Source organism: Peromyscus californicus, unplaced genomic scaffold (genome assembly GCF_007827085.1).
Source record: "Peromyscus californicus insignis strain IS unplaced genomic scaffold, ASM782708v3 Scaffold_11__1_contigs__length_118956290, whole genome shotgun sequence".
Taxonomy (NCBI): domain Eukaryota; kingdom Metazoa; phylum Chordata; class Mammalia; order Rodentia; family Cricetidae; genus Peromyscus; species Peromyscus californicus.
In genome coordinates, this window is record NW_026294402.1 from 2,863,587 (window position 1) to 2,935,675 (window position 72,089).

Here is a 72,089-nt window from a genome sequence, read left to right on the forward strand (position 1 = left end):
GTTTCGGGTCTGGGATAATTTTCATTGTTTAGGAGGGTTGGTGACAAGTTGTTGTTGTTGTTGTTAATGGTTAGGAAAAGGGCTAAGCAAATGATATTAGATTTAAGGTTCTTGTTAGAAAAAAAAAGATATATAGAAATGATAAAATAGAAAGTAGATTATTGAATCTACTCTGAAAAGAAAAGAGAGGATATAGCTATGATATAGATAAAAGGTAGATTATTGAAACTACTTCCTAAAGACAATTACTAGTATTAAATACTTTACAATGGAATGGCTTTTTATATATTATATACAAATTATATATATACATATATTGAGATTGATGTTGTTAGAAAATGCTGTACATATATTTCTAATCTTGTTCAGGATATTGTACTTATACAGTTCATTTAACAATGTAATGCAATTTGCTAATCCTTGAATGTTGTTATTACCAACTATTAGGGTATAAAGAAATGAAAGTTAGTAGTTAGACATTACAATTGAACTTGTAGTCATATTAGGTATGTTTTCAAGGTTGAGCAGATATATTTCATATAGACAGATCATCTTCAAACCTTTCAGAGATCTATAGAATATGGCATTTAAAATGTTTTAATGACTTAATTTTTTTTCTTTTTTTATGACTATGAGACATGTCAGCTCCTGGCAGCACCAATCTACTTCAGAGAAGATATGGGCATTGAAGAAACTGCATATGGAGTTAACTTTCATTGTGGCAAAAGCTACCCACTGGCGAACAAAGTGTCCTCAGATTGACTGCTGACAAACAGGACAAAATGGACAGACAGGACACAAAACAAAGGACTACCAATCCTGGCCAAGAGAAGTGTGGTTGTGGTTTTAGCAACAGCCGTCCTCTGAGGCCAGGACAATATGGCATCATTGCTGAAGTGGTCTTTGCAATCCAGAAAAGTTACGATGCCCCTTTCTTCAAAGTTAACTGAACAGTCAATGGATGGATGGCTTCTGGTGTTCAGTGGAACAGAAACTGAAATAGTTATTCTTGAAAGAGTAACTAAGCTGACAGATTCTAACCTCTCAGTGGTAGACTGGCATTTAATAAAAGAGATGAAGACACCCACAAGTCAAGAAGAATGGATAGCTGAATTCCAAAAACACCAACAATTTCCAGAATTTAAACTCCTGAATCATGACAGGACACTAGGGGAATTCAGGTATATCTGGTACATGGACTACTTGCACCTAATGTGAGGTCAAACTGTAGGCTTTGTGTACATCCTACTTCACAAAAAAGTCTGTCAGATATGCTAAGACTATAGGCTGAAGATGATGCCCCAACACTGTGGAGAAACCTCAGGTGACTGTCCAGGGAGCTGGCTGTTTCTGTCAACTCACATTTTTTTTCGAAGTCGCTGGTTTGCACTTCCTGTTTTATTAGGCAATATTATTTCCTTCTTGGCTCTCTGAGGGAGTTAAAGATTAGATAGTTATAGTTAGTTGAAGATTAGATAGTTATAGTTTTCCTTGTTGATTTCAGAAAAGAAACTCACTAAAGAGGTATAAAGTATATAAATTTGAAAGATATTATAAGATAGTTTTCTGTTGGTAATACCAGTTAGGATAAAAAGTGAATAAGGTACATTTTGGACTTACCAAACTAGGATAGGTAATGGAATATTTCCTCTGAGTTTGTCAAATGCAAATGGACCAGACATTGTTGAGGTATTTATTGCTTGTATATATTGTATATAGTTACTGTACTTATTGTATATAGTTTTTCTTATATTAGTTATAACTTTTTTCTTTCCTTTTTTTCTTTTTATTAGGTTAAAATGGGGAAATGTGGTGATATTTTATTTGTGCTGAAATGTGATATTTTATTTGTATGTTAATAAACAAAGTTTACCTGGGATCAGAGGTCACATAGAGAGCCATAAACAGAAGTCAGGTGGTGATAGCACTCGCCCTTAATTCAATCACATGGCAGGCAGGGTCTCTGTGTGGTCAAGGACACAGCCAAGCATGGTGACAAACATTTTTAATCCCAGTACCAGCCATAGAGACCTGGAGGTCTGTATAGACAGGCAGTGACAAGGAAGTAATGTGGCTGGGCTTAGAGTCAAAGAGAAGGCAGAACAGGAAAGCAATAAAAGCACAGGTTAGACAGGAAGCTCTTTCTCTGAAAGCTACAGCATGGTGGTAAGCTAAGGCTAGTCGTGGCTATTCACTATTTCTCTGATGTCTTCGGCTATTACCTCTGTATTTGACTCTGTGTTTCTTATTTAATAAGATGGTTTAGAAATTTGTCTACACCAGAATCCTGTAACTAGTGCTACAAATGCACTATGTGGGTGCTGGGAACCAAATTGTAGCCCTCTGCAAGAGAAATAAGTGTTCTTAACAACCAAACCATTTCTTTAGCCCTAGTAAGTTTATTTGAATAGTCCTTGTTTTATGCTGCTTTTCCAGTAGCATGCATAAGTCACTTGGGAATATTGTTAACTAGGTTAGGACAACCCTTTATAGTTCATGCATTTAATCAATAAAACAAAAGGGCATATTCATCACTTCAACCCAGAGTTTTGTATAAAAATCAGAAGATCTCAAGTGTATATAATTTTCCCAAAACTGATTTAGATTTAGTTTTGCTTGAAAGCTTAAATCTCTCTCTCTGTGTCTCTGTCTCTCACCTCTCTCTCTCTCTCTCTCTCTCTCTCTCTCTCTCTCTCTCTCTCTCTCACACACACACACACACACACTGTGTGTGTGTGCACACATGTATGTGTGTATATCTGCCCCCACACATGCCATCCCATGTATATGGAGCCTAGAGAACAACTATCAAGTGTCAGTTTTCTCCTTCTACCATGTGGGTCCTGGGGACTGAGTTCTCATCACGAAGTATTAAGGCAAATATGCTGAGCTCGTCTAGCCATCTGGAAAGCTGAAATTCTGTCCTTTAAAACATTATTGATAATTTTTTTCAAGCTGACAGATTTACTTCATATGTATCTGTAGAAAGTATCAGCAACATATCCAAGTTAGAATATCATGTTTCATGAAACTGATGAAATTTCAGGTAAAATGTTTTATAGGGGAAAAGATTATTTCTGATATCAACTTGCATATCACACAAGTAGTTTGCCTAGAGATAAACACACTCCACAGAGCAGCCAAACTCATAGGCAGGTCCTGCTTTCTACTCTGGATACTGAAATGGCAAGAGCAAATTTACAGAAATTGATCAGTTTTATTGCTTTATGAAAGAGATTTTTTAAAAAACTGTCCTCTGTGTTTCTGAGTGTGTTGTACAATATTAAAAATAAAACCCACCACTGATATAATTTACTAAAATTATCATGATTTACCAGAAGTCCCTGAAGTTCTGACCAGTTTTACCCACCAATTCTTCCTACAACTAGTGATTGTCAACACAGCATTAAATTAGATACAAAGTTACTCACTGTTCTTATGGAAATAGTGGAGATTCTGGATTGGCCCTGGATGGTTTTTAACTTCTAGGGAGCATCAACAATGGCTTTTCACTAAGATTCGTCTTACTCCCTTCTCTGCACCTAGTTGCTATAAAAACTCACACTTTCTCTTTGTTTAGGTATATTCTCTTCTGAATGAATTCCTAATGTGTTCATACCATGACTCTGATCTCAGCTCTGCTTTCAGTTTTGTCTAAACAAGATTTTCATTCTGCCCAACAATCAAATAATTAATCTCTTGAGTGAATGTCCATTTTGTCCCTAAATGAGATTACTCTCGGTGGTATACATTCCTCTTGAACTATGCCTCATTGAAGAATATTTTATATTTGTGATTAGAGGCAGAATGAATGTCCATAGTTTACAAGTAGTAATATCCATCCACAAATATATCGCTATTTGATACCTCTAAGATACAAGGGGATATCAATTATTAGTATAAATGACACATGTTTTCTAAGATAAATTCCTGTTTAAATCCAGATACTCTTCCTAAATAGCATTCCCTAACTCTCACATGCAAGGAACCTGGTCAATACAGTAGTAACAACATCTGTTACATATTTGCCACAGAAAGAGATTCTCTTAGCAAACCAACCAGTATTGTAGAGAGGTGCCTGTTCTCTAACAGACATAATCAACTATATTTTACTACTTAAAAAGCTGGGAAAAGGGCCCCTTCCTTACACATTTGAAATGCTTTATTTATGCTTTCAGATTTTGCCGAATTAGTTCACAGGGTTATCTTAAAATTACATTCTTAAGATAGAAATCCATTATTTCAGTATTTCCCTTGTTTCCATGGCATGTGTGTAGTGACCTTATACCTTTGGGTTATGTTTGCATGTAAGATGTCTTGTACATCAAGCTTATAAAAAACTTATTTGAAACTTCCACATTTTTTCAAGATTTGTCTCACTCTGAGTGTTAGAATTTCTGATACTCTGTTGTTGTTCATTTTAACTCTTGTGGGGCCCTGCCACCCAGCTCCCAAATAAACATACAGAGGCTTTTCTTACTTATGAATGCCTGGCCTTATCTTAACTTGTTTCTTGCTAGCATTCCTTAACTTAAATTATCTCGTCTACATTTTGCCTCTGTGCTTTTTTTCATTCTCTTACTTCTGTAAATCTTACTCTTACTCCATGGCTTGCTGTGTAGCTGGGTGGCTGCCCCCTGAAGTCCTCCTCCTTCTCTATCATTACTACATCTCTCCTCTCAGATTTCTCCCTTTATATATTCTCTCTGCCTGCCAGCCCCATCTATGATTTCTCTTGCCTTGTTATTGGCCATTCAGTTTTTTATTAAACCATCAGGTATTTTAGACAGGCACAATAACACAGCTTCATAGAGCTAAACAAATGCAACATAAACAAAAGTAACACACCCTAAAATACTAGTTCCCAGCAATATTGTAGTATTAGTCAGTATTTGATATTTGATTGTGTTTGCTTCTTCTTTGTCATTTTTATGCCTGTTATCACAGTAAGAACACAGAAAGAAAGGGCAGGTCTTGGGTCCTTCCCTATGAACACACTTGAGACTGGATTCTAGCAGTTTTATTACAAAAGAAAAAGAAAATGATAGTGTGTGAATAAGACAAGTAAGTTATTGTTGTGAGTCAAACCTGGAATTGTATTGCATAAACCATGACCACTGGCATATTTGGAATGCTGTGTTAGTTTGTTCCAGGCAAAGTCTTTCTTTCCTGGGATGGTTTTGGAAAATAGCAGAATTTTCAAAGTTCTCACCTGTGTTCCTGAGACTGGTTATTTTGCTTTGAATAAATGAGTTTGCTGTTTGCCTTGATCTGACTCCTGGTGTCTGAGCCATTAAAATCCAGCAGCATCTTGTACCTGAATGTGTAACTTTTGTTACTTTTTCTTTCCCAGTACAGATTCTGATCTTCTCCCTCCCTTCACTCGCAGTGCTTGACAGCATCCCCAAGATGGTGTGTTTCAGTGAGAAGACCCCTCAGTGTGTTCTTTTGGTCCCTTGAGCAGGTAAGCATTGGGATCCCCATTTCTTTCCTTCTTTTGTGTTGTCTGTCATGTTTGTCTGCCTGTCCATTAAAAAGGCACATTTTGTTTTCTGTTTCAGTTTGCCTGGTATCTCCATATAAGGATTGACCCCCAAGGAGGTGGAACCAAGGTTCGGCTCCTGAATGCTGTCCCTTGTCTGGAGACATCAGGCGGGCATACAGCTGTGGCCTAAAAAACCATGGAAATCCCCCACTAAGAACAAGACATAAGGGTCCGATGCAAATTCCACCCTGTTGACTGTCATCTTCTCTCTGACTAATGTTTGCTTGCTGTTTCCCTCTAAAAGATGGGTAATCTTATCATCATCCCACCACTTCCATGTTGGATATCTCTAGGATATTTGATGAGGAGAAGATAGACTGTTTGGGCCCCCAAAATCTGCCAAGGAGAATGCAGCTGTCAGTTTGGGCCCCTGGAAATCTGTTAAGGAGACAAAACCCTTTGCTTGCCCAGCACTCAACTAATATAAGAAGAAAACCAAAAGGTACACCTGTATGCAATTTAGGGGATGAGAAATTTTAAAGAAGAAAAGAAAAAAAACAGATTTATAATTTTTAGCATATCAAGTTAAAGTTTTGAGGGCACTGAGAGCCAGAGAATGGGAAGTGACACTGTGAGTAGTTGTCTCCAGGACATGATGTGACTGTTGCCTATATGAATTCACAGCAGCTACGATTACCTGTCCAAGATCAAATCAGTGAAATGTGTTTGTTGTTGCTTTTTGTTTAGAAAACAGAGAAAAACAGAGGTAGAGGGAAAGGAAAAAGCCACTGTTAAAAGATTAAAAGATAAAAGTGGGTAAAACAATTACATGTGAAAGAGAGGAATCAATAAAAATGCTTGGAAACAAGAATGGGGCCCTAGTGAAGAGAAGGTTTGGGGACAGATCATCTGTCTGCCAAACCAGTAGATTATAACAACAACAAAAATAAGCATGTATGAGAGCATGCATACGCTGAAGGAAAAGAGTCCGCTTGTGTATGTCATGTTGATCTCAGAGCATCCAGATAGAGAGGAGAGTTACACTTCCAAGGGTAAGATTTTGTTTTTAAGTATTTCATTTACAACGTTTGACACTGCCTATAAACTTCACTTACCCACCATGGAGTTATTTAGGAAAGAGTAATAAATATCAATGTGGGGATCATAAAGTCTTGATCTGATGAGTGGGAGAGTCATGAAAAATCAGCTTATTTAAATAAACCCCTAAACATTTGTCTCACTAACAGAAGAGATATTAGAGCCTTTCTTAGCATTCCATATTTCTTTAGTTTTTATAGTAACAGTAACACTGTCTTTTATCCACATAGAAAATTGGATGTATCAGAGGCTTCCCAGTGAGACCTTACTCAGGGCCGAAGAATCTGAGCTTGCTTTACCCAGCAGGACTGCATAGCGTAATGAGATGATTTGGCCATGGACATAGTTACCAGATATTTGGAAGGGTCTACACTTGACTATATGTTGTGCTTTGATTGTGCAAGGGGGAGGTCTTTTGCCTCTCCCCTTGGCATATTTTAAAAAGTCCTTTTGAATGAAGATCTGGGTGGCTGGGTATAACACGAATTGCTAAACTGTCTTATTAATAGAAATTGCGGAGCCAGATATTGCTGTAAAAGCTGAAAGATCAAAGGAATAGAACAAGCCAGCCACAAGTTCTTACTGCTAGGAAATCCTCAGCCCAAGAGAGCTACTTCCTGTATACTCACGTCTTATATACCTTTCTGTGCCCTGCCATTTTACTTCCTCTCTCCGCCCAGCTACATCACTTCCTATCTGTCTGTACAGACCTCCAAACCTCTATGGTTAACTAGTGTTGGGATTCAAGGTGTGTGTCACCAGGCCTGGCTCTGTTCCCAGTGTGGTCTTGAACTCACAGAGATCCAGATAAATCTCTGACTCTTGAATGCTAGGATTAAAGGCATGGGTTACCATTGCCTGACCTCTATGTTTAACATAGTGGCTGGCTTTATCTTCTGATCCCCAGGCAAGCCTTATTTCTTAGAGCACAAACAAAATATCACCACAGCTGGGTATTGACCCAGGGCCCTCCCGAAGCTGTCTATGCCTCTGCCTTTCTTATCTCCTTCTATGTTTGTGTCTCCTTCTATCTTTCTACCTAATATTTCCTCATTCCTCTCTCCTCCACCCAAGAACCCTTCAAAAGGTGGGAGCAGGTTGGAGCTGGACTCTGGCAGACTCCCACAAGTGTTCCTCAAATTTATTACTAACTTCCATGCACCATACAGTGACTATGTACATTTAGTGTTTGCAAAATGAGCTGAAGGAAAAGACTTAAAAATATATTTAAAATTGAAGAAATTAGTTCAATAATACTGATGAAGAGATGACAATCTAGTGGTCTGTATAGCAGTGAGTATCCTGTATTGAGATACAAATTTAATTTTTTCACAAATAAGTTTATGAAAGAATACAAGGAAATTGTGTGGATTTGAACTATCTCTTGCCCATTAATCATGAGTGCTCAAGATTTATAGAACACTGGGTTCTACCTAAAAATTGAAGAATGGGGGCTCTCATTTGGTAAAAGCATTTGTTTTATATGCACAAGAACTCAATTTCAGTGTCTCAAATGCACATAGCAATAGCAGGTTGGCTGCGGCACTTACAATCCCTTCTCTAGGGCTGCCTTCTAGGGGCACCTGTACTGCCACATAACTACCTCTTCAGTGTGTTAGTGTTTCAGGGATTAACGAGCATCTATGTGCTGCATTCTCCAGCTTTGCCAAAGGGAACACATTATATAGTCTACCTCATAAAATTAAAGAGCAGAAATAGAAATAATTTTGGCAATTAATATAAAGTAAGAATCATGTTAAAGTAAGCAGAAACATGGAAAACAGTGAACAATTATATTTTAGGTCAAAGAAGGAAAAGTAGAGAGGTTTGACATAGGATTATTGATGACTCTGTATTTTGTGGACACAGCTAGGGATGTGTGTGTTACAACCAATGGGATCATGGGTATGAATAATGAGCTCAGAGTGGTCATGTTATTGTCTCTGAGTGGTAACAATCCTTTGTTTCTACTGTGGTATAGTAATGAGGAAAGTTGATGGGAAGTGAGACTTGGATGCCAAGTGGAGACCTGATTATCTGAGTTCTTATAGTTGGTCAATATTTCTATCCAAAACTGAAAGCTTCAAAAAAGAATACCAGATTAAGTTGTGGGATGCATACTGTTCAGTTTTGATTGTTTGTCTGAATGGATTAATGAACACACATGACATTAAATAAGAATATATTATGAATGTCTTTAAGAGTGTTTCCAGGGAGTTTAACCAAGAAGACACATTCTGAATGAGGAAAGCATGATCCTATGACCGCTCTTCCAGAGTGAATAAGAAGAGGAAATGGAAAGCCAGCTGCATACTTCCCATTCTCTACTTTGTAGTCAGCACCAAAGACCACAATGCTTCCTCTACCATGCCTGTCCACTGCAATGAATTGCACTCCTCAGGACTGTAAAATAATACTTCCTTGTAGATGAATTGCTAAATAGTCTTATTAATAAAAATCTCAGAGCCAGAAATTGGGGTTAAAACCTGACAGAGATCAGAGGAATAGGAAAAGCCACAGCTAACCTCACCTCACCAACCCTGCAGCTTCCAAAAGCAAGCTACTTCCTGTCTACTCACATCTATATGCCTTTCTGTTCTGTTCTCTCATTTGCTCTCTTAGCCCAGCTACATCAGTTTCTCTTCCTGCCTAGCTCTTTCACTTCCTGTCTGTCTGTACAGACCTCCAGACCTCTATGGTTAGTGCTGGGATTAAAGGCATGTATCACCATGCCTGGCTCTGTTCCCAGTGTGGCCTTGAACTCACAGAGATCCAGACAGATCCCTACCTCCCAAACGATAGGATTAAAGCTGTGTACTACCATTGCCTGACTTCTATGTTAATATAGTGGCTGGCTTTTTCCTGTGATTCTCAGGTAAATTTTTTGGGAGACACAGTATATTGGGGGACATAATACACCACCACACTTCTACCATAACATTGCTTTTTGTCATGTGTTTTGTCCATCAATGAGAAAAGTAACTAACATGGGTGGCATGCTTTGATTATAGTAGAATATGCATAGATGGATCAGATTAATACAGGAATTTAGGCATCATAGTCCAAGCACATTAACAAGACTGTGGACCAGAACTAAGATGGGATCTGTGATTGGATGTGAGTTTAACAGATGAATTCATGACAAGACCCAGAAGGAGACACAAGGTAATTTACATGATAAATACTAATAGTTATTTAAATCTCCCTGATGTACGATAAAGATGCTTTCATTCACTGGTGCTCAGAGATCCAAGAAAAACTCTCGCACAGTAAATGTAAAGCCTTATGTGACAGTTTCAGGTATTCAGAATGTCACTGACTTTGTGCTGATGGCATCTCATGTTCCTGTGAACTGTGAGTAAGACCTTGAGCTGCTGCATAAATCAGTGACACATGCTTCACCAAGTACTTGTAAATAATGTCCAAATTAATTATTCCTGGGCATTCAGGTATTCCGCAGGAGGGTGAATTAAATTATAGTCACTCTGTGGTATTCTTGATAGAATCATGGTAAACAACATAGATTTGACTTATGCAAAATTGGAAACATATAGAATTTATGGTTATCACAGTAATTATAATAAAGCAAAAACTCTCCTTGATAGCTTGATATGTAGCATTTTATAAAATTAATTTTCCCAAAGCAAAATAATATCATCTGGATATCTGTGATGGATATCTTTGTGATCTACATAACTGACCTTAGAATCACCTAGGAAACACACCTCGAGTTTGGGAGAGCTAATTTCCAGAAAGTAGAAGGGAGCCATCTAAATATGGATGACACTATCCCATGAGCTGGGGTCATGACTGAATAAAAGGAGAGGAAGGGAAGAACTAGAATTAGCCTCTTTACTAATATGCATGCAATGTGACCAATTACCACATATTTCTATCCCCATGCCCTCCCTGTCACTAAGAATAATAACAGCAAACCATGTCCAAAGATAAACTTTCTTGAGTTGTTTTCATCCAGTTATTTGTTTGTGGTAATGAAAAACAATGAATGTATAAAATGGCTCTGTGTAGTGGAGCTGTTGTGGTGGTTAACTTGGCAGTATCATTCCCAGGCCACTGAAGCTGGCAGTGGGAGTCGGGAGAAGAATTTGCAGACCTGTGCCAGAGCAGCCGAGGATGCTGGAAGCAAATGTAATGGGACATCCTGTTCTGAACTGAAAAGACCAGAATGCCAAGAGAAATGGTGACAGTGGAGGCTGAGCTCCTGTGATGTTAAGAGGGCCATGAAGACTGTACCGAGAACCGGGCCTGAAACCAGTCATGTCTAGAATTCTGGTAACAAATCTGTCTGCTTTTTACATGTGTTCTGAAAATTTGAGTGAGTCTGAATTGAAAAGTAATATCTGAAATTGTTTGCTGGAGGTAATTTCAAGTAGCTGACATTCAAGACGTCCCAATATTATATATAGATCAACACGCTTACTGGAGTTGATTATAAGGATTCAAATAAAGAAGACATTTTAAAAGAACAGATTGGGGAAAAAAGAGCAGATAAGATAAGTGGGGAGAAAGCAAGTATATTTGTTGAATAGTACACTGAATTGTACATTGCTCTTTACAATTTTGAACATATTTGTAATTTTATAATAATTATTGTAAAGGATAGTTTACAGGTATGCAGTCTCATATCACATATACAAAGACTAATAAAATCATCTTGTGGCCTTTCAAAAGGACTATGTTAAACAAACTGAAAAGCTTAGCGAATTGATAGTCAACAAGTTCTTTTGGATACATGGAGAATAAGAGTCAATGTGGTCATAAGCAAACCAGCACCACACACAATCTGAAGAGACAGACAAACCCAAAGATTCACAATTGGTTTCTTGTCGGCTTAGAAATGAAGAGATCAGAGCCCCACACAGAAGACATGCCTAATGATACGTGAGTGATTAATGCTTGTGAGCAAACACGACACTGAACACCCAGAGGCTGAGTCTTTAAGAATAATCGTAGGCATTTACCACTAAAGAATTCTACCAGTACATACTTGCCTGGGGCTATTTGCACTTTTTGGAGAGAAGAAACCATCAGCCTACTTGGTTCCTTGTGGTGCCAGACAGTTGGGTGCCATTAAAGTGAGCAAATATATGGTGGGTTATGAGAGTGAGAGAGGCAAAATAATTCATGTCCTATGGAAGTTTATGTCCAGGACCATGCTGCTGCTGGGTCCATGCAATTGTAAGAGGCCTGCATTGCTACCTTGGGCCATGGTGACATCCAGGCCCAGGTTGCTTTTGCTGGCTATGTCTGGGTCCATGGTCCTGCTGCAGCTAGGGGCTGTGTTGATACATGTTGCCCTGTGTTACCACAGGGGGCCATGTGTTGAACTATGTGTTGAAGTACTAGGGTCATGCAGAAGTGGACATGCCCATCACTGGCCTGGGGAGAGCCACCTCCACACCAGAGAGCTGACCCCACCCTGAGATAATGGACCCCTGCTGAACCCAGCATAAGAAAGCTGGACCCACCCTTCATAGGAGAGCTGCCTCCCCCCAACTTGGGAAAGCTGGCCCCACCTCTCATCATGGGTATTGGAGAGCTGTCCTAGGCCCTCACCTAAAGGGGGTGGTCCCAGCAGCACCGTTTCAGCTACTAATCAGGCACACATCCAGGTCTTTGAGTGGGCACTCCTCAACATTTTCCCCATCTATGACCTGATAGAGTGCATAAAAGGACTGGTCCTATGTAACCATAGCCACAGAATCTCAATGGCTTGGGGCAACAGCAGCGTATCCCAGAGGAGATTTAGTGAGGGTACATTATTAATGGTGTACCAGAAGCCAGAGGCCTTGAATCTGACCAACAACACATTACACAGTCAACATTTGCAAGTAAAGCTGTTTGTACAAAAGAGTCTACTGCATGACACACAGCAGCTCCCAGTGCCACTAAGATGAAGTGAAGATGAGGTTGGAAAGACAGAGGAGTGAAGAGTTTTTTTTCTTGGTTTTGTTTTGTTTGGTTTGGTTTTTTTGTTTATTTGCTTGCTTATTTTTTAATTAATATTCTTTTTATTTTTTATCTTATTTTTGTTATTTCTTTTTTTAGTTTTCCTTTAGGGAGAACACTACAAGGTTAAAGGGCAGATGAGTGGGATTAAGGTGAATGATGTGAAATTTCCAAAGAATCAATAAAAAAAATTACATTAAAAATTTTTACTAGCCGGGGGTGGTTGTACACGCCTTTAATCCCAGCACTCTGGAGGCAGAGCCAGGCGGATCTCTGTGAGTTTGAGGCTAGTCTGATCTGTAAAGCAAGATCAGGCACCAAAACTACACAGAGAAACCTTGTCTCAAAAAAACAAAAATAAATAATAATAATAATAATAATAATAACAATTTTACTGGGTCATCATGGTGACAACTGAGGAAGCACTCATTGCATTTCTGAGAAAAGAAGAATGTTTAGTTTGTGTGACTACCCCCGTAGATTCTCTATAACATTTCTTCCTAATTGTTAAAGAAAAATTTACTAGATTTTTACAGAATGGGGAATTATCATTATGTAAGTCTAGTGTGAGATCACCTATTGTCTCACCTATAACAAAAATAAAATAACAGTGATTATCTATGAAGGCTACAATAAGGTGGCCTAGGGACACCAAAAAGACCCAAGATTTCCTTACAAAATTATAGAATATTTCCTTCTGCTTTATTCTTACCCTTGTGTTGTTGTACAGCTTTTCCTACCAAATTTAAACACCATTTCCTGAAATAGGGAGATGACTCAAAAGAGCCAGGACATAAAGCAGCTAGTAAGACAGTGAAAGCTCTTAAAGCTTAAAAGATTCACAAGATTCCTAAGTTCTTAATCAAGTACCAACTGCTGGGGAGAAGAGAGTCAATAACCAGTGAAGCCACCTGACATGAATGCAGGACATCCAAGGATACAGCTTTCCTCAGCCATCAACCAAGATGCAGCTGCCTCTGAGTCATCTGTGTTTCTGTAAGTAATCCCTCATCCATGCTAGGATAAGTAACCACCCAAAAACCAAAAACAAAAACAAAAATCCCTTACCAGTTTACTAAATAAAATTAGGTGGGATTTTTTAGGTTTATTGCCTGTGTCTCCTCTGGAATAGGTAAACAGGTGTTTACATCACCCCAAGAAAACGCACATAACCTGTGTCAGCAGGAAGTTGGTATAATGGCACATCAGGACAGAAAAGGGAGCAAAAACACAATGTACTTAAGCAGTTCTTTGCCTTCCTTTGTCAGCAATAATGGGAGAGAGAAGGATGTTGGACAAATCACAGATACCCACAGAAATTAAATACAGTTCACTCTCAGGTGGATTAACATAAAATCTTCCATATGGGTCCTCTGACTACAGGTCTCATTACTTGACCCATCATGTCCAGCACTCAACAAAAAATTTTCTAGGTAGGCAAAAAGAAAAACTAAAGCAGAGCAGACAAGAAAAACTGAGGTCTAAGGACTCTACCCTAGCACATGGCTGACTTATTCTAGTAAAAATCTTTAGCAAGTTAGTAACACAGTATGTGCTCCATAGTATTTGCAAGGAAATAGGACAAGTCATTTGTTTTCTTGGTTCTTTTAATTTCAAATCCTTTCTTCTACATATTGACTGATGCCTATAGAGCTATATGAAAAGATGTTTTGTATTTAAATAATAAGAATTTTTTTAAATATTTATAGTAATCTGCCCCAAACCAGATCAAGGAGTTTAAATCTTAATTTTCTTGGGTAATAAATCTAGACCTATAATTGCTAAGGTAAATGAATTTTATTTATGTAAATAAATATGCCCTAAAAAAAAGTGAAGAAGTAACATCTACAAGGTCACTATAAAGAATTTATCTGAAGGTGAATGTTACCTCAGTAGCTACAGAGATGGTCCATGGAAAACCACAGAGGTCAAGAGCCACTGTGGTTAAATAACAAGCTTAACTGGCAGGAATGACAGCCCAGCTGCAGGATATATATAGACTGAGATGACATAGTTTTAGAGGAAGCCTGAAATGTGGGGACAAAAGCTAAGTAAGAGAAGGTAGAAGCCATGAAATGAAAAGCAGAGGATGTTAAAGGAAACCCATTGGAGCGACTTAATAATTAGGATATGCTTCTTGCTGGGTTATTGTTTTTTTCATTTTACACACACAATTTTATTTTATTAGCATGTATTAATTGTACATATTAATGGGGTTCAGGGTAATATTTCAATACATGCAAAAATAATGCATTAATCAGATCTTCTGTGCGATAGATACATGATAAGTTTTTTATTTCTTTGTGTGAGTGTGTACATGCACACACACACACACACACACACACACCCACACACACACACACACACACGGAGCCTAGAGGACAGCTTTCAGGAGTCAGTTCTCCTTTCACCATGTGAGTCCCAGGATTACAGCTCAGGTCTTCAGTCTTGTGAGCAGCGGCCTTTCCCTGCAGGACCATCTCAGCACCCTCATGTGTGGGGTTCTGGGGTTCTCTGTTCTACACTTTTACTTCTCTAAGTTTTCCAGAGTATTCAGATGTAATTTCCTTTGACACTGAAACAACAAATATTGTTTATAGATAAAAGAAATAGCAGAATGTCAAGATCTTCACCCACGCATTAATCTTTTATTAACATCAGTCATGTTGGATATAAACACTGAGTTCATTCATTAGTTTTCACATTCCAATAAGAAACTGAGAAAAAGTTAAAGACCTAACAGAATTTATCATCAGTTTCCTCAGAATGGCAAAGCAATGATAATAATGTTCAATTTGAAACAATAATACTGTATTCTTCCATCTTAGTAGAGAACAAATGAATAGATTCAAAGTAACCAGTGAAATGGGAGAATAATCAAAATTGTATTTTATAATTTGTCCCAAGTGGAGCCACCTGCACTAAACCACTGTTCAGAAACACAAAGTGCTTTGTATTTTGGAATATTCCTCACATCTCATGGTCAGAATACTTCTATTTATTCTATTTATAATAAAATAAAAACTCCTGCCAATTTTCTGCAATTTACTTAACACTTTGTCTCCAATGCAGATAATTTTTTATTAGAAAAGAATACATATTAGCAAAGAAGAAAGAGAAAGGTAGGTGAGACAATTGGTTGGCTGCTTCGTATCCTCGGTCGCACAAGGAAACCCTGGTATTATCAATGTCATTAGTGGACATTTCTATCAATTATGGAGCAAGATGTTCTACTTATACAGGATGAGAAGCAACTCAACAGACAACTCAGAGATCAATGGTGCAAACACTGACTACTGAATATTCACAAAATGTTACTTTGTTTTTTGAGACAGGGTTTCTCTGTGTAGCTTTGCTCCTTTCCTGGAACTCACTCTGTAGCCCAGGTTGGCCTCAAACTCACAGAGATCCTCCTGGCTCTGCCTCCCAAGTACTGAGATTAAAGGTATGCGCCATCACTACCCGGCACAAAATATTGCTCTTAAAATCTTAATGTAGATGCTGTAATGCTGATCTCATGATCTATAAAACCTGTCTCTGAAAACAGAACCACTCTCCATGATGATACCTTATTACACGTTCCCATTACAAGCCACTTGATGGCTTGGTGCTATTTGAATCTTAGATGGTCTTTTAATAAAAACCCAAGAGTCAGATATCAGGGTGAAAGCTAGAGATCAGAGAAGCAGAGCAGTCAGCCACTAGTTCTTACTTCTATGAAATCCTCAAGCTGAAGAGAGTGAATTCCTATTTTCTCATGCCTTATATACCTTTCTCTGCCCAGACATCACTTCCTGGAATTAAGGGCATGTGTGCTTCCCAGTATTGGAATTAAAGGTGTGTGCTACCACTGCCTTGCTCTATTTCCAGTGTAGACTTGAACTCATAGAGATCCAGACAGATCTCTGCCTCCCAAGTGACAGGATTAAGGGTGTGTACCACCACTGCCTGACCTCTAGGTCTAATCTAGTGGCTGGCTCTGTCCTCTCATCCTCATGCCAGTTTATTAGGATACACAATATATCACCACATTTCTACCTTTTTTGTCTAAAATAATAAAAGAAGGTTATAACTAATACAAAAAACTATATACTATAAGTATAATAACTATATATAATATATAGTCAAGAATTACATTAACAATGTCCAGTCCAATAACATTTGACAAATTCAGAGCAAATACTCCATTATTTATTCTATTTTGGTGAGTCCAAAATGTACCTAATTCACTTTCTATCCTAACTTGTATTACCAGCCCCAAATATCTTTTTTTTTTTTTTTTTTTTTTTTGGTTTTTCGAGACAGGGTTTCTCTGTGTAGCTTTGCGCCTTTCCTGGATCTCGCTCTGTAGACCAGGCTGGCCTCGAACTCACAGAGATCCGCCTGCCTCTGCCTCCCGAGTGCTGGGATTAAAGGCGTGCGCCACCACCGCCCGGCAACCAAATATCTTTTGATGTCTTTCAGTCTTATACACTTTGCACCACTTTCGTGAGTTTCATTTCTGAATTTGTTAACAAGGAAAACTATATAACTATAACTATCTAATCTTCAACTCTCTCAGAGACCAGAGAGGGAAAAAATATTACCTAAGTAAGCAGAAAGGGCAAACAAGTGACTTCCAAAAAATGTGAGAAATGACAAAAACAGCCAGCTGCCTGGACAGTCACCTGAGGTTTCTCTACAACCTCAGGGCATCCATCTTTGGCCTACAGCCTAGCATATCTGACAGACTCATCTGTGAAGCAGGATTTTGTAAAGGGTCTTCCTATCTTCTCTTGGCAAGGTTTGGCAGTCCTTCCTTTTGTGTCCCTCTTGTTCATTTTGGACAGCATTCTGTCACCAGTCAAGGCAAGGGAATTCTTGCCCTGTGGCTAACTTGCCACAAAGCAAGGAAACTCCATATGGAGTTTCTTCAGTGCCCATCATCTTCTCTGAAGCAGATTGGTGCTGCCAGGAGCAGACATGTCTCATAGTCATAAAAAAAGAATCTATGTGTTTAAAACATCTTAAATGCCATATTCTATAGACCTCTGAAGTGTTTGAAGATGACTTGTCAATCTAAAATATATTTCTTTTTGACCTTGAAAACATACTTAATATGACTACAAGTTCGAAAATAATAGGTGACTGAATACTAACTTACAATTCTTTATATCCTAATTAGTTGATAATAACTTTCAGGGACTAGCAATTTTCATTATGCTATTAAATGAGCTGTATAGGTACAATACCTTGACCAAGAGTAGAAAGAGTACAGTATTTTCTAACAAAATCAATCTCAAATTTGTATCAATATATACAATTTGTATACAATTTATAAAAATCCAATCCAATGTAAAATATTTGAAACTAGTAGTTGCTTTTTTAAGGTAGATTCAATAGTCTACCTTTTTATCTTATCATATCTATATCCTCCCTTTTTTCTTTTCAAAGTAGATTCAATAATCTATCCTTTTATCCTTTCTTTTCTCTATCTCTTATCATGGTCCTGATAAAATCATCATTGTGGGTTCCCATCATGTTTTTGGAGACTTCAAAGTTGCTGTTAGGTGTAGTTATGGTTCACTGCAGAAAATCTTTTTCTTTCCTTTTCTTTTTTTTTTTTTTTTTTTTTTGGTTTTTCGAGACAGGGTTTCTCTGTGTAGCTTTGTGCCTTTCCTGGATCTCTCTCTGTAGACCAGGCTGGCCTCAAACTCACAAAGATCTGCCTGCCTCTGCCTCCCAAGTGCTGGGATTAAAGGTGTGCACCACCACCGCCTGGCTAGAAAATCTTTTTCTTAGGATAAGTTTCTGAATAATTTGTCCTTTTTCTTCAGATGTATTATTTGTCCAGTGGTCTTTAGATTCCTTAGCTGGATGCTGAAAGACAAAAACAAAACCCTTTCCCAACCCTAACTTTGGGGTGTTTCCAAATCTAATCTTCATCAATTTTGATTTATAATTTCTCCTTAAATTTTTGTTTTATTTTCTAAAGCTGTTTTTCATCCAGAGCAGTACGGTTTTTTACAATAGGCATTAGGTTCTTTAATTGCTCTGGGAAGGGATTTCTTCCATGATGGCAGGAAAAGACTGAACTGAATTTGTCATGGGGGCCTGTGAGAAGCCCCTCAGGGAGGTTCCCAATTGATTTTGTTAGAAAATACTGTACATATATCAATATATAGTTACAATAGAAGCTCAAGCAGATTTCAAGACAACTACTTGGTGTGGTATCAGCCCGAGATGGGGATCCAGAGAGAGCCCACAACCCACCAGGAGAGAAAAAGTGAAAGATTCAGCCATCTGGATCAAGCTAGTTAGGGACTCTGGCCCATGTGGGGTGGAGACTCTGTCCGCATGCAGCTCAGGCTTGAGCTGGGGCCTGTAAGGCCACAAGCAGCTTTTTAGTGAATTCGTGTCACAAACATTGGGTGTCAGATATAAGATGAATCTTAAAATGTCTTATTAATAAAAAACCCAGAGCCAGATATTGAGGTGAAAACTGAGAGATCAGAAGGATAGGACAAGTCACAGCCAACCTCACCTCACCTATATGCCTTTCTGTCCCTGCTCTCGTACTTCCTCTCTCCACCCAGCTACATCACTTTCCTCTTTCTGTCCAGCTCTTTTACTTCCTGTCTGTCTGAAGAAAGCTCCAGACATCCATGGATAGTGCTGGGATTAAAGGTGTGTGCCACCACACCTGGCTCTGTTCCCAATGTGGCCTGAACTCACAGAGATCCGGATGAATCTCTGCCTCCCAAATGCTAGGATTAAGGGTATGTGCTACCATTGCCTGACTCCTAAGTTTAATATAGTGGCTGGCTTTTTCCTCTGATCTTCATGCAAGCTTTATTTACTAGAGCACAAATAAAATATCACCACATTTCACTGTTATTTTTCACATTTATTTTGTTGGATTAATTGAGTGCCTGGGCTACAGTTTATTAATTTGTATCTGTCATGAGATCTTACATGGCATAACTAATCAATAATATGTGATGTGTGGAAATTGAACTAATTAATCAATAACAGATGTGTAGCTAGTGTTTGCATGTGTGTGTGCTAAGTAAACAATAGTCAATGACTCTTCCAAATTCTTTCATTTTCTGAGACAAATATTTATAGATAATACATTAAGGATTTGACCAAGTATATCATATAAACAAAACAGTTGTTTAACAATTGACCATCAATTAAGTCATTTTTTTTTATTTTTTGTGTTGTGGTACTGGAGACTAAACCTGGGGCTTTCTGTACTTTAGGCAAGCATTGAGGCAAAATAAGTCACCTTAATTACTAGAAGTAATTACCCTAAATCTTTAATTTTTACCCTAAATGTTTTTAAAATGAAATAATAGCAGGCTAAGAACTATAATAATGCAAACCCAAGCCAAAAGAATGACGGATGCTACAATTATCATTAGAATTGAATATATATATGCCCTTTTCCAAATCTTAGTATTCACAAATCTAAGAATTATACATATTTAGATATAAGGAGGGGGAAGCAACAAAGAGAAGTAAATGTCTTGAATATTGTCCTGACAAGAAAACCCAGGTCCTAGGAGTCATAGAAATTCACTAACAATTCTTCTAATTAGACAATTTTAGAATGCTATCAGAATAATAGATGTCTGATTGTATTAGTGTAAACCTATCAGTAGAAGCATTACAAAACTATGCCAAATCATCTTTACTTTAGGAATCATTACTTAAGGAATACTTTAAATACCGTCAAGATAACTTAATTTTTTTCTGAAGGTAGAGTTAATACAGCTTGATGGCAAGTGTTAAATTATATACGTAATACATTTTCAAATTTTGTTTCTAGGAATCAAACGTGAATAAAGTATAAAGACTTGTTCACAAGAATGATTACCACAGCAGTGGTCAACAGAGACTAACCACGAGCTCATCAAGTATTCACAACAAAGAAGAGTAAACTTACATTATGTACAGTGGCGATCATACACATGTACTCTCTCCCTCACCCACCCCCCCTCTTTCACATACACACAGCGAGAGAGAGAGAGAGAGAGAGAGAGAGAGAGAGAGAGAGAGAGAGAGAGAGAGTAGATTAGGACTAGAAAGCAGAAATAGAAAGCACTGACAATACTGTATGAGCCCCAGAGTGAAAGTCTTTATTTTATGACGAAGATGGTTCATTTATTCTGCATGTGCTCAAGTTTCTTCCAATACTAAAAAATTGTTTGCTTCATAATCTGATACTAGGTACATAAGATACTGTAAGATACATCTTTTTGGATGTTAGATCCTACCCATATGCAGTTGCAGTTCTACTCCGTCTTGCTTCTAATTCTGAGACAGGAATAAATAGTGTTATACATAAATCACTTTAATTTCCTGCATTTGGTAATCCTCATCTTTTATTTGGAGAATCTAGTAAAAATCAAAATAAATTTTAGTTGTGCTATTACTCAATGTAAATGTTACTTATATTGAACTTGCACACTTTGTAATCTTCTACAAAATGCACACATCATTATTAAATTGGAAATGCATTAAGTTTTATAGCGATAGTATAAAATTGCCCTTTCAACATATTATATTCCTTGATAAAACAACACAAAATTGTATTACTCAAGAGACAGGGTACTCTGAATAAGCATCTGTCTCATACATAAGTAGATATTTGTTTCAAACCATATGCTATTTATAATAGTGCTCTGACTCAAAGATTAGCAACTTTTCCTAAAATACAGCAAATGTCTATTTACTCTCAAATAAAGGACAGAAGCTAGAATGAAAAATGGATTCCACAGTACTGAACCAATGAATTTATTGGAGTTATTCACAAGAGCACAAGTAACTAATAGCAGTTCTGCCTGTGAAACCATCACACTCACATGGGACCCTGCCTCCCTGAAGGACTACATTTAGTCTCTACCAGATATCCCCTGCCAATAATTGCTATCATTTTTTAGTCTTCTGAAGATGATTTGTTAATTTTATAATTTCTTTGTGTTTCTTGAGCCTTGTCAGTTTAACTTTCAGGGTTTTATGAGCCTCCTCTCCTCTCTCTAGATTTCTGGAGGGATTATCTGTGCAACAAAAATCAGGCACAATCTGTTTTTCTCTAAACTTCTGAGAGCTTTTTTATTTTATATTTTTTTGGAATGGCATATCATGTTAATATTAAGCAAATCTTTCCCATGCTGGTGTTGCTCTTTGTTTCTTCTTTATGGGTCTGTAACCAATAGACATAAATTCAATGATTTAAAACAGTACAAATAGAGCATTACATATTTCTAGAGGTTTCATGCACAAAATAGTTCATATTGGGTGTGTCCATGCTTCATTTCTGTTGTTTTGACAAATACACTAAAAAGAAACAAAAGCAAAATGGTATCAAAGGGTCTATGTAAATGATTACAAGTTCTAATCCATTGTTTCAGGGATGTTAAGGCAGGAATTCAAGCACAGGCACATCGTTGCCACAGTCATAAGCAAAGAAAGTATAAACACAACCTTCTTGTTCACACACTCTCAGAAAACTTTCTCCTCCCAAACTGTTCAGGATCCTGCCTAGAGAATGACAGTGCCCACAGTGCCTTTTACCATCAAAAAAGATAATCCCCAATAGACATGCTCCACAGTCCAACTCCATCTACAAAATTGCTCAATCAATCTATCTTCCCAGGAGACTCTAGTTTGTATCAATTTGAGAGTTAAAACTAGACAACACAGTGGCTATCGGCAGAACGGCATGTATGCATTTTTTTTTTCAATTCAAGGGAGGAATCCATTTTTTGCTGTGGGGTGGTCTGTATGTCAAATTGCTCTGATTGGTCAATAATTAAAACACTGATTGGCCAGTGGCTAGGCAGGAAGTATAGGAGGGACTAACAGAGAGGAGAAAAGAAAGAACAGGAAGGTAGAAGGAGTCACTGCCAGCCGCCGCCATGACAAGCAGCATGTGAAGATGCCGGTAAGCCACAAGCCACATGGCAAGGTGTAGATTAATGGAAATGGATTAATTTAAGCTATAAGAAAAGTTAGCAAGAAGCCTGCCACGGCCATACAGTTTGTAAGCAATATAAGTCTGTGTGTTTACTTGGTTGGGTCTGAGCGGCTGTGGGACTGATGGGTGACAGCGATTTGTCCTGACTGTGGGCCAGGCAGGAAAACTCTAGCTACACATTTTCTTATCAAAATCGCTTCTCAAGTCTAACTTGGGTCATAATCTCTCCCATCATAACCAATACCAGTAGGTAGGATGCCTGATGATCCTGTCTTTCTGTCTCTATTTCTTCGCCTCCCTCTTATGTCTTTAGTTAGTTTAGCTCATCACATCCTCTCTTACTCTGTCTCCATTATTTCTCCTATCAGAGATTTTTAATAAGTGTAGACCTTATATAATACGAAATAATATTCCTATTTCAAGACCCTCAAACTCTTGTTGTGTCCCCTCACATTTGAAGGGCAGGACTCTACCTGCCAAGCTTCACAATTGACCCTTCACCACCACAGCTGCTCCATTTCTTGTTATAAATTTTAGGATAAATTCAGACTGAGCACTCAGAGTTCTCAGGAGATCCCTGTTTTTATCCTCAGTTTGCAGTAGTCTTTGTTCCACTTTATTTTGACATTATTGTGCCCTCTCCTCTCTTTGTATTTACTCCCCTCTAGCTCCTCATAAGAGGGAAAACAGTATTGATGAATGAGTGACAGGGTGAAAAAATTGGGTACAATACTAGGAAGCAGAACACTTGCTATAGTGGTTTTTTAATTATAAGAAACTTTTATACTTAAGGGTATGAGAGATGAAAAAAATCTAAATAAATAATTGGTGTCTGGATAGAGCAAATGAGGACTTTAGTTTGGAACATAAGGGTGAAAACACACAAGAGATGTCAGAAAACGGAGTTTTAAATTTCACCCAACTTAGATTAAAATTCAAGACCATCTTTTAGGCCAAATTATTTAACGTGCATTTTAATTTTGTATATTTTGAATTGTATGTCTTTAGAGATAAGGTCGACATCTGACAATATAAGGAACTATGGTAATCTAAAAATATTCCCCTAAAAAGCCTATGAATGATTCTTTTTAGCTTTTCTGCACAATACAGGCAAGACTACTGAAAATGAAATATGACAAAATAATTTTGATTTGAAGAGTATTGCCAAGCATCATGTCAGCTGTGAAAGAGTGTTGGCCTAAAATCTTTAGATGAGAGCCTATTCAGTGCTTTTGATTGAATCCAGGCCCAGGCTATGAATACCTAACGTGGTGAGATTGGTCTTTAGTTTGCTTGCAAAGCTTTATTTGATGCCGATTCATAAATGATACTTGCGGAATTACAGACCCTCATTATCCTTCATTACAAAAAGCATGCTGAATAGAAGTTACTATTACATGTCAGGCACTGCTTCTGAGATGAAAAAGCCAATGAATGGAATAGATACGCAGTTTGCTGGCACAACGAGGCAAGAAAATGCGGGTTCTGATCCTCTAGTCTTTGATATGTGGCATAACACAAGTCTTATAATACATGACCAATTTTTGGCTGCTGGTTAATTATTAGTAGAGATAATTAATAAACTCTTAAATGAAGAGATATTTATTATATTACAGCCTTCTACCAAGGATGGCTACTGAAGTTCTTCTAAATGATTTGTAACTCAGTGTGAATTCTCTGGTCCAACTCACATATATTTTAATGAGACTTTTTTCAATCAGTGTTTCTCCTCTCTCACCCCCCCATCTCTATGTGTGTGTGTGTGTGTGTGTGTGTGTGTGTGTGTGTGAGAGAGAGAGAGAGAGAGAGAGAGAGAGAGAGAGAGAGAGAGAGAGAGAGAGAGAGAGAGGAGTCTGTGAGCACATGCATACCACAAAAATGTTTGGAAGTCAGAGGACAGCCCTGGAGGAGTCAGGTCTTCTCCTCTCACTGTGTTTGAGCAAATCTCTCATGTTATTCACCACTGAATACTCTCGGCTAGCTGACTGGCTTTAGGATATTATCCCATATCCATCTCACACCTCACCAGAGGAGTTCAGGATTATGTATACACTACTGCAAGTGGCTTTATGTGACTTCTGGGGATCCAGACATGCTTGTTTGCCAAGTACTTTGCTTACTCAGCCATTTTTCAACCTCAGAAAAAATTAAATATTTATAAAGGACCATTAAATATTTAAGTTTTACAGTGTTTATGATGCTTTACTTTCATGGGTGGGGAAATAGCTCATTGGTGGATCACTGGCCTCACTCATGAAACAAAGGCCTTGGATTAGATCTCTACCATGGTTTAAAAGAGAGAGAGAGAGAGAGAGAGAGAGAGAGAGAGAGAGAGAGAATTTCCTTTAATTCAGCCACAAGGCAAGGAATCAATTTGTGTGATTTTTCCATCAATTTTAGATTATTATCATGCTTGATTTTTAACTTGCAACAAAATATAAGATACAGTTTCTTTCTTCCAAGAGCATCTGGTACATACAAAAATTAATGGGGTTAATCAAAATACTAGTATTAGTCATGTCATTAATTTCAGATATGTTTACATCATTTTGAAGATAACTAACTATTGCTGCATTGTGAGTCTAAAATGTCCCTTGGAGATTTGTGCTATAAGCTTGACTTCCAGTTTGGCACTGTAAGTGATGGTAGACATTTCATAGAGAAAGCCTAATTGGGTGAAATTAAGTTACTGGGGACAGGCCTTTGAAATGGAATATAGATGGATCTGACCTGTCTTCTTGCTGTCTTAATGTTTCACCATGGATATAAGGCTTTTTCCACTAGATGCTTTGCACCATTGTGTGTTATCTCCATGGGGGCTCAAGAGCAGTAGCCAGTCTGGAAGAGTGAAGCCTACAAAACTGGTAGCCAAAACAAGCCTGTTTTGCTTTTAAGCTGATTATCATGGATTTTTTTTACACTAATGGAAAGCTGATTAATAAATCCATGATTGGAGTGATAGTAAATAATGAAATTTTAGAGAAACTTCTATTAGAAATAGTGGTACTTAGAGTATAGTCAAATTCAGCAAAAACAGAAGAAGTGGAATGAGTAGAGGAATGGATAGATGAACAGAAGAAAGAGATAGCAAGATTATGGTAATGTACAGTGATAGATACATGATAGAAAAATAATAGATAGATGGGCAGACAAGTATATGGATCTGGATAGATAAATAAAAGATATATCTGTAAAAGACAGATAATGGAGGATAGATGGATAAATAGATGAAAATCGATATACAGATAGATGATAGATTCATAATAAATGGATATTTGGTAGATAAAAACATAAATGGCAAATAAAAATTTGACAATAGATAAATATAAATTATAGATAGATACATAATAGTTTGTTGGTAGATACATAGGTGACACAGATATGTGATAGACAAATATACAGATGATAGGTGATAGATGCTGATAGATGATAAAGATAAATGAAGATGACAGAAATATAGATGATAGACAGACAGACAGATGTAGCTAGAGTTTTCCTGCCTGGCCCACAGTCAGGACAAATCTCTCTCACCTGCCAGTCCCACAGCCGCTCAAACCCGACCAAGTAAACACAGAGACTTATATTGGTTACAAACTGTATGGCCATGGCAGGCTTCTTGCTAACTGTTCTTACAGCTTAAATTAATCCATTTCTATAAATCTATACCTTGCCACGCGGCTCGTGGCTTACCGGAGTCTTCACATGCTGTTTCTCATCGTGGAGGCTGGCAGTGTCTCTGACTCAGCCTTCCACTTACCAGCTTTATTCTCCTCCTTGTCCTGCCTATACTTCCTGCCTAGCCAATGGCCAATCAGCGTTTTATTTATTGACTAATCAGCAACACATTTGCCATACAGAACATCCCACAGCAGACGGACAGATAGATAGATGAATAGTATTTTAGTGAAGATTTCTATTGCTCTGAAGAGACACCATGACCACAGCAACTCCGATAAAGTAAAACATGTACTTGGGGCTGGTTTACAGTTCAGAGGTTTAGCCCATTATCATCATGGTGAGAAACATGACAGCATATAGGCAGACATGGTGCGGTGGAGAGTTCTATATCTGGATCAGCAGGCATCAGGAAGAGAGAGTGACACTAGGCCTGGCTTGAGCCTCTGAAACCTTAAAGCTCATACCTAGTGACACACTTCTTCCAACAAGGCCATACCTACTCCAACAAGGGCACTCCTCCTAATAGTGCCAGTCATGAGCCTATGGGGGCCATTTTCATTCAAACCTTCACACATAGATAGATAGTAGACAGATAGACAGGTGTCAAGTAAGTTTTGTATGGAAACTGAACCCTGAAATCACAGATAATCAGAAGTCTCCTGATAGGCTACCTGTAAACAGGAGGATGACATGCTACCATCATAAATTGTTCCCCATCCCATCACCTGAAAGCCAGGAAGGATAGTGGTCTAAGTTCCAGAGTCCTAAGGCCAGAGGATTCAAGATTCCCACCTGCTAGGGCAGGAGAAGGTGGGTTTCTGAGGTCTAGTGGAAAAACACATCTGAGCTTCCTCTTAGCATTTCTTCTACACAGGCTGCCCTCAGGCCTGGCGATACCTGGTCTCAGTGAGAGCAGCTCTGCTTCAGTCTGCCTATTCTAATGCTGATCTCTTGTAGAAACTGATAGACACATTAGGAGAAACTACTCTAGTAGATTCTAGAGCATCGCTAAAACCACTCAAACTGCCATAGAAAATCAACCATCACATGTAAAAATAGAAACATTTTGTCTTTTGAAAAACCAGTTTTGAAAAGATTTAAAAGTAAAAGTCAATGATCCAGAAAACCTGGAGTACTTATTCACATCTGGACACAACATCATAGACCTCATGGTTTTAACGTAATCAAAAGCTTATTAATTGATAGGACAAAACCAACTGTACAAAATAGGTATGCAAAAATGGAATGACAATGATAGACAATGGAGAACATGGCTGCTGAGGATGGATCTGTGTGTAGAGCAGCCTGACACGTGCCGGGTTCTGGGTTTGATATTCTCCAAGACTAGAATAACAATGACAACAGACCATATGTAAAAGTGCTGGATGTATGACATTCTAAATAGCTGAGTTGTGGATTAGTGAGATAGAAAGAGCAGGGAGTGACAGATACTGACGGAGTGGCATGCAGGAGCATTGTGAAGATGTTGCTATAGACATATCTTATTTGTCAGAATATCATTTTTCAGAACAATGAAAAGAAAGTAAGTTCCTATAAATTGAAGTAAAGAATCACTTATTGATTTTATTGTTCCCAATCCAGTCTACTTTGAAGATGGAAGAAATTGAAGCAATCTAAGCGATTCAGAGAAATGAATGCAGAGAGAGTGGAGCTAATCAGATTTCCACCGCGAACCATCATAAATGAAAGAGACTTGAAATCAATGTGCTGAAAAGATGGTCATCATGAAAGGCCTGTTCATTCACTTAGGAAACAGGACTAGAGCATGAAGCAAAGCCAAGCTGAACTTCAGTTTTCACTGAGTGTGGTCTACTGGCTCAGAAATGGTGTAACAGAGACTGCTCTGCTGGATTGACGTGCTAGGACCAACTGAAAGACCACTTCTGCTCTCAGTCACACAGCTCAACTGCTGGGTTGGTATGCTAGGATCTACCAGAAGACCACTTTTGACCTACAGTCACACTTCTTGTGGAGAAAGGACAGTCTTGAAGGTATCTTTTTACAGGAACTGACTTATTAAATCATAGATGTAGCCAAATATGAAAATTTCAGATCCACCAAAAGATTTTAATTGTTCATCTCAAAATCTTATTAAATAGAAAAGACTATCTCTGACCCACACCTCTGCCAGAAGCCTTCAGAAGGGACAGTTTCATAACCCTTGCTCTACCTTCTCTCGGAATGTCTGAGTCATGTTGGCCTATTAGGTAACTCTATTTTGTAACTTCCTGCACATACTCTAACATACTTAGAGGCCAGTCTCTCTAATTATTATACCTGCCATTGGTGCCTTCCCCTGAGCGTCTCTGACCCAAAAGGGAGTAATTATGAAAAGGAAGATAAAAAGGAAAGAAAAACAAAAGACTACTGATACTAAGCTCCCAGAACAGTTTCATTCTTTTTCTGAAGAACTATTTCGTACTTATGTCCCATATTAATATGAGTAAATAAATAATTCATTAAAGGAGAAAAGAATATAGTACTTTGGGAATATTTTTAACATTGTTCTGTAAAAGATCTTTCTACAAAACATCAAAGAAGAAAACTTAGATGAAAGTATTGGGCATACAAAAGAGGGGATCATGCCATTACTTCATCATGCCAAGGACTTTGACAAAACAATACATTGTTTCAGACAGCTTACAGAAGACAAGCATCTTGAGGTTTTGTTTTTGTTTGTTTGTTTGTTTTTATTGCCCTGTGGAAAACTGAAAATAAATGACCTTTATAGCCAGTGAGGCCAAGAAAACCCAACAAATTCAAGAAAAACAGAAACAGGCACCAAACTCACGGACAGTAAAGGAAATGCCTCAGATGTCGGTCTCCTGGGTAACTAAGCATTTACAGATGGTAAGTGACACAGTTCAATGGAAAGCACATTTCATTTCTATAGTGTTTTGAAAAATATATTGTCACCTTGATTTCAAACAAAGAAAAATGGCATACAGCGAACAATTTATACTGAAATGCAAAATGCTCCTTAACTTCTTTCTATACATAATTGGAAGCTTACATTGTTTTACTAATTTATTAGGTGATATTTGCGCATTACAAAATTAACTACTTCAAAATCTGAAAGTTTAGGGCCTGAAGCAAGCACCACTCTTTTCAGTCATTCTGGCTGTTCTGTATCATAATATTGCTATGCTTGTCACCATGGCGTCACCCCTGGTTAAATATTATAATAATAAGGGATAGCAAACTTCTCAGAGCAGCTGAAAACCAAGTAGCTGCTTACTGAATCTTAGTTTGTTTTTAATGTTTCCAAGAAAGTGTATTGCTCAACCATATTCAGCTTTGCATCTAATTTGCAATGTCAAGTCAGAAAACAGCTACATAGTTCCACCTCAAACGCATTCCTAGAAGTTCTCTAGATTGCCTCTTACTTCTGAGTCCAGCAAGACTTGAATGTGATCACAAAAAATAATTTTTTGAGATCATGATTTTGCTGCCCTGAAAAGAATGTAGTAACATCATCAGTACTCCTAGAAGAATTCGGAGAGACGGGTCAATTCCCTCTAGCTTCATATAGATTTAATAAGAATGGGCTCTTATTCACTTAAATCAATGGGAACATCTTAATATATGATTTCATATGGGTTGAAATAGCTTAGGCACTGTAGTGATAATTGTAGCCAGGTAGAATTGAGCTGAATGTGGAAACCCACATGGTTTTCCTCTCTTCTGTGGACAATTGGATGCTTACGACTTGTCTTGCCTCAGGGTAAGTGATCTCTAAAAGAAATATCCTCCATATTTTCTTATGAGAGGGAATGATTCTTTGCTGGTTCCTTAAATTTTTATCACATTTTGTGAAAAATTAGCAGCCATTCCTGTTGCACATTTGCAAATGGACAGTGATTGCTGAGTGACCTCCTCTATTAAAGAATCCCTAAACTTACACCTTATTATTTAAGGGTTTATAGATCTCATTACGAAATAACCATTTTTCTTTAACATATAACAATTTTTCTTAACATTGCTTTATTGATATATTTAGTTTCTCATTTCAGGAAATGCAATGGCAAAGTAACATAAAGGAAGATGAATACAGTTGCATAACAGTGGTATAGGAAAAACACATGAGCTTGCACATTATCCACTGAAAAACAGAGGACGGAAGCCTATGGTTATGAATTATGAAAAATACACCATGCAGAAAACTTTCCACACAAAACACTGAAATATGTTCATCCTTGCTTTATTTAAGTGTGGGGGGGAGTTACTTTTAATGTTCCATTCTAATTGATTATGTCAGAAACTTTAAAGTTGAAAGTTGCTATCAAGTATAGGTGAATTAATTTATTTTCATAGCACTAAATGTTAGTGATGGTAACCACACTGTTAGATGGATTTGACTTTACAGCAGTGATAATTCTAACTTGTTTCTACTCTGAACTTGAAAATATGTCTCCCAAAATGTATCTCAGATATCAGATGATGTGTCAGAAACTGTTCTACACACTGAATAACTTGACCATTTTGAGAAGTTAATTTTATAATATATTCAATGTACTTGAAGAGAACAAATGTATATAATCTTGTAAATAGGGCAGTATGTGTATATAGGTGTTATACTATCATTTTACTGGGCAAGCCTCAGTGAAACATTTCACTATGAGGATAAGAATTTGTATTGTATAAAGCTGAAAATAGAAAAATAAATAAATAAATAAAAATTAAAAAAAGAAAAATGAAATAGGGCAGTATATATATATATGTAGGCATTACGTTCTCATTTTACTAAAGGAAAATGAAGGGATCTCAACAAGTTTAACCACATTGTCTCAGATCACATGCACATGGCCATTTTAAGTTAATCTTATGTCTGCCTGTTTCACTCAGGTTTGAAAGCTTCCTTGCCAGGAACATGGCATTTAGCTAGCATTCCATGGACATTCATTCAGTAAATGAGGGCCATTCCTCTGCACAACCGACATCCTTCACGTTTCAATTTGTGTGGATATTAAAAAAGAAGATTTTATATCCACAATCCATATTTCAAAACTCATTCCTATATGAGACAGGGGTTGGGGTGTGGCAACTCCCAAGGCCCCATCACTAAAAGAACTATTGGCTATTGGTAGCTGCTGCAGGAAGGTAGGTCACTTTGATTTCTGTGTAGGCTGCCCATGCCCAAATTGATGATTCCACAACTATGTACACATTGGCAGTGTTAACAGGATTCAAGAAATTGGAGGGAGGGGATAGGGGAATGAATATGATTAAGATACATTGTATACATGACTGAAATTTGCAAAGAATAAACTTTTTTAAAAACAATTACAATATCAAGGTAAAGAAAACAAAGAAATCAATTTTAGAGTCAAACTAATGCATACTAACATTCAAATTGTTTGGCAAACATGCTAAGCGGTATAAGCATCATGTGCTGTCTACGATGCTAGAACCATCTGAGAGGAGGGAACTTGAATTGAGAAAATGTTGCCTTAAGATCTGGCTATGCCACAACCTTTTCAGCTTTACCAGAGGCCGGGCTGGTTCTAGGCAGCCCAGGATGACACTGTCCACCACCACTAACATTCCTTAAAGCCCACCTAACAACCCCAGACTGTACCATTACTGACTGTGTTCCATATTCCTGCCTACAATTTTGGAAGAAGACTTCTACTTTATTCAAGGGCAGGCCAGATGTAGGGAACCAAGGCCTCCAAAACTCCAGTGCAGACAGCCTACTAGACCTGCCTAAAGACTCGATCCTTGGCCACTAAGGACAGAAGATCAGAAAGGAAAGAGAAACCAAGGAACAAAACACCCATCCGATGAATAAAAAAAATCCAGGAATCAACACCTAGACTTAGATCCATCCCAAATCTGGATGCATAAATGCCAGGATAAGAACACAATCAATAACAGAAAAGGCAATATGGTACCACCAGAACTCAGATGGCAGCAAGACCTGAACATTCCAATGTAGCTGAAACACAAGAAAATACCCTTTAAAATAACTTTATGAAGATGACAGAGGATAGGAAAAAAATCTTTTAAAGAAATTGAGGAAAAGCCAAACAAAAAATTAGAAATCTATAAATCCCTTAAAAAATGCCAAGAAAGCTAAGAAAAAACAGACAAACAGGTGTAAGAAACAGTTCAAGCTATAAAAATCGAAACAGGAACAATTAAAAACCCACTCAAACTGAAGGAAATTTGGAAATGGAAAATCTGGATGAGTGAACAGACACCACAGATGTGAGTATCACCAACAGAATACAAGAAACAGAAGAGAGAACTGGTTAAAGAAAATGTTAAATCTAAAAAGTTCCTAACATAAAACATCCGGGAAATTTGGGATACTGTGAAAAGATCAAACCTAAGAATAATAGAAATAGAAGAAGGAGAAGAGTCCCAGCTCAAAGGCCCAGAAAATACATTCAAGAAAATCATAAAAGAAAAATTTTCCAACCTAAAGAAAGGCATGCCAATGAAAGAACCAGGAGCTTACAGAACACCAAATAGATTGGACCAGAAAAGTGAAGTCCCCTTATCATATAATAATCAAAACACTACACATACAGAACAAAGAAAGAATATTAAAAGCTGAAAAGTAAAAAGACCAAGTAATGTATAAAGGGAGGTCTATCAGAATTACACTTGATTTTTTGATGGAGACTCTAAAAGCCAGAAGGGCCTGGACAGATGTCTTAGACTCTAAGAGATGGTGTATGCCAGCACAGACTACTATACCCAGCAAAACTTTCAATCACCACAGAAGGAGAAAACAGGTATTTCATGACAAAGTCAAATTTAAAAAAAAAATCTATCCACAAATTCATTCCTGCAGATGGTAATAAAGGAAAACTTCAACACAAGGAAGTTAGCTACATCCAAGAGAACACAGGCAATAGATAACCAGCAAAATCCAAAGGAAAGCACACATATATGCATGCACTAACAAGACCACACACAAACACGCACACACACACACACATACACACACACACACACACACACACACACACACACACACACACACACACACAAAATAACTGCCCCAGACAGCAGGATCTTCAACGGGGACCTAAAGTGAGGGCCAGCAAATGAGAAGGACAAGAGACACAAAGAATGAGAGCAAAACAGGATGTCTGATCAAGCTCCAAAATTTTATTTTTCTCTCAAGGCATATATAGGTAGGCAAAGGGGGTTGCAAGCAGGAAGGGACTTAATTATGGGCTGTTGGGCCAGCAGGAAATGTTGCTCTGAGGGTTATCTATCTACTCTTATCTAACTGCCTAATTGCTTAACTGCAGCTCGTTCACCTGATATCTGAGAAGAGGTTCTGGTATCTGTGAGAAGAGGTTCTGGTGCTATGGAGACTTAAGCAAGGCCTAGATCTAAGAAAAGAGGAGAGAAGCCCAAATATGGCAGCATGTGTGTCAAGCGTCACTTAGGCTTACGGCTCCCATCAAATAACAACAAAATACCAGGAACTAGCTAGCAATCACTGGCTATTAATATCTATCAATATCAATAGACTCAATTCACCAATAAAAAGATATAGGATAACCAAATGGCTACAAAAGCAGGTTCCATCATTCTGCTGTATACAAGAAGCACACCTCAACATAAAAAAGAGAGATTACATCAGAGTAAATAGTTGGAAAAATATTTTCCAATCAGAAGGACCTAAGAAGTAAGCTACTGTGGCTATCCTAATATCTAAAAAAATAGACTTCAAACCATAAATCAAAAGAGATGGAGAAGGGCATATCATACTCATTGAAGGAAGATGATGTCTCAATTCTGAATATCTATGCCCCAAATTCAAGGCCTCCCACATTTGTAAAAGAAACATTACTAAAGCTTAAATCACACAACAAACTCCACATTAATAGTGGGAGACTTCAACACCCCATTCTCTAAACAGAGAAATAACAGAAGAATTAACAGATGTAAGGACTCAAATGGACCTAACAGATATCTAAAGAACATTTCTGTACCCCAAACACAAAAGAATACACCTTCTCGGCACCTCATGGGACCTTCTCCAAAATTAACCACATACTTGGTCACAAAGCAAGTCTCAACAGATATAAACAAATAAAAATGAAAAATAAAATAACCCCCTGTATCTTATCAGATCACAATGAATTAAAGCTGAAGTTAAACAACAACAGAACCTCCAGAAAGCCTAGAAGTTCATGGAAACTGGACAACTCTCAACTGAATTACCACTGGGTCAAGGAAGAAATATAGATGGAAATTAAAGACTTCCTGCAATTCAATGAAAACAAATACACAGCATATCCAAACCTATGGGACACAATGAAAGCAGTGCTAAGAAGAAAGTTCAGAGATCTAAATGCCTATTAAAGAAGTTGAGGAAATCTCACACTAACGACTTAACAGCAAACCTGACAGCTCTGGAAGAAGAAGAAGCAAATATAACCAAGAGTAGACAGCAAGAGATAATCAAACTGAGGGCTGAAATCAATAAAACAGAAATAAAAAGAACCATACAAAGAATCAATGAAGCAAAGAGTTAGTTCTTTGAGAAATCAACAAGATAGACAAATCCTTATCCAAACTAATGAAAAGGCAGAGAGAGATATCCAAATTAACAAAATGAGAAAAAAGGGGTTGGGGGAGACATAACAACAGATACTGAGGAAATCCAGAGAATCATTAGGTCATATTTCAAAAACCTGTCCTCCACAAAATTGGAAAATCTGAAAGAAATGGGCATATTTCTTGACAGATATCACTTACCAAAGTTAAATCTAAATCAGATAAATAACTTAAATAGACCTATAACCCCTAAGGAAATAGAAGCAGTTATTAAAAATCTTCCAATTTAAAAAAAATCAAAAACCAAAACAAAACCCCAAGACCAGATGGTTTGAGCACAGAAATCTACCAGACTTTGAAAAAAGAGCTAAGACCAATACTCTTCAAATTATTCCGCAAAATACAGAAGGAACATTGCCAAATTCATTTTATGAGGAAACAATCATCCTGCTACCCAAACCACACAGACTCAACAAAAAAAGAGAATTACAGACGTTTTCCTCATTAACATTGGGACAAAAATACTCTGAACACAGAATCCTCAACAGAAGAATCTCCAATGTCCAAGAAGCACTTAAAGAAATGTCCAACATTCTTAGCCATCAGAGAAATGCAAATCTACTGTGAGATTCCATCTTATACTTGTCAGAAAGGCTAAGATCAAAAAACACAAGTGACAGCTCATGCTGGTGAGGATGTGGAGCAAGGGGAATACTCCACCACTGCTGGTGGGAGTGTAAACCTACACAGCCACTCTGGAAATCAATATGGTAGTTTCTCAGAAAATTGGAATTCGATCTACCTGAAGAACAAGCAGTATTGCTCTTGGGCATATACCCACAGGATGTTCACTCATACCACAAGGACACTTGCTCAACTGTATACATAGCAACTCTAGTCCTAATAGCCAGAAATTGGAAACAAAGTAGATGTCCCTCATTGTAAGAATGGATAAAGAAAATGTGGTACATTTGCACAATGGAATATTACTCAGCTGTTAAAAACAATGACATCATGAAATTTGAAAGCAAATGGGTGGAACTAGAAAAAAATCATCCTGACTGAGATAGCCCAGACCCATAAAAACAAACATGGTATGACTCACTTAATAAGTTGATATTAGCTGTAAAGTAAAGGATAACCATGCTACAATCCACAGCCCCAAAGAGGATAGGTGACATGGGGTACTCAAGTATGGATGCTCAGATCTCCCTGGGAAGGGGAAATCTAAGAGATTTTGTGGGTAGACTGGGCATGGGTTAAGATGGGAACATGAAAGATCAGGCTGGGGGTTGATAGAGGGGGAGAGTACTGAAACAAATGACTGGAAACGTTGGCATTTGGGGGTCAGGTAGGAACCTGGTGCAAGGGAATCTCTCAGAAAACTACAAGAATGACCCCAGCTAATACTCCTAGCAATAGTGGATATGTATCCTGAATTAGCAATCTCCTGTGACCAGGCAAGCCTTCCAGTGGGGGGTTTGGGACACCAACCCAGTCACATAACCTTCAACCTACAGTCTGTCCTGCCTTGGGATGTGCTGGGGTAAGGGTGGGGCAGAGATTATGGGAGTGGTATAGACAAATTTCTAAACAGTCTTATTAAATAAGAAACACAGAGCCAAATACAGGGGTAATAGCCAAAGAGATCAGAGAAATAGCAAATAGCCACAACTATCCTTAGCTTACCACCGCACTGTAGCTTTCCCAGAGAGAGCTTCTTCCTGTCTAACCTGTGCTTTTATTGCCTTCATTTTCTGCCTTCTCTTTGGCTCTAAGCCCAGCCACATCACTTACTTGTCACTGCCTGTCTATACAGACCTCCAGTTTCTCTATGGCTGGTACTGGGATTAAAGATGTGTGCCACTACACTTGGCTGTGTCCTTGACCACACAGAGACTCTGCCTGCCATGTGACTGGATTAAGGGCATGTGCTATCACCACCTGACTTCTGTTTTATGGCTCGCTATGACCTCTGATCTCCAGGCAAACTTTATTTATTAACATACAAATAAAATATCACCACAGAGTGGCCAACCAATGACTGGTCCAGCCTGAGATCCATGCCACCAGGAGAAAAAAAGTCAAAGAAATCTGGCCGCTTGCAGCTCCAGCCTGATCCCTGCAGCTCAGGCCTAAGCCAGCGTGTGCGTGCGTGTGTGTGTGTGTGTGTGTGTGTGTGTGTGTGTGTGTGTGTGTGTGTGTGTAGCCTGTAAGATCACAAGTGGCTTTTTAGTGAATTTGTACCACAATCATTGGAGTGCCAATTGTAGATGAAATGCTAAATGGTCTTATTAAATAAAAACCTGGAGCCAGATATAGGAGTGAAATCCTGAGAGATCAGAAAAATAGGGAGAAAGCCACAGCTAACCTCACCTCATCAACTCCACGGCTTCCAAAGAGAGCTACTTCCTGTATATCCACACCTATATGCCTCTCTGTTCTGCTCCCTCATTTGTTCTCTCAGCCTGGCTATATCACTTCCTCTTCCTGCCCAGCTCTGTCACTTCCTGTCTGTCTGTATAGACCTTCAGATCTCTGTGGTTAGTACTGGGATTAAAGGTGTGCATCACCACGCTTGACTCTGTTCCCCAGTGTGATCTAGAACTGAGAGAGATCCAGACAGATCTCTGCCTTCCAAATGATAGGATTAAAGGCGTGTGCTACCATTGCCTGACTTCTATGTTTACTTATAGTAGCTGGCTTTTTCCTCTGATCCTCAGATAAATTTTATTGGGGGACACAGGATATTAGGGGACATAATACATCACCACAATCCTCCCTCATAAGCAATAGCTTATGAAGCCAGAAACTGAAAGAACCAAATTTTGACTATGGGTCAAAGAATGTCATCTCAGTGGTATCATGGCCCTAGGTGAAGGCATGGCCTTCTGTACTACCAGGAAGATCATCAGATTATTTTCTAAAGGGAAGTTTTCTAATAAAGAACAAGACATACCATTGTTCTTTCTCCTAAGAGTTGATGCAAATGTACTTGTCAATCTCCTAGACAAGAAAGAAGAACTGTCTGTTCTAGAGACTGAAAAGTATTGTTAAAATCTACCTAAAAATGTAAACAATGAGCTCCCTGATCATTGTGTGCTATCATTTGATGAGGGTGCTTCCCCTTCATAACATCCTCTGTCAACTCTGGGGCGTGTTCCACTTTACTCTGTAAACATCTCTGTGTGCTTGTACATGACACTCTGGGTATCTTATCTGAATTCTTTCAACAGAGATGACAAAGGCCATGAAACTGAAGAGGGACAGAGTGAGATCCCACATACAGAAATTGTAGCATTATTGCATTTTCAACAATTGTTTTCCAGAATAATTTATGGATTTAATGCAGTCTATAGAACATCTAAAGAAAATTTTTCTCATAGAGTATGGTGCTGGTTCAATTTCAACAATAAAGCAATTCTCCATGTATACAGCTGTATGAAGAAGGACTGAATGGAAATTCTTCTTTATTAGATTAAAAGATCTTATATTAAACAAAAACTCCTTGACTCTAAATAATATCTAAAGATGGTTGCAGTTTGCTATATTACCCTATTGAATGTTTACTCAATTATTAATAAACTGAAGTTTAAAAAAATCTTTTAAATATAATTACATCATTTCTCTTCTCCTTTTTCTCTCACCAAGTCCTCTGATGTCCCCTTCTTACCTCCCAGTGCTGATTTTCCTGGCCCTCCTTCCCTCCATGCTAATGAGTGCACCTGCCTACCTTATTTCTGCTGCTGCCATCCTTCATGGACATTAGAACCCTCCTTCTTAATCTCCAACATGGACTAAAGATCAGCTCAGCTCTCCAGGAATCCTCCATGCCTTCAGTTCTAGGCAGAGACTGTGAGGATTCAGTCTTACAGACGAAGAAGATACTCGACTCTTGGCCTCACTAGCATAAAGACAGCCATTGTTGAACTATCCAGCTTGTGCCACTCTAAGAACTGTTCTTTGTAATATATATTCATTCTGTTGGTTTTGCTCCTCTTGAGAACCCTAATACAACATATCTTATTCTCTGTTTCTTTTTCTAGAAAAAATTTTGCTTGAGATGAATAAAACCAAAAAGAGAATCTTTTCCTTTGTAATTAACTTGTAGCAATACAAAGCTACATGTTTGAAAACCAGAGGCAAAAAGTAGTGTTTTGCCTTGTTATGCTTCCAGCTCTGATGATACTAAAAATGGCAAATCTGGTCAGCATTCACCATTGAATCAAACAAGAGACTGAGACAGGATTCTCATAGTAGCTTCTTAGAATAGCAAATACCTACGTATTGACTTCAGTGCATTGTTTAAGAGATACTTAATTCTGGCCTCTTCCTTAACAATATCTACAAAAATAATAATGCCAATATTAATGCAAAATTTAACTTAATAAGAAACATCTAGTCCTTTTATATTATTTGTAATCAATTTTGTGAAAATGATTTTGAATACCACTAAAGTTTTATATGTATAATGGCATTTGTATTTCATTCTCTGTCACAATGTTTTCTATTTTTACCAAACAATATATTTACTATGATATTCATCCCAACAAATATTGTAAAAACTACACAAGCATACTATGTTTACTAATCTATTGCTGTGTAGCTAAAAAGGGTTTACAGGAAAGGGCAATGCTGTGGATGTCTTTCTGTATGGTGTGAATATGTGTTGCTCTGAAAGATTGATAAATAAAGCTGCATTGGCCAATGGCAAGGCAGCTTAGAGGCAGGTGGGAAATCCAAGCAGATATAGGGCGATAAGAAAGGAGGAGAGAGAGAGACATCACCTGCCACCCTGGAAGAAACAGCAAGATGCCAGCAGATTGGTTATGCTATGGCCACATGGCAACTTATAGATTAATAGAAATAGGTTAAGTTATAAGAGCTAGCTAGCAAGAATCCTACCATAGGCCATGCACTTGGTAATTAATATTAAGCCTCTCAATGATTTTTTTTTTATATAAGTGGCTGCGGGACTGCAGGGCCAGGGGGGACTGGAAGAACCTTCCGGCTATAGGGCAAGCTGTATTTAGCATGTATAGATAATTATAAAAAGGAAGATTAAGTCTTAAGTGTGGTAGTGTAGTGGTCTCCTAAACGATAGTTATGCTCAAAGTATTCCTAGGAATACTTTAATTGCTAAAACTATCTTGGGAAAAAACTGGTCTCTGTTCTTTTAGACCAGCCATAAATTTCTATAATAAACTGGTCTCTGGACCAGCCATAAATTCCTACACAATGTGACCCTGACCTAAAAGTCAACTGCATGACCATTTAACTGCTATCCCTCTACTTCTGAAAACATGTTTGCTGCAGATGTCCACAGCTACCTTTCTGTATGTGTCATAATTGTGTTGTTTTTCTTTAAAAACTCAAACAAACTCGAGGTTGCAGCTGTTCCCCACTACTCTGTTTTAGACAGCCCAGCTGGCAGTAATGAATAATAAGGACTCCATATGATTTATTCAGGCATCTTGGAAATTCAGATATTGCAAAACAGTATCACATGTCTTTAATACCAGCACTCTAGAGGCAGAAGCAGGAAGATCTCTGTGAGTTTGAGACCTAGCTTTGTTTACTTAGTGAGTTTCTTAACAGTTTAGGATACATGAAGAAACACTGTCTCAAAACAAACAAAACAAACCAAACAAGAAAAAAAGGAAGATGAAAAGTCAAGTGAGGTGACATATACCACTACTTCTATGGCCTGATCCCTGGGACTTGGTGTTCAGTCAGCCTAGCCAATTTGTTGATTTCCAAGCCAGGGAGACCCACTGTCTCCAAAGCAGACAATGCCTAGGGAATGGCACCTGAAATTGTTCTTTGGTTTCTCTAGTCGTGAACACACATATATATATATTTACAAATGTGCAACTGAACACGTACACTTACACGTGAGAATCAAAGAGCATCTTTAGAGAAATGGGGGGAGATAAGAGAAATGTAAAAGGAAGGTCAGAAACTTGGTAGCATGGAAGAGTTAGTACAAGCATCCTTCACCAAAACACCTTCTCGTTTGCTGGTATGGAAGCTGTAGGCACTGGAATCCTATAAGTGAAGCTGCTGGGTATTTCGGAACTCACATAGTGGAACCCAAGTCTAATTTTACTTTGAATCATCCACATGCTACAGTTAAAAGCTGCTAGATCTAAAGTTCCTTCAAACCCTAAGAGAAATACATCATTAAAAGCCTGTGAAAAGAGATCAGCTTAGCTGTCATTTTCCATGGCATTAACTTGGAAAATAGTTCATTTCCATACACCTTCACAGGCCCTGTAGATATTTTAGATACTTAATTTTAATGCATGCTAAATCATTGCAGGCTGCAATAGTATTTTTTTCCTCTTTTTTTAAGTCTGCAAAGACTTTCTTTTTAACAGAGCATCAAACTGGCATTTTCCCCCAGGAAAATATTTAAATTCAGTTTTCAACTAGGTAGATAATTGCACAATTGAAAGAGGGAGCTCTCTATCAGCCAGCCATTTATAGACTGAGGCTGGATGAGCTCCAAGCATGCAGGTCCCAGCACAGCTCATTTTGATTCTCTGGCTCTGAAGATAATCCTGCATATAAAACATGAACTGTTTGCCTTCATCTCAGATAAAGACTCCATAGGTCAGTCAGATGAATGTCAATAGCATGCCTCATTATCTTGTGACAGCTACATTTCTTAAAAATTAAAAAGAAATCTCATGTCATCCTCGACCTCTGATTAGCAACTTTTCAAGGACACTTTCAACTTTCAAAAGGACACAAGGGCTGCAGAGATGGTTTATTTGGTAAAAGTGCCTGCTTCACAATTATGAGGATCAAGCTCAGTTTGCCAGAACCCATGTAAAAGCCAGGTGGGTGGGGCAGCATGCTTGCTGGCCCAACATGTGGAAAGCTGAAACTAGAGATCTCCAGGAAACTTAACTCTGGGTTGCGATGAGAAATCATACATCCTTGTATAAGGTGGAGAGCAATTGAGGAAGAGACCTGATGTCAATCTCTACTCTCCACATGCCTACTTAATGAATGTGCACCCACACACAGGCACACATGCACACACCACACACACACACACACACACACACACACACACACACACACACACACACCACTATATTATTAGTCAGATTTCTCTAAAGCAGTGGTTCTTAACATGGGGGTTTCGATCCCTTTGGGGTTGAAGGACCCTTTCACAAGGGTCATCAAAGACCATCAGAAAACACAGATATTTACATTATAGTTCATAACAGTAGCAAAATTAATTATGAAGTAAGAGCAAAAATAATTTTATGGTTGGAGTTCACCACAACATGAGGAACTGTATTAAAGTGTTACATTAGTAAGGTTGAGAACCACTGTTCTAAAGGAACAGAAACAGTGGAATTAATTGTGTGTGTGTGGGTGGGTGGTGGGTGAGAGAGAGAGAGAGAGAGAGAGAGAGAGAGAGAGAGAGAGAGAGAGAGAGAGGAGGAGAATACTAAGAACCTGTAATTGCTCCATGCTTGAGACTAAAAGCTTCAGGAGGCAGATGCCCTTATAGGCTATCTCACACTGCCTGGGGGGCATGAGGGATGAAAAACCAGCAATTGATCAGCCCATCAGCAATCCCTCTCTGGCCCTGGAATCCCAGAAGGGTTTGGAGAGTCATTAGTTCCTAGACCATGATGAAAGCTTAGAAATGCAGGCTCTGCTATCAGCAACCTTAATAGGGGGAATTAACTCAGAAGGGAGAGGGAAGGCCAAGTAAACAAAGGCGGTGTCTTTCTGCAGCCCTGTTTATCCATGCTGCTGTCAGAAGCTTCCACTTCCAATCTAGACTGCTCTTCCTCATCAATCAAGGCAAACAGTGTACTTTTAAGTGAGGTGCCTTACTCAGGTGGTTCTAATTTGTGGCAAGCAAACATTCAAATCAACCAGAAAATAAACAAAATGAGCACGGGGCATGAAGCAACGCTGTGTGACTCTGGAAATATGGGGTAGATCTTGTTTGAACTTTTTACACTGGAATGATAATGTACCTACTATATACCTAATGGTTAAGGAAAATTTAATTTATATTTAACAAAACCAAAATTGTCCTAATTATTTGGTGAGGAAAGAAAAACTCTTGCATCCCTATAGATTGCTGAGCAGTTTATTCTCAACTTTAGATTCAGAAGAGAGTGTCTATGTCCTGTACCAGTCACCTGAAGCTATTAGTTAGGTTTGGTGAGCCCGTAGTGATAGGCAACCAGCTTTCACTGAGCTATACGAAAGATGGCAGTGTCATGGTTGGTCCATATTTGAGAATAGAATTCTGGTTACTTAGAGCTTTTGGGCCTTAGTGCGAATTTTAAGACATAAGTAAAAACCCCACCCACCCACCCACAGTATAACAATCACATATGATGAATAAATATAGAGAATTGTTAGGAGAAGAAAAGAAAATCCAGAGACTCTGAAAGCTTTTCTTTCTGTGGAAAATATAAGATAAGGCTATACTGATAGAAATATCTGGCTTGATCTAACACATAACAGTTTGTGTAGCTACTGGGAAATGGAAAAAAGGTAGCATGCTCCAGGTCTGGTGCTCTACACAAATATTCCCATCTTTGTGGGTGGCATGCGCAGTCACCAGTAAGTACACACTCAGAGAGTTTTAATTTTTTTCATAAATATATTTTCTTCATCTTTTCTGTCTACCTACTCAACTTTATATTCTCTCTCTCTCTTAAGCACACACACACAGCACAAACATACACAGAAGCACAGTGTCTATTTTGTTGGCCAACCACCTCTGAGCATAGGATCAGGTCTGGAGCATGTGGATGTATCCACTGTCAGTACATTGAAGAAAACTGATTTTCCCTCTCCCAGCACCTATCAATAGCAAATAGCTTCATGGCTATGGGTGGCACTGTGTGCTCCCTTCCCTTCTCCATGCTGGGATCTTGTTAAGCTTGATCTTGTGTGTGTTGCCACAGCCTCTGTGACCTCATATAGGCGTCATCCCTGTTTTGTCTGGGATAGACTCTTTCCTAGGAGTTTTCCATAATGTCTGGCTCTTAGAGTCTTTCTGCTTCCTCTTCTACATAGATTCTGAGCCTTGAAGAGAGTGGTGTAATAACGACATCCATACAAGCCTGAGTGCTGCCAAGTCTCTCACACTCTGCACATTGTAAAGTTATGTAGCTCAGTGCTAATTACCATGTATTGCAAAAAAAAAAGTATATAAAGTTACAAGAGACATACAGAACATCAAATATATGGAACAGAAAAAGAAATTTAAAGGAGCCTAGAGAGCTATCTTACTTTTTACTTTCATTAAGAATATACCTACAAGCTGGCAGTCTAAACCACCAAAAGAGAGCCCTGGCTAGAATATGGCCATGCAGAAGGCAATCTAATCCCAGCCTCCCAGCCTCTAGAACTGTAAGGAAAAGAATTTTGTTTATAAGCCACTCAGCCTTATTCTGTTTTGTTATAGACATCCAAATTGAGTAAGACCCTAAGCATGTAGGGAATAGCTCCACACATATTGACATTTCCCAAGGAGAGTATCAAAGTAGGTGAAGAATGAAATACCTATCCAGAAGAGAATATATATATCAAGAGAAAAATGTAATAAGCCAGAATATGGAAACAGTAGAATGTGACTGAGAGGAAAGGAAAGAATCAAAAAGTAAAGGTGCATATTTATAGGTATGTACTGACAGCAGACATTTTGAGAAGCAATCTTGATACTTTACTAGCATTAAGATCTTAATTAAAATGTAGCATAATGCCTCAACTGTGTCCTAAATGAAATTATTTTAAATCTTACTATATCAATTAACAGATAAACATTAATAATGACTAATTAGTTAAAACTTTAAAAATTAAATATTGACTATGCTAGTTTTAGGAATATAGAATAGTCTTGAGAAAAAGAATTCTGAATATAGAATCTGAGATTTGGAGAAAGGACAAGATTAACATATAAAGGAGAATTTATTCATGTTTAAACTTATTCAGGAGGCATACACTTGTCGGACTTTCTTCTTTCCAGATGAGTAAATAAAATGGAAGGGCAAACTTCTATTCCCTTTAAAACTTACATTCTTCTAAAGGTTAGATTTTATCTCAATGACCTAATGTCACATTATAATATGTTAAAATACTCTGACCTGCCCTTCCTGGTGTCATTATAGCCACTGCTTCTTAAGTCTGGACTTCTCATGAACTCCCATGTCTCACACCCTGCTGTGACCTAGTGACTCTCTCTGTGTGACTATGAAAAATGAAGCCTCTTCGCCTCTTTCACTGCCGTGGTACCAATTCGGAAGCTAAAGCGTCCTTTGCCTGAGTTGCACTTCTCCGATTCCAGCTGTTTGTTTGAAGCCTCTGCTGTCCCACATAGATGTCCATGAGAGCAGGAGTTACCAATATTAGCTCTCCTTCAGCATGCCCTCTGCTCAAATCCCTGCCGCAGCAGTGTGGAATTGGTCTGGCTCTCTCTTCTGAGATAGTAGGATTGAGGTTATTTGACCTGCTTTGACCCCAGAATCGAGGAAAATAAAAAGCATTTACTTTAAGCAGTATGGCTTAGAAAGTATTTCTTCAAATCATTTTTAAAGTCCCTTCGGCTACATTTTGTGTTGGTTACGATATGTCCTTCAACTAATTTACTTCTCAATATTTCCATGAAGTACATCTTTTGTTTATTTTCACTTAAATGCAGTGACTGTGATACAAAGAGGTGAGGCACCTCAGGTCAGGGAGATATTGTCCCTAGCTTCCACAAGCATACCACGGTCTGTTCCATATATTAAGTCTCAACAAATGTACTAAGGGACAGGGAAGACTGAGCTCTCAAGTCAGAACCTGATGTTCCCCTGACAAGTGGTTGTGTGATCATTAGGTTTCTGACAACAGAGCAGGGAGTTCACCGACTCCCTGGTCCCTTCATTTACATATGAACGAACCACCTTGCTATCTGACAGGGTGGCTAGCTTTGTTTGTGTTTCATATTATAAATGTTTGCTCTTTATCATTTATTTATTTTTGTATTACCTTCGGATTGAACCTGAGGTTTCATTCATGCTAGCCAAACTTTCTACCAATGAGCTAATCTCAACTGTGCCCCCTAATCTAGTTAAAAAGACTTTTTGTTCTGAAACAATGTTTCAAAATTGCCCAGACTGGCCTTGAGCATACAATCCCAGGGAAGCTGATTTTTGACTCTCAACGAACTTCTTACTGCCAGGCTGGGAGAGCCACCGCATCTCCTAATCAGATTCTAGAATAGGACAACTGCTTGACCCCTAGTCTGATTCTCAGTATTTCAGTTATTCTATATTTTTCTGAGTCATTTTAAGTGTTGTGCTGCAAAGACATTTTCAGGATCCCCCAGAACTCCATTGTAAAACCCACTTGAGAACCCCCCTTAAAAATTCTTGGTGAAGCATCCAGCTTCACATCTCTTTTCCTAAGGGATTAAGTTGGCAGTAGTAGTTCCTAAGATCTGGAATAGAAGGACATTAACAGTATTGTGCTCATTTTTGCGTGACAGACACTAGTACCAAATCTCCTTCTTTCTGGTTAATAGGGACTCAGACTTTGCCTGGAAAACATCATGAAAAGCATCATTTTCATCAGGAAAGCCAGCCTGGCTACCTTACTTAAACCCACCAAACAGGAAACTAATAATAGCACGGTGCTTTGAAAAAAAACGTTTAATCCTGTTTTGTGTTGAATTCTCTGTTAAGTCTCATCTTGTAAAAACTTTATCCATAAACTTAATGCCGTCTTAACTCAAGTAAGGCTTTCAGTATCTACGCATTTCATTTTTCTGGCCAATAGGTTCAACAAAGGACATTTTTGAAGGAGATCCCTAAACAGCAGGGAGCTCCCTCCTGGACCCTGGATTAGACACTCAAACACCTGTTTTCACAGAGTGATCCTTTACTCAGGGGGGAAGAAAAATTAAAGTAGCTGCATTCTGACTTAGGCAGAAAAACAGCAGCAAATGACCTTGTGGTGAAATTTTTAAAAGGAGAAAAAGGGGAGGTCTGTGTTACAATGGGCTAGGATATGGTGGCAAAGGAAACAGGGCATGATGGAGAAGGGGAAGGGACAAGGAGTATTTGTCCTGGAGGGACCAAGGATTGCCTCTGGAGAGAGGGGAGATAGATGTGGCACATAGGCAATTTATAAAGGCAAAGAGGGAACCCCTGCTTTAGGATGAGGTGTTTAATTTTAATTGGGCATGTTAATTAGGTGAGCCAAAGGGGGCTTTTGATTTCTGGGCTTAAATACTTTCATACCTAGACCTTGGTTGTCAGCCTCAAGAGTAGGAAGTGGCCAAATGAGAAAATAGACCTTGGTGGCTAGCTTTAGGAATGTAGTCTAATGGTTTTTAGCAACGCAGAGGGAGTGGGAGAGAAGGGAAAGACCAGCCAGAGCCACATGCTAGAGTGGGCTAGAGTCCCTTCATTTATAAAGACTGCTAAAAAGCCAGAGTGAATGTAGATACTCCTTTGAGAAAGACATTGTTCTACAATTATAGGAAAACCAGAAAAGCATAGGAAAATAAGATATGCACTTATTGCTGATAATAGGAAAATATTTCTTTTGGGAATCTTGAATTAACTTAATGATGCTGGAATGATGTGGTGGATTTGGGAGCTAATAACGTTAAGATGTTTATAGTTTTAAAAGTCATTTAATGTGTCTCTTACAAGCATACAATTGTAATATTTCCCCCAAAGTTGTAGGTCCCTGAAAATAATCAGATAGATATTTAGTAAGCACACTTCCTTATGATTCATTTTGAAAATAACTTTTATGAGTGCAATAGAAAAGGCCTTTGTAAACTTTTTTTCCTATTTCACAGGCTGCTGCCAAGAGAAAATGAATAGTGTCTTTGAGATATCCACAAACATCCGGTGCAGATGAGGAAGCTCACTCTGAAAGCCAGAATTTATTCTATTTGCTGTATTAAAACCGTTCTCAACAAAGGCTGTCCCCAGCCCTGTCCTTCTCCATGTCTTACTGATGCACCAGATGTTGGAATAATTTTCTGTTCCTTCTGCAAATATCCAGGCTTCCTGCATTGCTACTCTCAGTTTCCTCTCCTTCTGGAACTTGGGAATAGTCAGCTCCAAAACACACCCAGAATCTCTGTCACTCCTCCCAGGCCAGCACAAGGAAACATGTTGAGACTTAGGATCTTGTCAGAAGTAGTCCATCTGCAAAATGTGTTTTCTATGAAGGCCCGAGACCAGAATAAAATGTCAAGGTGGAGTCCATGAGTAAAGCTACATTGGGCTTTAGTTGGACATTCTGACTAAAGACCTTCAGTCATACACATAATACTTGGGTGTAGATGTACTAGTATATGTGTTATAGACATATCTATGCATGAGTGGCTGAATAGACAGAAAATAACAGTGAAGAAAAAATCATTTCACAATCCCCTTTAACTTAATTTGGAGAGAATTTCATGTTTTCTAATTTAGGTCAGAAGCCAGCTCTCTTATATAATGCCATGATCAATGTAAACACGAGTCTTTAACAGACCACACAGGCAAAGAAATGAATGGATAATAACAAACTACAGATGCTGTTTCTGTATAAGTTGAATGTTAGATGCATAACAAGCATGCAGATTTGCATCTGGCTGTACATTTAGGTGAGTTTTATTTTATTTTTTGTTTAATGGTTTTCAGTGGAAGTTAACGCCCATTCATGGATTTTTATTGCTTCTTAACCAATTTCAAATCACTTGGAATTTTAGGAATTCCAATGTTATGTATGTACAATGTTATGGATACAATAAGCCATGCAGTATATAAATTCAAGTTTTGTCAGTTACTAATATGCAATGTATGTCAAGGTAAACCTTAGAGAGAAGACAGAGGGAGACAGAAACAGAGACAGAGAGACAAAGAGAGTCCAGACATGTACGGAAAGCTAAAGGAAACTATGTATGCAAGGCTCACTGCTGTTCCCTACTGAGTGTTAAAAGGCATTAAGTATGTCTATAAATATTGCACATATAATTGAATTCAGTATTTCAATTTTTTTCTACATAAAACTACTGAGATGGGAATAGATGAGTTGGTAGATGAAACCATGGATACATTAACTAATACACATTTCTTCATTAAATTAATTAAGAGTTAATTCAATACATTAATTCAATACATTAATGAAGAGTGCCACACCTTTTCTGCCATAATTTGATGAAATTAATAAATCCCTTTACCTATTGTTTCAGAACTAAGTAGTGGAGACCAGAAGCCAAAAAAGTCATTACAGCAGACTATGGAGCACGTAGACTGGTACACGCATAAGGGATAGTAGACACAGGGGTACGATAAGTTTACATGACCCAGAATGGGTATTCAGACAATTTTTTAAGGGTGAATAAAAGCTTTCAATATAATCACGTTTGTGAAAAAAAAGGGGGGGGGGAAGAAACACTGCCTTACAGTTGTCTAAGGAAATTTGATGAACTGTATGAACTTCAGAAGACAAAAATTTGTGCATTTAGAGTGTGGGTTCACTAAATAGTTCAGTGATAGATCGTTTTCCTAGCATATAGGAGGCCCTGAGTTCTACCCCAATTGGGAGGAAAGGGCAAAGAGAGGGGACTGTAGCTAGAGTTTTCCTGCCTGGCCCACAGTCAGGACAAATCTCTCTCACCTGCCAGTCCCACAGCTGTTCGGACCCAACCAAGTAAACACAGAGACTTATATTGCTTACAAACTGTATGGCCATAGCAGGCTTCTTGCTAACTGTTCTTATATCTTAAATTAATCCAATTCTATAAATCTATACCTTGCCTTGTGGCTCGTGACTTACCGGTGTCTTCACATGCTGCTTGTCATGGCAGTGGCTGGCAGTGGCTCTGACTCAGCCTTCCACTTCCCAGAATTATTCTTCTCCTTGTCCCGCCTATACTTCCTCCTGCCTGACTACTGGCCAATCAGTGTTTTATTTACTAACCAATCAGAGCAACACATTTGCCATACAGAATATCCCACAGCACTTCCCCTTTTCTTTTCCTTTTTTTTTTTCAAAAAGGAAGGTTTTAACCTTAACAAAGTAAAATTACATATAGTTTGGAATTTGGGTGTAGCTTCTCTTACTACTTCCTGCTGGAGACGGATGCTGTATCTTATGAGGACACAAAGAAAATTTTAGGATTATGGAATAGTCCATGAGGCTGTATTGTCTAAGCCAGTTGCCTTCAAACCATTATGGTTGTTGGATCATCTGGGCCATGGTGTCATCAGAGACCTTTCAGGGGGTCTTGGCTGGTCAAACCTGATGTATATTAATCTGGAACAAATCCATAGCCTCTTGCTTTCTGTGGAAACAAAAGCAGAGCCTCCTTTCCAAAGCAACACATCCTTACATCCAAATTTTGAAGTCAAGGTATCTTTAAAATATACATATTGGTTTAACTCAACATCTTTTACGATCAAACGTTTTTCTGCAGTTAAAAATCCCAAAGACTACACAATCCAGATTCTCTGTGTAAAATTCATCTTTACATGGCTTATTTTTTATGTTAATTTTACTGTCTCTTTAAAGACTTTATTTTTTTAAACTATGTATTTGTTTATATAACTGTATATATCACCTTTTTTGTCTCTTTCAAGTCTATGCATATTTTACACACATTGTAAACTATTACATCTGAATCAGTCTTATTGTGAATCTATTGCTTTAACCTGCAGCATTTGTAAGACTGAAACAGCGCTATGGCTGCTGGCTCTGCCCACCTCAGCTTCCCAACATGGCGGTGGTACATTTACTGCCAGCTCTGGGAGCTATCTTGGGTCTATGCTTTTATCCAAGCAGCTTGTAGCCCAGAAACCTCTTTTTTTGTTTTGTACTAGCAAAGGCTAAATCCACCATGCAGCTTAATGTGCCACTTGCAGAGGCCTCATTCTATCCATACAGCAGTTGAGTGCACACTCTAGGAACCCACCAGTAGCTCAAACTGCTGCTGCTCATTTGAGAGAGATAATTAGGAAGCTGTTTTTAGCTCCGTTTTAGAATCTTTTCTCAGGTTTTAGGTGGAAACTCTTGTCACCACGTTGGACGCCATTTGTAGCTAGAGTTTTCCTGCCTGGACCATAGTCAGGACAAATCTCTCTCACCTGCCAGTCCCACAGCCGCTCAGACTCAACCAAGTAAACACAGAGACTTATATTGCTTACAAACTGTATGGCCATAGCAGGCTTCTTGCTAACTGTTCTTATATTTTAAATTAATCCACTTCTATAAATCTATACCTTGCCGTGTGGCAAGTGGCTTACCGGAGTCTTCACATGCAGCTTGTCATGGCAGCGGCCGGCAGTGTCTCTGACTCAGCCTTCCACTTCCCAGAATTCTTCTCCTTGTCCCGCCTATACTTCCTCCTGCCTGACTACTGGCCAATCAGTGTTTTATTTACTAACCAATCAGAGCAAAACATTTGCCATACAGAACATCCCACAGCAGGGGACAGAAAAGGGAGGTGGTGGGTAGCAGAAAGGGGGGTGAACAGAGGAAGGGAAAAAGAGAATGAAGAAAAAACAAAGGCAATAGAAAGGTATAGAAGGGAGGGAGGGAAGAGGAAGGCCAATTTTAGATCAATTTTACAATTACATCTTGTTCATTAATTAGTATATGTTTATCCATATGCAGCCACATAGACATCCACACATGCATACATTCAGAGGCAAATACACATATATATCTATAAACATGAACATATACTTACAGGTATATCCTTGTACTAAGCCAGTAATATTAGCCACACTGAAATATATTGTCTAAGAATGATCTATACATACACTGAATCATAGAAACAAACATCTGGAAAGTGTAGCTGTAAGTTTTCTGGTGTCCCAGCTGGCCAGCGGTCAGGACAAATCTCTCATCCACAGTCCTGCAGCCTTTTATAAAATAATCACACAGAGGCTTAATATTATTTATAACTGCTCAGCCATTAGCTCAGGCTTATTACTGACTAGCTCTTACATTTAATTTAATCAATAATTCTTATTTATGTTTAACCACGTGGCTTAGTACCTTTTCTCAGTTCTGCCTTGTCATCCTGCTTACTCTGTGTCTGGCTGGAGACTCCTGACTCAGCCTTCCTCTTCCCAGAATTCTCCTTGTCTACTTACTTCCTGCCTGGCTACTGGTCAATCAGCATTTTATTTATCAGCCAATGAGAGCAACATACATTCACAGCATATAGAACAGCATTCCACAGCAGGAGAGTCCTTGTATTTACTTTCCAGGATCCATTATCCTTCCTTCCCATGTGACCTTGGGAAATTCCCCATTTCCACTTATGGCTATGTTCTTTGATTGTATTGCCTAGTTTTATGGGCACAGATTATTCCCTGAACCACCATGATTAGGACTGAGAATATTTCTAATATGTTAATTTATATTATGGATAAATTTACTAATTAATAGATAAATATAAGCTGAAACCAAAGAACCTTGACTCTTCCTATTTTCTCTGTAGGCACTGGCTAATCATTTAGGCCAGTCTTGGAAATGGGACCTTCTTACAGGCAGTAGGCATGCTGAACACAAGAGAAAGTGACAATGGTCAGTGTCTTACTGCAGCTGCCACTGCACATCCAAGCCTCAAGAAGCTCCATCCAAAGGTTAGGCTAGCCTAGGGGATGAGGACCGTGTAAGTAAAATTTCACAAAATTAAAACTTTAGTTGCTATTGAACTGAGTCATGTGTTTACCTTAGCCAATCATCCTCCAGGCTTGCCAATACAATGTAAACTGAGTTGTCAATCACTTAGAATGTAAGAAGTCTGAGTGACAAGCACCATCATTGTTTTCCTGACAAATAATTGTGATTTTTTTCATAAATCTGTGACCTTTGGAATCATCATTTTTTGAGTTTTACCAATATAAAATGTCAGAATTTTATAATTTTATACTAAATTCTACCCCCATTTTACAATATTAGGACCATCCAAGAAACATCATCCTGCGATCTCAGGAACTAAAGTGTCATATGTTCTGATGTCTGTGGCTACAGTGCTTCCTTCCTTCATTTTAGTAGTTACCTCTTTGACTGAGAAAGTCAATTTTTCATTCCCATGGATCTTCCAATGACTTTCTGTCTCCTGGTTTCCTAAGCCACCTAACTTTTGTTAGTTTTGCTTTAGATTTAGGTTTTGAGTCTGCACATCTAGCATGCATAGCAGACTCTCATTCTCTGTCTTAGGTATCCACTGAGCTGACATGCAGCTGTGAGGACAGTTTTCTCTGAGCATCATCATACCAAATGATAGACTGGTTGAAAATACTACATTATTCTTTTTTTACATACTGGAAGGAGTAGTCTGATGTACTCATGAAATCCCCATGAGATTACCCCAAATTAGATATGAATAATGTTTTTTAACTAAATATAATAAATTGTAAATAACATTAAACCAAAAAAGTGTGCCTTTAGCAGCCATTTTCATTGTGAAGCTGACAGGGTTTCACTGCCATCAATAAACATTGATGAGGATTTGGCTCTCTGTTACGAAGGACATTTGTTAATAGAAAAGTGTGGATTGCTACCTCTTTTAAACTGTGCTACAACTCAACTGTTTTCCATTGAAGTCCTATGTATAAATATGCATAAAGTGTTAGTGATTTGCCATTCCACTTGTTTCTCTTGAGTCATTTATTTGCATCAATATGTAGCTTCAGAGAAAATAACATATTGGCTAAGAGGTCTGCAAATCAGTTTTCTAATTAAACTCTAACCTTATATTTTCCCTCTTGGTTTTGAACCTATTCTGTTGAGTGGTTGTAGAATGGTCCAACCAAGCCTATGCCATCTACCTCAGTGTGAATAGATCATGTGTTACATGCACAGTTATAATTGTTCATTAGTTTCAAGCAGTGTACCTTGTCTTCCATGTCCTTGAAACTATGAAATAATTCCTATAGTCCAGGTCCTAATATTTGTACTTTAAATAGAATGCATTAGGAAACTGAGATCATAGCCTCTTTTATAAATCTGGGGTATCAGTTTAGCAAGAACAGTTTCGAAAGCAGAACCCAGACAACATAATTGATACTTTGAGGTTGAGGCTGATGTGACAATTTCTTGAACATATTTTAATACTTATGTATATTTAGATTAAAATTGTAACCTCCTGACATTCAAACCAACAAGCCATTTGCCATCCAACTACAGGGATGCCCATCTTACAAATGAGACAGCATACCACAAAAATCACTTATGTGGATACCTGTTTACTGTGGAAGAAATTGCCTAAATCATAGTTGTTTACCAGCATTTTGACAGTGAATGCTGATACTGGACAAACTTTCCCTCACTGATTGTATTCTAAGAACCTACCTCCAATGTTTGTCTAAATGTTGAATAAGTGTTACCCAGAAATGCAGTATATTCTATGCTCAATTCATGTCAACCAGCAAGTATATTTCTGCTTCTAGAAGAATTCTCAGTTCTTACAGTTCCATGCTTCCAGCAAGACTGGATGAGACCAACATCTGCATTAGACACATGGGTCTCCTCTGGCAGAACTCACATGTCTAGACACAGTATTACTGATTCCATCCCATTCCAAACATGTTATGGTCCTAAACATACAAAAGCTCCCAACAGAGATGCTCAGCCCTGAGCAGAGGCAGGTTGCCAGGTGACATGCCATGCTTTCAGCTGCTACAACACAGTCTTGCCATGACCAATGTCAGTGCCTTGAGTATAAATTTTAGTCTGTGATTCTAATTTCTTGTGGAACTGGTGTCCTGGTGGGTAGCCAGGTCACATCTGCCAATCACTCAATGGTATTCCCAATTTACAATTTAACTTCACACTTATCATTAGCTGGCAATGGAGTGATATGTCAAAGTGAAGTTTCTCCTGTTTAATAGCAGGCAGAAGTGAAAATTATTGTATCTGACTCAAGCTGTTACTTGCAAAGAACGGTTGATATTTAAATTGGTAAGTCGCCAGGGGCACTCTTGGCCACACACCAAGATTTCCAAGTTCTGTGGCCCTAAGGAAGTTATTTTCATTCCAAGGAGCAAGAGTTATTTTGTATCCTGAAAGCCAATGGGACTACTTAAAATAAGAAAGCGTGAACATTTTATGGCACAGGAATAGAGAAGACCCTTCTTGCCAATTGCCTCTGTTTATTTACTTCACAGCCCAGATGAACAGCCTACATCAGTTTTGCCACCCACATTATAAATAGCACAGCAAATTCATAAAGAGGCTTTCTTCAGAGTGCGGAAATGATTCTGAAGTCTGATTAGATCACAGTGTCCTTGTGAGAGAAAAGGGAAGAAGCAGAGTATTCTGTCTAATTCCAAGGTCAAGAAAACAAGGGAAACAAAAGTTAAGTGGCTAGTCTCCATTTATTCAAATAAACTTATTCAGGAGAGCCAGAAATCAAATCCAGTTTCTTGGCCCAGGCCTTGGGCCCCATGCTGCCTCACAGCCTGCTGAGTCTTCATTTTTTAGGCTGAAATTTTCCTCTCTCTAAATTCAGACACACTGCCATCTACTGACTCACCAGGGAATGTGCCAGCATCAACCACCTGGTCATCAGGACAGGATGTTCTGGAAAGATGGGGAGAGGAGCTCTCCCTGTGGCACTCAGTCTCCAAGATGCCAATGGGCCATGAACGGATGCAGGAGAAGTTAGGACAATGGGACAAGAGTTAAGTGAAATGAGAGCAGGTTCTCCTCCATCAAGGAAGGGATGCCTTGGCACTGTGGGCTGACAGAGCAATACAGCGGTCCTCCATGTTGTCTGGGTGGAGCATCCTGTAATCATTTCATCTTCTCACTGGTTTGATTGTGAATTCTTCACCTATAGGTTCAGGTAGTCTAAGCAGCATTTTCCCCCACATAAAACAGCTTCACAAACGATATCTGCTGTGTGTTGTCTCTGTGTCTTTTGAGTGTATTTAAGACAAGCCTGTTAGTTCTTCATGTGGAGAAAGTTGTAACTAAGGCTGTAGGATGGCCTCAGGCCTATGCCTAAGAACACAGCAAGAGACGCCCTCAGAGACTCTGGCTAGGGGAAGCCTAGTCCTAACTGCATTTGAACAAGGCTCTCTTTCGGAGCTGAGCTAAGTAAGCTTCTCTTGGCAGCTCTGTCAATGGTCTCTCTCCCTATGTCACCCTTGTGAGAAGAAGAGTAGCATGTCCAGACCTGATAAAGTGCCCCGGCCAGCGGGGTATCAACGGGGGTGACCCACCTGTGGGAGAGAATGAGAGGGACGGGGGAGACACGAAAGGACGACAGCAAGACAGTGTGTTCTGATCAAGCTGCAAATTTTATTTTCCTCAGCAGGGCTTATATAGCATGGGAGGGGGAGGGGAGGAGGGAAGGGGTGCACGACGTGCCGTACGTGCAGGTGAAGGGGACGTGCAGGTGAGGGGCTACGTGCAAGTCGTGCAAGTCGTGCAAGTTATGAGGCTGCTAGGTGGTAAGGTCACTGGTCAGGGCCCATTGTTCTGTTGCTATGCTACCTGACCTGCCTGACCTGTTCTTTATCTTTGGGGGCATCTGGTTTAGGGTAGGGGCTTGTTCTCTGGCTTAGCTAGTACTTTTCCATGGTCCATGTTTGGTCTCTGACAATAAAGCGGTAGCACACGAAGTTCTTACTTGAATTTTGTTTCACTACCATCAATTAAAGAAATCTATGACATATCTAAAGGTTAAAGTTCTGCTGTTGGTCTGCCTATAGTTCATGGCTATTCTCAGTTCGCTGAAAAAAACAAAAACAAAAAACCTTAACTATAAGCATTGGAAATAGATTCATTTATGGTGAAGAATATTGGATGAAAATCATGATGCTTTTAACAGGAAAGATGGCCCAGCAATTAAGAGTGCAGGCTTCCCTGCAGAAGACCAGAATTTGGTTCCCAGCACCCACACAGTGACTCACAACTGTCAGTAACCTCAGTTTCAGAGGACTGGGAGATTTGCACTGAATTCTGTGAGCACCCATACACATGTATACACACACAGAAATACATCAAGTAACATAAAAATAAAACAAACCTTTCAAGGATAATTGTATCTTACAACAGACTCTGTGCCCATAAGAAAACTCACACATTAGAGAAGCATATACACAGCCCTGGTTATTGGTCTGTGCTTTATTTTAAATACTAAGAAACATTTTCTCCTGGGATGATGGTTCATCAATGTGATGCCAAAGGACCACAGGTAAAGAAATTATTTTTGAAAAGAGGAGTAGTGTTATTTTTTTCTAGAACCTTAGGGTTTACGATAACTTAATTATTCTTATTATAGAAAAAATTACAATGAAATAATTAGTGATACTGAATTTACCCTTTGAAGGTCACAGCTTGAAAGACAATCTGTAAAAAAATCATCTTTTTAGTTTTGAATAAGTACCTATACTTATTCTTGGTCATCTAAATCTTTAAAGGAATAAATCGTTGAATGGAGGATGGAGAAATAAGAGGGAAGTTAGCAAGGGGGAAGATAAACATCGCATGCCTTTTCGGTTATGTGGAATTCAAATTAATATATGTGTACATATAGACATGCATGCATATTGTATGAAAAGAAAAGGTACTATCTGAGAGGAGGAAGATGACCAGTTAGACAAAGAACAACAGATGGTAATGAGGATTGGAATATGAATCACTGTATTTCATTCATATTGAAATTCTCATTACCATCATCATTATGTATATATATTCCATAAATGTATACATGGTACATATATATATGGGAAATCATAAAGAAACCCGCTATTTTGTACATCAACTTAAACAATGATTACAAGAAAAGATATAAAGACATGCTTTACTGTGTTTCCTATTGGGTAGAAATGAGTAAATGTTGATAAATGCTTCATATCTCTGTCATCTCTTTGCGTTCAGGAAATACTTGAGAGATGCAAGCAGAGGAATGTCACAAATGGAAGCCATGGAGTTTTTGACTTGTGAAACAAAGGCATTGTGAGGTTTTAATTGAAAAGTATGTAGAGAGAACTCCACCTGAGAAATTTGTCTTCACATGCTCTGTTTGTGACTGAGGCCTATTGGATGTTGTAAGATGGAGATGAAGTCCAGTAAAGGACACACAGGATATGCAAAGACAAAAGGATACATGAGAAAGAGACGCAAAGGGAAGAGGTCAAATATTTGGATATTTGACCTTGGAAAAGGGGCTAGATATTTGGAAATTTCTACCAGAATGAAACTGGGCCAATAAGCATTCTCAGAAATGGTAACAAAATCAAAATGTCCTGTTCCGTTTCAAGGACCTTCACCTATGGTAATACCTCACAAAACTGTGGTTATATCTGTTTTTCTTTATGACTTGGTGCCAGTACATTAAATTGGAGCCACAGTGAGGTTATAAATGCTTGCAGAAACTTCGTTTCTCTGATACCAGAATGGTAAACCACATCAGGGTTGATCTACATATTTCTTATGTTATTCATTTTTTCTCTGTCCTTATATTTTTGATGATTTGAGTCAAAGCAGAGTTATAAGAACACATTTTTGTCTGGTTGTTTGCTTGGTGTGGTTCTGAGAACCAGATCCGGATTTCACATATGCTAAGCCAGTTCTACCCCAACTGAGCTACATTCCCAGCATCATGACATCACAATTTCTTAAAGGAGTAGTTTCAAATGGTTAGTAATAATTACCATTGATTGCTTTAAGTAGGGAATTGTATACAAGGAGGCTACAGTTTCATATCTAGATGGGTCAAAATAAATATTGGTGGGTGTTGGCATTCTCTCTGTTTAGAGGAGATAGCTATGAATTCTCTATCCAAAGCAAATAGAGTTCTGAGCAAAGACAACTTGCTAGAACAGAGGCACAAGGATATTTTTCATATATGGAAGATCTGTCTTAAGTTTTTAATGAAGGAATCGATCCATAAATGTTGTGAGGAATTGTCTAAATCTAAGAAATGACCTGTCTGGAAGGATTAGAGGAAATTATGAAGAAAGTACAAGAATACTATTTGTTCACATCAACAATAGAGGTAACACCAGGAAGAATATATGTCAATTCTAAATATTAACATATAAAGCAACAAAGCTTCTAATTAGACAAGGTGAAAACAGAACATTTGAAAGATAAAGAAAAATCTCCACAATTGTATTTGGGTATTTCAAAGCTTTACTCATGACAGAAATGATACCAATTCTAGGCAAACATTTTCAAAACTGGAGGAGGTTGAGATACTTTTCTAATTCGTTAATAATTTCATCATTAGCCTCACACCAAATGTGAGAAAAAATACAAGATAAGATGACCAATATTTCCATAGAGCATATATACAACTCATTGTATTTAAATAAATCAAATAGTATGTAAAAGAGATAATCCAAATATAGGCTATTCCAGGAAATACAAGGATGAATGAACATTTGAAAAATTTCACTATTATCTATCATATTAATAGACTTTAAAATGTAATCATAATAAATTAAAAATATGATGAAAATAAAATTAATATTTGTTTTAAAAATACTTAGTCTATGGTGAAATGATAGTAAATTGATAAAGAATTTCTTCAAAAAACTGAATCATTATGTTTAATATTAAGAGATTGTTTTCCTTCAAGATTAGGAACAGGATAAACTCATCCTCAACCATTTTCTGAGTATTCTAGTTGGTACTTTATGGCAAGAAAAATAAACAAAACATCTTCAGATTGAAAATAAGAAGGCAGTCCATCTCTCTGTAGACAAAATACCTTTGAAATCCCCCTAAATCTGTTAGAAATGTTAACCAAATTTAATAAGTTTGCAATATACAAAACTAATAGTTAATAAATCTATAATTAATAAATAGATAATAAATAAATTCTATGTACTAACAAAGATAAACAAGAATTGCTAAAAGTAGCATTTTCAATAATACAAGAAAGAATATATAAAGTACTCATAGATAAGCACAATGAAAGATGTAAACACTGGTAGTGTTGAGAGAAATTAAAGAAGACATAAGTGAATGATGATTCATCTATGTTCATACATCAGAAAGGTCAATATCAGTAAGAAACCAGTTTCTCACAAATCCATCCACATCAATCAAGTTCCAGCAGGTTGTTTTATGAAGACAGATAATCTAATTCTGAAATTTACATTGTAATTGAAAGGATCTCATGAAGTTCAAACACCTCTAAAACAGAATGTTATTAGATAATTTACACACCTTGCCCTCAATATATATTATAAATTGAGGCAGTGTACTGGCATATGACAGAAAAGTAGATCAATGAGACATACCAAAAAAGTCAGACATTGATTTTCAACCAGAGTACAAAGGCTAGCTTGATATCAACATGCAAAAAAAAAAAAATCTACTCCTAAGATCATGTACAAAATTGAAATTCAACTCAAATTCAAATACAAATTCAACAATAAGTTAGAGATAATTATAATCCTAGGAAGTGGCGTACACTCTTTTTCTTTTGACTTAGGCACCAAACATTCAAAACAAAAACATTCAAAAAGAAGTACGTTTGTTTACTGCTTTGAGAATGAAAAAGAAAACAAACCATGAAGAAATAGTTTGAACTGATATCGTAGACAAGATAAGGGTATATGGAAAATGGAAAGAACATTCAAAGTAACAAATAATGAACAAATTAAAGTAATTAAATTATGAGCTAATCATCTGAACATACTTCAGTATAACATATGGATGCTAAATAACTGTGTAAAAGGTGCCCAAATGTCAATCATTGGATAAACACAACTAAGCCTGCAAGATACTATCTTTACATACCTACCAAAATACTTAAAAGTTGAGTGGATTGAACATCATGGAGACTGTGGAGCCACTCAATTTACTCACACATGGAAGTGTTTATACATGACAAGTTAAAATAGATGGGCATAGAAAAGTTTGTTGAGGCTGAGGAGATAGTTCAGCTGATAGACCTGCCTTACAAGTACAAGGACCTAAGTTTCGTACCCAAAAACCTTCCAAAAATAAATAAATAAATAAAAGCCAGCATGGTGTGTACCCTTCTAAATACAGTGTTGGGGCACAAAGACAAACAGATACCAGTGGTGTGTCAGCCAGTCTGCCCTAGTCTCAGAGTTCCAGGACAGTGAGTTTGAAAAATCAAGGTGTATGGTTCCTGTGGAAAGAAGAGATAAATGTAAATAGGTCAGTCCTGCCAAATGTCCCCCAGTTTGGTATCACAGGCTAATAATGGTGTATCTTGGCTTTCCTCTCTTATCTTCCACAGCTGTTCATTTCATTAAGCTGACTACAGCAATACCCACATGTAACTGTTCAGACTTTTTACCTTGGTGATACCTTACCTCCTACATTAAACAAAACACACTAAATCAGTGGTTATGTCTCTCCCTTGTTAATCCACCATGTCTTGTGAAGTCACAGCCAGGAATCCAGGCAGACTAACACAAAGACCAATTCCTTGCTTTGCAGATAAATCTCAAAGTGACTGTGTTGAGTATAATAATCAAGATATAAATGAATGCATACTGTGTAATTACATACATACAAAATTTTAAAAAGTGGAAACTAATCCATAAGTGTTCTCTTGAAAGTTCTGCCTCAGTTCTCCCTCCATCTCCAAAGCCTGACCCTCCAAAAGCCTGTCAAGTGGCAGCTTCTCCCCTGGAGCTGCTCCAGACTATCCCTACAGGGCATATGCTCCAGTCCATAGACCTGCCTTGTGATTTCTCTTCCTTCCTTTCCCTGAGATCATCTGGGAGTGCTTTGCACAGATTAAACCTGGTCTTATTAATTTGGCTTGACTTGGCTTACTGCATCAGTGGAGAAACCCATTTCAGGGATCCAAAATACTTATCAATAAGGATAGAAATTGTGACAGTGGTTACCTGTAAGTGAATGTGTTTGGGACAGGGCACCCTTCGACAGTGATGGTGGATATAGAAATGTGACTAAACACGATATTGTCCACTCCCTAAGTAGTCTCCTTTGTATAACCCATGCCTTCAGCAGAAGGGAAGAACAAACCTAACAGGAAAAATGTTGAAGCCGATTAAAAGTTTGTAATAAAAACCTCAGGTTTTATTTTGTTCCTTTTCTGTATACATCATTTTTGCAGTTGACTTTGCAATCCATTCTATCAGAGATGAAAGTTGAATCTGGATTCAATGTGTATTTCTCTCTGGCTGAAAGGATATGGCAGAAATAACATTGTGCAGGTGCAGAGGCAGCTCCTGTCTTAGGAAACTTACATATTTTCTCCTGTCCTTTTGAAACCCAGGCACACAGTGAGGGTGATCCTGGGCTAAAACTGCTGGAGCCTGAGATGTTTCTCCAGGGATTGCAAAGGCCACCCTGGAATAACACTCAGTTGGCCCCAGGACTCACGAGAAATGTGAGCAGAAATTACTGAGCAACCCAGTGCACCCTGAACACAAATAATGTTGCTGTGATCAACATGTTACAGTGCAAGCTGGGAAACAATAATTAGTCTGTACAATTTTTAAAAGTTTTGCTGGAAAATAATCTCTCTAAACCATAGATCCTAAGTAAGAACTCCCTTCAAAAACTCTTAGCTCTTCAAAGTTAAACTTCAGCAAGAGTGGTTCAGGAGATACATATTTAGAAACATAAAAATCATATTACTATGTGTATGGCATCAGAAAAGTAAGTAAAACAGGCTATAGTCTCAGAAAGCTTTGAATCCATCAACTAGCAATATGTCCATGTATATATATGTATATATGTATGTATATATATATTGTGTGTGTGTGTATGTGTGTGTGTGTGTGTGTGTGTGTGTGTGTGTGTGTGTGTGTGTGTGTGTGTAACTAATGGAAAAGCAAAGCAGTTAATAAGTGTCAAAACAGCTAAAACTAGAATATAACAGAACATTATAGCTTCATATAGATGACCCATGACCTTCATATTCACTATCAGATTTACTTTTCAAAGAATTTCTTAATTTCAAAACATTTAGGTTTTGATGAATTTTTTGTTATTTTTGCAGAAGTAGCAGACAATATTTAAGAATAAGAGTTAGAGAAAAGTGAATGAAAAACTCATGGATTTAAAAATAAATATAGAAGTTTGTGAGAAAATTCTGAGCAAGTACCCCAGTGAATCCTCTTCAGTCTTGACTCTGAGGTTGTGGTGAAAGACAAGCTTGACATGCTGTAAGAATAATATAGACTATTTCTACCCACTGTCAATGTTACTGGTTTATAGAAATTTATGCCACAATCTTAGAGCTACTGAAAAAATATAATACCCATGTAGCCTATTATTATTTAAAAATTCTTATTTATCTAAGAACAGGGGAAGAATTCTCAGATAACCTATGCAGAATAGCATTCTGTAAACTTCTTAGGACAAATACAAGTATCTTGCTTGACTCTATAGAAAGATTGCATTTTAAGGTGAGATGAGAGAAAAGTCAGTCACTTGGCAGTATCATCCACAAATCCCTGATTTCTCTGCTGTGCTAAATGAACTTCTTTTATGTCAAATCTAATTTAATTTGTGCAGAGCCCATACCACTCTGTTAAGCTATAGATTATTCTTAAACTCCTAATTCCCTTGCCTCCACATTTACAGCAACTCCTTCCAGTCTGTACCACAAAAACTAGCCATTGTTCCCCCAGGCCAAAAAGACAGCAAAGAATGCAGAGATCTTTGACCACCTTTCTGATGCCACATGAAGTTGTTTTTTTCTTCCTTTTTTGGTTTTTTTCCGAGACAGGGTTTCTCCGTGTAGCTTTGTGCCTTTCCTGGAACTCACTTGGTAGCCCAGGCTGGCCTCGAACTCACAGAGATCCGCCTGGCTCTGCCTCCCGAGTGCTGGGATTAAAGGCGTGCGCCACCACCGCCCGGCAGCCACATGAAGTTGTAAAGAAAGAGACAAAACATTGTTTGCCCTCAAAATGGTTCTCACTTTTATGAGCAAAACACTGAATTTTAATGGTAAACAAATACCTTTTTCACAATTTTCACTTGATCAGTTTAATACAACCAACTCTTTTTTTTTTAATTATAACTGCTCAGCCATTAGCTCAGGCTTATTACTGACTAGCTCTTACACTTAAATTAACCCATAATTCTTATCTATGTTTAGCCACATGGCTGGTACCTTTTCTCAGTTCTGCCTTCACATCTTGCTTCCTCTGTGTCTGGCTGGTGACTCCTCACTCCTCTCCTCTTCCCAGCATTCTCCTAGTCTGCTCACCCTTCCTGGCTATTGGCCAATCAGCATTTTATTAAACCGGTGCACAAGAGCATTATCCCACAATGTTTCCCCTTTTCTGTCTAATCAAAAAGGAAGGTTTTAACTTTAACATAGTAAAATTATATATAATAGAACAGTTATCACCAGGAATTACAGTTATATTTGGCAAAATTAAAGAAAATATTCTATCTTTTTTTTTAGTTGCTTTTCCCTGTGTCCTGTAGAGTGTCTGGCAGTCTCCTTTGTGAAGCAGGAATCTGAAGGACCATCTCACCTTGTTTTGGCAGAATTCAGTGGTCATTTTCTTATGGGTCTTTTATGTCCAGTTTATACAACATATTGTCAATCAGTTGACACAGGGGCACCTTTTTGCCCAATAGCTAACTTGCCACAATGAAAGTAAACTCCATATGGAGTTTCTTCAATGCCTATCATCTTCTCTGAAGGAGATTGGTGCTGCCAGGAGAAGACATGTCTCACTGTCCATAAAGTCGAAGTTTTTAAACATTTTAAATGCCATATTCTAATACAGTTCTTTTTGATCCATGTCCATAAATTTACATTCTGTCTCTCAAAGACCCTGAGATTAAAACCAACCAACTAGGCTCTCAATTAATTTTTTTTTTAAGTAGGAACATGTTGAATCAATGGAATCGAAGTTCCAGAGATACTCCACGTAACTATGGACACTTGATTGCTGTGGGATGGTCTGTATGTCAAATGTGTTGCTGATTGGTCAATAAATAAATCACTGATTGGTCAGTGGCCAGGCAGGAAGTATAGGCGGGCAAGGAGGAAAAAAAACTGGGAAGTGGAAGGCTGAGTCAGAGAGACACTGCCAGCCGCCATGATGAGAAACAGCATGTGAAGATGCCAGTAAGCCATGAGCCATGTGGCAAGGTAAAGATTAATGGAAATGGATTAATTTAAGCTATAAGAACAGTTAGCAAGAAGCCTGCCACGGCCATACAGTTTGTAAGCAATATAAGTCTCTGTGTTTACTTGGTCGGGTCTGAGAGGCTGTGGGACTGGCGGGTGAGAGAGATTTGTCCTGACTGTGGGCCAGTCAGGAAAACTCTAGCTACACTTGATTTTTGATAAAGAAGCCAGAAATACCTGATTTTTGATAAAGAATCCAGTGGAAAAAAGAAAACATCTTCAATAAATGGTGCTCATCTAACTGGATGTCTGCATGAAGAAGAAGACAAATATACAAATAAATTCATATTTGCCAACCTGCACAAAACTCAGCTCCAAATGCATTAAAGATCTCAACATTAAACCGGATACACTGAACCTGATAGAAGAAGAAGTGGGAAATACTCTTGAACACATTGGTACAGAATACAGCATCCTGAACAGAGCATCAATAGCACAGGTAGTAAGATCAATGATTAATAAATGTGACCTAATGAAACTGAAAAGCTTCTGTAAGGCATAGCACAACTATGACAAAATGACAGCCTACAGAATGGGAAAAGATTTTCACCAACTCCACGTCCAACAGAAGGCTAATATCCAAGAAATATAAAGAACTCCAGAGACCAGACATCTACAAATTAATCAATCCAATTAAAAAGTGGGGTGCAGATCTAAACAGAATTCTCAACAGAAGAATCCCAAATGGCAGAGAAACACTTAAAGAAATGTTCAACATCCTTAATCATCAGGGAAATGCAAATCAAAACTACTTTGAGATTGCATCTTACACCTACCATAATGGCTAAGATCAGTAACGCAAAAGACAGCCAACCTGGCAAAGATGCAGGGCAGGGGGAACACTCCTCCGTAGCTGGTGGTAGTGCAAACTTGCACAGCCACTATGGAAATCAAAACGGCATATGGTGCTTCCTTTGAAAGTTGGGAATCATTCTACCTCAAGATCCAGGTATACCACTCTTGGGCATATACCAAAGGACACTCCATCCTATCACAAAGGCAATTAACTATGTTCATAGAAGCTTTATTCATAATAACAGAAAGTAGAGCAAACCTAGATGTCTGGCTCTACTCTTGTTCCCCACCCGATGTGGTGTGGGGGAGAGGGCAATTCTGAAATATATTGCTCCTTTCAGTTTGTTCTCATTTATAGTTTTCCTCAGAGTGACATCAGTTCTACCTGCAAACCAAGAACAAATGTTTACTCACCAGATAAAGCATCAAAGACAGAGTAAAAATTTATTCCATAAAATTCCAGCTTAATGAAACAATTGGTTCATTGAGCTCATATCCAAGTGCACAGGTAAAGAATTATTTACAAAAACATGGGAAACTCCAAATATCTGTACCACCAAATGCCTACTCCAGAATGTGTGATGACCTCCCTAAAGATTCACCAATGGATTCCCAAATTTTATTAACTTTCTGTCTCTTTGCATTCCTAACATCTTCTAGGATCACATCTACCACAAAATTATCTGCAGGTGGGGAAAGAGTTCCCTAAACGAATGACTGAAATCTCAGTTCAGGGTATAACAACCTTTCTTAGCCTCTTTCTTCTATATGGGACAAGCTACAGGCCCAATCTTGTGAAGGTCGACTGTCAATAATCACAGCTGCTTTAAAGATGGTAACACCCATGCTATGTCCAGAGGATAGCAGCCCACCATACCTGCTGTGGGATGTTTCTGTACACTGAATATGTGTTGCTACTGTTGGTTAATGAAGAAGCTGTTTTGGCAAGTGCAAGACAGGTTATAGCCATGTGGGAAATCCAAGCAAAGATACAGGGAGAAGAAAGGCGGAATCAGAGCAGATGCTGAGAGCTGTGGAGGAGCAAAAGGAATGGAACAAGGTAAAATCACAAGACACATGGCAATATATATATTAATAAAAATTGGGTTGATTTAAGATGTAAGGGATAGTTACTATGAGCCTGAGCCATAGGCCAAACAGTTTGTAATTAATATTAAGCCTCTGAGTGATTATTTTATAAAAACAGCTACTGCCTGGGCAAGACCGGGTGGGACCAAGAAACTTCAGTCTACACATACCCAACTTTCTCAGTAATATGTTTTTACCACTTTTTAAAAAAATGTTTCATTGTTAGATGATATTTATAATTATTGTAGAAAATTAAGATTTACAGTCTTGTATATTCCCAAACTGTTTTACTTATCTGGGTTTTTAGTCTATATAGTTTTGAAAACAATGTGGTAATATTAACTTTCTAGAATCAATCTTCCCTTCTTCTGAAATTAATAACAGACAACATGTTTATTTTTCTTTATAACAATCATTAATTTATACCCAAAATACTGATAGTATAGTACAAACATACTTAGCCAGGCAGTGGTGGCATATGAGTTTAATTCCAGCACTTAGGAGTCAAATCTCTGATTTCAAGGCCATCCTGGTCTACAGAGTGAGTTCCAGGACAGCCAAGGATACACAACTAAACCCAGTCTCAAAACACACACACATACACACACAATATGTTTTAAAATCAAGTGATGAGAGTGATTTGCTGTTGGTTTAGGTACTTCTAAAATCCCATTGTTCATTCCAACGCATTGCTCTCTAGGCTTCTTCAGGGACTTCTTAACCATCAAGCTGGGAATGACATTGACATATATATATATTTTTTTTTTAAAAAAAGGAATTTGGAGCCGGGCAGTGGTGGCACATGCCTCCAGCACTCGGGAGGCAGAGGCAGGCGGATCTTTGTGAGTTCGAGGCCAGTCTGGTCTACAGAGCGAGATCCAGAAAAGACGCAAAGCTACACAGAGAAACCCTGTGTCAAAAAAAAAAAAAAAAAAAAAAAAAAAAAAAAAAAAAAAAAGAAGGAATTTGGGTACTAACAAAATAGTAGAATCAGGTCAAATGGTACAAGTCTATCTTATCAGCACTTACCTTGTAAAAATAGGAATACCAGGAGTTTAACACCAGAATAGAAAGTTCAGGGCCAGCCTAAGCTATGGGGAGTGAGATGGTAGCAGAGATCCTCCAGGTCATTGAAGAGACAAATTCAAATCATTGGCATTTAATTGTTTGAGTAGACTCTCAGCTATTAGACTACATTGGATGCTGTATGCTTATCTAACAAGGAAGCTAGAGCCAGGCCATCTTGAAATTCCACACAGGTGTTGAGATAGAGCTCTGATTGTTTGTTTATTCTTCAAATCCACTCAATGAGAAGAAGTGGTTCTAGAGATCAAGTTAACCACATAAGCAACAAATCAGTCAGCCATGCCTGTGTTAGAAGTCCTCAGTGGAAAGTGGGTGTGAAGGTCGGGTGAGCTACTTCAGTCAGCCATGATCTGTGGATGTATGATACCACATTGACTCCAAGAAGTAACTCAGTCTAACTCCACAGGGATAAGATAATGATAAGCTATGCATTAGGACTCCACTGAGTAGTTGTTTTCAACAAACTGAACATTCCTTCCCAGAAGAGGAAGGGAGGATCAGAATCCTCTGCATGATAAATAAAACTTTTAAGTCTTAAGAAACTCATAAAACTAATAGGGCTTGATAATTTCAGAAACTCAGAAGCCTGAAGGCCCCTGCACAAATTTATAAGAGCAGTTAATAATTTCAGGGGAGCGGAGACTCTCCCAATAAAATGTCTGAAGTTCAGGCAACATGTTCCCAATGGCCCAACTCTTTTGCTTCACTTTTGCTGGAATAGGTTTTAAGTCACTCATGCTCCAGTAGAAACTCCACAAACTTACTGCACCAACAAGCTTACCTTGAGTAGAGTCATTTCTTTAGTCTTTTGTGTCATGTTTTTATTTATTTTTATATTCTCTCTCTCTCTCTCTCTCTCTCTCTCTCTCTCTCTCTCTCTCTCTCTCTCTCTCTCTCTCTCTCTCTTTCTCTGTGTGTGTGTGTGTGCCACATTTGAGTATCTGTGGAGGCCGGAAAAAGACATCAAATCCTTTGGAGCTGGATTACAGGTCGTTCTATGCCCCCAACTGCACCTGGATCCTCTGGAAGAAGAGCAAGTGTTCTGAACTGTTGAGCCATCCTCCAACTTCCTTGAAATTTTAAGTGTAACTTTAAGTACACCCAAAATTTGAAATGAAAGTACAGAGAAATCAGGTAGCCATATACCTGGAGTCTCCCATATACACCATCCAACTCTAACCTGACACTTTTTAAAACAATTTATCAATTCATATTGGCACACAATGCCTCTCTCCATCCACTGTTGAAATTGTTTCACTCTGGAGTTTTGTACACATTTTATGTGTTGGACAAACGTATCATTGCATGTGTTAATATCTATAATTGAAGTGTTCCACAGAATATTCACTTGCCTCAAAGTCTCTTGGGGTTTTTTTTGACCATTTTTTTTTCTTATTTCCTAACCTTATAACCCTAATTTAGATTCATAACATAGTATTTTTTTCTTGTACAAGTTTTGGCAGAATGTACCCTTCAATAGCACATTTTCTATGTGCTCATCAGTGGTATGGGTTTTAGGTCTTATCATCTTTTCCTTTGGTCTTTTCTTTTTCATTTTCATTTTTTATGAGTAAATGTGCACCTGTTACTATGTATCAGGTGTTTCCATGGAGGCTGTTCCTCTGGCTAACACTCTGTCAGGCGTTTCCATAGAGGCTGTTCCTCTGGCTAACACTCTGTCAGGTGTCTCCACGGAGGCTGTTCCTCTGGCTAACACTCTGTCAGGTGTCTCCATGGAGGCTGTTCCTCTGGCTAACACTCTGTCAGGTGTCTCCCCGGACGCTGTCCCTCTGGCTAACACTCTATCAGGTGTCTCCACGGAGGCTGTTCCTCCAGCTCACACTCTGTCAGGTGTGTCCATGGAGGCTGTTCCTCTGGCTAACACTCTGTCAGGTGTCTCCATGGAGGCTGTTCCTCTGGCTAACACTCTGCCTGAAAAGTGGTACGTACTTGACAGGTGACAGTTTGAAAAGTAGATACAGAAGATCCGTCATTGAAGAAAATTTAAAAATTAGAGACGTTGAAAGATTAATAGACTGAAAGAGTCCCTAAAACTTTATTTAATAATTAAAATGTATTAGCAATCTGAAAACTGCGGCTCTGCATTAAGTGTAGACACTTTTTCCCATCATTGCCCTTCTCTGTTCTCAGCTCTGCTCTTTCCCACAGCTGCCCATGTTCAGGAGGGCGCATCTCTTCTGTAGTTAGCTGCCATGGGGCCAGACTCTCAGAGCCACTGCGTTCACGCTTCTGTTGCAATAGGAAGGAGTAGTAAGGCACCATATTTGAGGCATATCCTTTCCTCTTCCTTTTTCTTTGTTTATTTTCTTTCTTTAAATTTCAGATTTCTCCCAGTTTCAAACATGTTTGAGTCTCAAATAAACTTTACTAGAAGTCCTTGGGTCAGGTTTGTTGGACTCTTTTACATTCTTTCTTGCAAGGACTTAGTACAGTGGTGAAAACTGAATCTTGGTTCATTCTTTCTACTCACGTAATGCTAATCTTTTAAGCTCTGTGGGGTTTATATTTTTGTATTCACTTATTCCCTCATTTTCCTCACCTATACCTAAAGTTCAAATATCCATGCCCTCCAAAATTGATATAAAATTGGCTAACATTGTGGTTCCAGCGAGAGATAGCTCATTTGGTAAAGGCAATTGCTATTAAACTGAAGACTCAAATTTAATCCCTTAGACTCTCATGGTAGAAGGACAGAGTCAACTCTCACAAAGCATCCCTTGACTTTTACAAGTGCACCAAAGCTTGTGTTTACACACACACACACACACACACACACACACACACACACACCAATGAAATATAATAAGAGAAAGAAAATAGAAATGTACTGCCATTGTTAAGTGGAAGGAGTTTTTAAAAGTGAAAAATCACCAGCACTCTGTCTCTATGGTTCTCAAAATAAATTCAATAATTACCAATGCAAGTTAGAGTTTAATATAGATATCAATTATGCAATCATATCATTATGCAATTAAAAATATGATAATTGCTGAGAAAAAATGATAAGCTATTTTATGAGAATAAGATAGGAAGGTCTGATTTAATTTGGAGATTTAATGGAATCTTTCTTAATGCAGGTAAGTATCACGTACAGAAGACTGTTTATAAATGTGGTGAGCAGATATAAGAGTTTTCATTAATGAACGTGGGTTGCAGGACACAGTGAAGATGCCTTGACATTGGGCTCACACTTCCTCGCACTCTTCCTGTTCTGTGTAACATGCAAGAATGCTAGCGACTGATCCAAGTGTGTTCACACTACCTTGCACTCTTCCTGTTCCATGTAGTGTGCAAGAACACTAGTGACTGACACAAGTGTGTTGTTCATCTCAGAACTGTCATCTCTTTTTTATCTTCCAGCTGCTGAAATGTTGATACTTCATTGCTATTATTGTGTGGACTTGGTTCCATGCCCATGTAAACACACAGCAGCCCTGTGACATGATCACATCCTAATGAAGGCTACATAGCTGAACATGAACGTGAAGGACTCCCACACAAAGACACTTAGCAGCTGTGGAGCACCTAGAAGAAGAAGGACACTAGTCAGACTGGAGGATCTGTGAAGAAACCACATGGAAATATACAAACTATGCACAGCACTTATTACTTCGTGATCTTTCAAGCCTCCACAATACCTGGCTACTTAAATTCTTAATAAGTATTGATCCAACATTTAAAATTTTGGTTTTAATATAGTCATTACATGTTATTACTGTTCTTAGCTGAATGACTTTGATGGAAGCTACTTGAATACAAGTTTTACATGTTTTTGTTTTTTTGGTTTGGTTTGGTGAGCAAGGTTATATAGTAGAATGGAAGCACTGTAGTCTTTGTTTTGTAAATGATAAACTAAGAAAAATTAGAATTACAAATTACAAGGGTATTTTCTCTATAAAATTGTTTACTGACTCATCATTCAACCTTCTTTTGTCAGAAGACACAAATTAGGTTTAAATAACTAATTGACATATTTATGATCTCGAGTGGCACCGCATCACATTCTGAAAGGTAGGATGAGTGTTTTGATTAGCCAAGAAAAAAAGAGTTTAGCTTTAAATGAAGATAAGAACTAAATAAAGCAGAAACAGAACAGAAAGTGGACTGTTCATTTCAAAGTGACTTTCCCTAGAGGCTAAAAACACAGGGATTTCCTTATTGTGTTAACTGGGGTTAACTTGGATGTCCTAAATTCTTTCCTGTTCTCTTTTCTTTTCTTTTCCTTTCTTTTCTTT